This window comes from Gallinula chloropus (assembly GCF_964237585.1).
Source record: "Gallinula chloropus genome assembly, chromosome: Z".
Lineage (NCBI taxonomy): Eukaryota > Metazoa > Chordata > Aves > Gruiformes > Rallidae > Gallinula > Gallinula chloropus.
Window position 1 is genome coordinate 4,882,651 of NC_140089.1, and position 72,089 is coordinate 4,954,739.

The 72,089-nt window shown below is 42.0% G+C and overlaps 1 protein-coding gene across 1 annotated transcript; it reads left to right on the forward strand.

Moving 5' to 3' along the window:
- Nucleotides 1-7,297: 7,297 nt before the first annotated feature.
- Nucleotides 7,298-34,053, forward strand: TMEM161B (transmembrane protein 161B; the record flags this gene model as incomplete). The annotated part of the gene is made up of 11 exons (XM_084277941.1): nt 7,298-7,395; nt 12,924-13,004; nt 15,609-15,706; nt 17,248-17,404; nt 22,909-23,060; nt 23,601-23,661; nt 25,218-25,358; nt 28,692-28,805; nt 29,916-30,090; nt 32,310-32,406; nt 33,776-34,053. Exons 1-11 carry the CDS (start codon nt 7,322-7,324, stop codon nt 34,051-34,053), a joined length of 1,428 nt encoding a protein of 475 aa, XP_084134067.1. The 5' UTR covers nt 7,298-7,321.
- Between the last annotated feature and the right edge of the window lie 38,036 nt (nt 34,054-72,089).

Below are 72,089 nucleotides of genomic sequence, written 5' to 3' on the forward strand. Positions count from 1 at the left end.
CTCTGCTGTGTTGTGAACAGTGGCAGGTGCAGGAAATTACAAATTCAGGGAAATCCTGGCCATGAAAAAAAAGGAAAAGAAAGAAAAACCTACATTTTGACAGTGTCCCTTGGCATAGTTTTCTCTCCCCAAACTAGCTTTACGAATGTTAATTGTTACAAGTCATAAGATTTGAACTGCCTCAGATTGCAGACTACAGAAGGTATCCCCCTGAGGGTGGATGTTTTGTAAGAGTAGTGTTTTTCACAGGAAGTGCTCATTTTCAGACTGTAGAGTGAGCTCACTTGTCCCTGGCTGTCCCATACAGTGTTTCCTCCTGTTGAGCAAACCATTTTGAATTCCATCTGTATTTCAGGATAGTCTTGCTTCTGCAAGATGCAGCTTGAGCACGGGAGGGGATTGTCCCTCTCTACTCTGCCCTCCTGAGGCCCCATCTGGAGTCCCATGTCCAGATCTGTGGCCCCCAATACAAGAAAGATGTGGAACTGTTGGAGAGGGTTCAGAGGAGCCATGAAGATGATCAGAGGGCTGGAGCAGCTCCCCTATGGAGAGAGGCTGAGGGAGTTGGGCTTGTTCGGCCTGGAGAAGAGAAGGCTGCGGGGGGACCTCATTGCAGCCTTCCAGTACCTGAAGGGAGCAGAGGAACAGGAGGGGAATCAACTTTTTAGAAGGGTAGATAATGGCAGGACAAGGGGGAATGGATTAAAGCTAAAGGTAGGAAGGTTTAGATTAGATATTAGGGGGAAGTTTTTTACAGAGAGAGTGGTGAGATGCTGGAGCAGGCTGCCCAGAGAGGTGGTGGATTCCCCGTCCCTGGGGGTGTTCAAGTCCAGGCTGGATGGGGCCCTGGGCAGCCTTGTGTAGCTCCAGGCCTGGAGGTTGGTGTCCCTGCCTGTGGCAGAGGGGGTTGGAACTCTGTGATCCTTGGGGTCCCTTCCAACCCAGACCAGTCTGTGATTCTGTGGACTTAAAACTTTTTTCCCATATGTCTGCAAGGAAAAGCCCACCTAGTAGCAAGAGGTGTCATTGATTAAATGGCATTTCCAGTAGGTTGCATCGATTTAGCTTCTAGGCTTCACGAATACCATTGCACTTACGGAATTGGAGAAGATAGGAGTACTAATTATGTTCTAGAGATGTTGCTGGTTGCTACTAATACAAAAATCTTTCAGTTTCTTACTTGGTAATTTGCAGCCTTGCTGGTCTGTTCATGTGCTGCCATGGAAAGAGGCTGATGTACACCCTGAATTAACACCTGAAGAGACACACCCTGAATTAAACCCTGCTGCACCTGTGTAAAAATCTTGGTTTTTGCCAGACTTGCCACTTCTGAGTGTAACTCTCTGGCATTCCCTTTCTGGAGGTGAAGCTGTAAGTTGGATTCTTCTAGCTGCTTTTTCAGGCGTGCAGTTGTGTTGCTGCTGCAGTCCTGGTGCGCAAGCAGCTGGCTTCAGCTCAAAGCCCTTGCTTCCTCCACCTCAAGAAGGTGGTTGTTAGAGAACAAGTAGTTTCCAAGTCCTCTGTAAAGCTAGGTGTGAATTAATTGTAATATTGTGGTATGTGGTGAGGGGGGGGAAAAAAAGAAGGGGAAAAAACCCGACCTGTTAGTGTGGGTGTGAGAGAATAACCTTGGGCAAGGTCAAAATGTGGAGATGGGAGTGGTGTCTTGGCTTAAAAGTATTAACCTTGGATATCTTTCCTCTGTGTGGTTGGTAAAATCATGATGGAAAGAAAAACGTCCTTTAGGCAGAAATACTTTTAAAAATTCATTTGGGTAGGGTTTTTTTTTGTTTTTGTTATGTTCTGACATAGCTCTCGGTGCATTGTAAGAATGTTTAAGTTGTAGATAAGAGCATTGTAACTTTATCTTAATTACTTGTTCTTTGTGTTCTCTCAATTATCAGCAGCAGTGTGTCCCAGTGTTTAGTATGAAAGTTACAGGCTGTGAAAACCAAAGTCTAGGTTATACTTTATTTAACCTTGCACTGTTGCCTTTGGACCTGTCTCCATTTTTTTTTGTTTATTTTTTTTCTCTTTTTCACAAATTTGAGACACCTGGCAATCCTTTTTTTTTCCCCTCATGTGTCTGGTAGCACTTCTCCTGTAGACCCCTTACGTGTTCTCTGCTGTGTTGTATTAAAAGCTCTCCTGTAAAACATGTGCTGTGCTGCAGAAGCAACAGTGAGAATACCATACCTGCTGGAGGTCCTGGAACTGAGCACAGTGCTCCAGACTTTGAAGACACCTCCAGCCAAAGACCTTCCTCAGAAGCACAGCCAGGCTGCAGTTTATTCAGCAGTGTAGTCGCTACACGACTGTGCTATTTCCAGCTCCTCTCTGACCGTGGGGTGGGTTGCCAACCTCCGTCTTGCAGAGAAGCTGGCTCAACTGCCTCACATAGCTGCCTTTGGCTGAGTGCTGCTCAGCCTTACACAGCTTGACAGACACGTCTCTGACCAGGGAGGTAGATTTTTTCTCTCCCATGTCTTGGGTTTGGATTTCCAGTTCCAGGCTGTGATGCAGAAGCACGGTACGGACGCGGATGTGTGTGAAATCAGAGGGCGACACAGGTCTTATGAGACAGGTTCAGGTAAATTCATTTTCCACGAGGTGTTCTGGAACTCCACTCATTTTACTTAGTTTCTGCTGCAGTTCTTTGTCTCTAAAAGGTATAAATAATGCTTCTGTTACTTTTGGGTCAGGCCTGTTAATGGTTGTGTGCTCAATTAACTTTATCGCGGATCACGTGAGTTGATGGGTTCCAGGTTTTGTTCACCTCAGACCTTAAAAACCCCCATGTGATTGTGGACTTTGCTTTTCACATCTTCTTCCTCAAACACCTATTGTACTCTGGGTAGCAGGGCTAGATTTGTTTTAAGATGTGGATTTCTGGCTAAATTCTAAACTCCACGTCCTCTAATTCAGAGTACAGCAAGTAGGGGGTGCAAGGTACTGGTGGCAACCAACACCAAATCATCATACATGTTCCTGAAATGAATGGTTTTGAATTTAAACTGATACCAGCAGTAATGGGAAGATTTAAAAGTATGTGAGAGGTACCTGAAAGGATTGATGTCACTAATATAAAGCACCAGCAAAAATTTCAGGGAGGGAGGAGGGGTTAGCAGAGAGAGGCTTGAGTACTCATGAAAGCTAATGGCATTTGGAAAGAAAACCCAGGGGTGTTATTTAAAGTTATAAAATGTAACAGGTAGTTCTAAATGATAATAGACACTGTTATGAGATGGGTGATAAGATGCTGAAAGTCTTTACCAATGTTGCAAGGTAATTTATGCTCTTTAAGTTAAACGTGATTGAGGGAGATTGAAGATGATGCAGGACATCACCTGTAACATATTGTTGGCAGTACTGACACAATTTCTGATTTATTTAAAAAAAATAATTGACAGGAGAAGAGCTTTCCTTAGCACAGTATTTAAGACCAAAGGGGATATTGCTGATGGGGAGGGGGAAGGTTGGTGAAGAGTGGTGGAATGCTGTTGGCTGACAGCTGGTTGCACAGCAAGTTTTGACAGCAGGGATTTGAGTTGTATGACCATCGGACCTTCTGTGAGGTTCAAGGACTGCTAGGAAGGGACAGCATCCACTTGACCAGGAGGGACAAGAGCATCTGTGTCAGCAGGCTGGCCAAACTGGTATGGAGAACTTGAGAGAAGGACATGATGACTCATAAACCAAGAGGAAAAGGCGGTGGGCTGGGTTGTTAAGCAAAGGGTACAGGGTGATGAGGAGTCCCTGGAAACAGCAACACAGGGCAGGAGGGAGCCTGCACAAGTATCTAAACACAAACAAGGAAATGCTGTAGACAGGTAATGAGGCCAGCATTATGGGGCAGGATTGCTACACCTCCTCCAGGAAACTGGCACACTTGGGTGCATCTCTGGCCTGCCTGCACAGTGATGCATGCAGCGTGGGGAGAAAATGGGAAGGGAGGTGTCTGTAGGAAGTTGCAGAGCTACAGTTTCATTGGGGTAACAAAGGTGTGATGGGATAGCTCATACTGTTGGAGTGCTGGCGTAGATGGATGGATGCAGGCCCTTTAGAAGGACTGGGTGGCATGGTGAGCAGGGGGAGAGCAGTGGGGATGCATGGAGGTCTGCTGTGGGATGGATCACAAAGTGTCTGAGTGCTTATGAGTGAGGACTGTAGGGCAGAGGAACATGGGTAATGTTGCAGGTGTCTGTTTTAGCCTTAATCATGAGGAGGTAGAACATAAGGCCTTCTTCAGATAATGGGAAGAATCCTCATGTTTCCAGGTGCTGGTCCTATAGGGACTTCAGTTACCTCGTTGTCATCTGAGGGACACACAGTAGGGTGTAAGCCATCCAGGAGATCTTCTGTGTACTTAGAAGGTGTTTTGGGTTTGCATGGCAAAGTTTTGGTAGTGGTGGGGGCTGCATCCCAACCCCTATGCCCCTGTGCTGCTGGGGGGAGAGGGAGAGAAATGGGGAGTGGAGTTGAGCTTGGGGAAAAAAAGAGGGGTGTGGGAGGGGTTTAAGGTTTGGGTTTATTTCTCATTTCTTGGTTTTGATTAGTAATAGATGGGATTTTTTTTTTCCTAAGGGAGGTCTGTTTTGCCTGTGAGTGATCTCTCCCTGTCCTTATCTCAACCCACAAGCATTTCATTATCTCTTCTCTCCCTGCCCAACTGAGAAGGGCAGAGATAGAGCAGCTTTGGTGACCACATTGACCATCAGAGGGTGACAAAGTGGTGTCAGTGGCACAAAGTGCTGGTGCCCCAGGAGTTGATGCTGGTGCCAGTGTTGGTTTAGTGTATGTAGTCATCAGTGACCTGGAAGGTGGAAGAAGATGCACCCTCAGCAAGCTTGAGAGTGATACAAAATTTGGGAGTGGCTGCTGTGTCAGGTAGTTGTGTTGCCATTCAGAGGGACCTCCACAGGCTGGAGAAACTGGTCATCAGGAACCTCATGTGGATCAGCAAAGGGACACGTCAATATTTCTGAACAGGAATGAGCCCAGGCATGTGCTGGGTGCTGGCCAGCTGGGAAACAGTTTGGCAGAAGAGGACCTGGGGTTCCTGAAGGTCCTTAAGTTGACCATAAGCCAGCAGAGAGCCTGAGTGGCAAGGATGTCCAACAGCAGTCTGGACTGAATTATGCTGAGAATCATCAGTACGTTGACATGGGTGGTTGCTTCTGCTCAGCACTGGTGAGACACTGGGGTGCTGCATCTGGTTTTGAGTTCCCCAGTACAAAAGAAACATGTGTTTACTGGGGAGAGTCCAAAGATGGTGAAGAGACTGGACCATCTGTCATAAAAGGGGAGGTTGAGAAATTTGGGACTGTTGAGCTTGAGAAGGTTTCATCTGTTAATGTGGTAAGTGTTGTCAGAGCCAAGGGGAGCTGCCCATCCTCTGAATATTGCTAATTGGATGGATCTCCAGTTCACTTCTAATAAACTTTGAGTACTTGATGGGACTTTGTTTCTTATCCTTATGCATAAATATCTGATGGGGAGGAATAAAGAAGGTGGAGCAAGCCCCTCCCAGTGGTGCCCAGTAAAAGGACAAGAGGCAGTGGGCACAATATTCCATTTAAACATAGGGAAGAAAGAAATACTGAAGGTGAGGACGGTCAAACACAGTTTGCCCCAAGAGACTGTGGAGTCTGTGTCCGTGGAGGTATTCAGAACCTGACTGACCATATGGCTTGGAGTAACCTACTGCAGAGTTGACTCTTCTTAGCTGGGGAAGGGTGGACTTGCTGAGCTCCAGGGGTCCCTCCCAACCTCTGCTGTTTCACCATCCTGTAAGAATTGCTCTTTCCCAGAGTATCTTGAGAGAAACTTAATTAGATAACATTGAGGGAAACTTCTGGCGTAAATAACGTGTGGTTAGATTTCCTCCAGGAGAAGAGGGATGCTAGGGGGAGAGGATGTGTTTGAGCAGTGGCTGTGCTGCCTGCTGTGCTGCTGGTGAGGTGTTCTTGTGGGACAAATCTTACTTCTTCAATTGGAGAGAATGTTGTTAACAGTGTGTGAGCTGATCTGTGCTTTATTTGTCAGTGATTAACTGCGTTCAGCTTCCACATGTAGAAATACTTCTGCCTCCCGACCTTCTGTAGCACGTGGCATTAGTAGAAAGCTTGTGAAGTGTAATTCCCAACTTCTACAGCTACAGATGGAAATATTTTATCTTCCAAATATCATTAGTAACTAGCAGTAACCAAAAGTTCCTATATGAGAGTGAAAGTGAATATGGAGTTTTATATAAAACTCCTGAAAACTGAAATGTGGCATTTTCTGTGCTGAATGTGTGGAAGAATGCCTATACTCCTTTCCATGAGAAAGTATTCTAAAAAAATAGTTTAAAATAGTGGAAATAACTTATTTGGTTGATTGTGATAGCCTTTTCACCTGCGTGTTGTGGTAAATTTCCCTGGCATCTCTGATACTTTTTCTTCTTACCATTCCCTGTGATGTTTTAAGCTTGAAAATCTTGCCTGTAAATAGAGGAAACACTTCATGCTGGTCTTTAACAGGATGTTGGTATTAGCTGGTAGAATTTCATGAGCAGGATAGAAGTGAGTGATAAAATGCACCGTTTCATTCATTGTTGTTTAGCTTCAGACATTTAAAGTTGCTTTATGTAAAAAAAAAAAAAAACAAAAAAAAAACCAACCAAAAAGCCCAGCAAAAAAACCCACAACCACCACCACTCAATAGTTGTAATTAAAGCTTGATGAGTGACTGGGAGTGAGGTTTCTCCTGGCTCTGCTGAAGTGCCAAATCCTGACCAAGGGTGCTACGTTGAAGTGAAGCTGTTGTGATGCCCCCGTGTCCTCCTTCCTCTTCAGAGCTCCCCACCTGTGCCTGCAGCTCAGCAAGGAGCAAACTAATCAAAGGCTGAAATTTCACCACCCTGATGTTGTCAGTGACTTAATTCCAGGGAGGTTGTGTGGTTAAATCATGTCAGAACTGAGGAGGCACAAAACCCAGTGTTGTAATCGGTGGTGTAATTTTAAGGCATAAAGTCTTGTGAAATGCCATATCTGCATGTGGTTTTATGGTCTGGAGATGGGACATGTGCTACCAACCTCATGACCTGGCAACGCCTTTCCCCTTTGATGAAGTATGTAACAGATTAAAGGAAGTTCCATGGGATTTACTGAAAACTGATACAGTATTTTTCACCCCCTTCCAGTTTAAAAAGAACCAAAAAAGTTTTATCCCGACCATAATGGATTTTAAAATTACTTTTAAGGGTACTTCAACACACATGCTAACTTGTTATTAACTTCTTCCTCTACAGGGTGTGATAGGCGTACAGTTGGTGGTTACCATGGTAATGGCTAGTGTCATACAGAAGATCATACCTCACTATTCTCTTGCTCGTTGGCTTCTCTGTAGTGGCAGGTAAGATAAGAAGCAGTTGCTGCATGTCGTGTGAATATGGTAATGCAATTATGCATCAGAGCAAACATACTCATTTAGTCTGTTTTATTGAAAAATTAATCTGTTCTTAAACTTGTTACTGTAGCATTGTGACACCTGACTTACAGGCTGAAGATGTGAAGACAACGTTGCTGTAAAATAACAGACTCTTTTTGTTGCTGTCAATTTTATTTGTCATACAGTTAGTCATTGTTCAGTCATAGAATCATAGAATGGCATGGGTTAGGAATGGACCCCAAGGATCACAGAGCTCCACCCCCCTACTACAGGCAGGGCCACCAAACTCCAGGCCTGGATCTACACAAGGTTGCCCAGGGCCCCATCCAACCTGGCCGTGAACATCCCCAGGGACGGGGAATCCACTACCTCTCTGGGCAGCCTGTTCCAGCACCTCAGCACGCTCTCTGTGAAGAGCTTCCCCCTAATATCTAATTTAAACCTTCCTTCCTTTAGTTTTAATCCATTCCCCCTTGTCCTGCCATTTTCTACGCTTTTAAAAAGTTGATTCCCCTCCTGTTTCTCTGCTCCCTTCAGGTACTGGAAGGCTGCAGTGAGGTCCCCCCGCAGCCTTCTCTTCTCCAGGCTGAACCAGCCCAGCTCCCCCAGCCTGTCTTCATAGGGGAGGTGTTCCAAGCCTCTAATCATCTTTGTGGCTCCTCTGAACCCTCTCCCACAGCCCCACATCTTTCTTGTACTGGGGGCCCCAGCTCTGGACACAGGAGTCCAGATGGGACCTCATGAGGGCAGAGTAGAGAGGGACAATCCCCTCCCTGTCTCTGCTGGCCACCCCTCTTCTGATGGAGCCCAGGATACCCTTGGCCTTGGGAGCTGTCCTTACATTATTAAAGGCACAGGCTGCATACTTTATATTAAAAAGCTAAACTGGATACACAACACTGAAGAATGGAAGGATTTATCCTTTTTTCTCTGCACTGCCTCTCTGTTCTTAACAATCCACCTGCTGATTAGCCTTGCATATAAAGAATGCTTAGGTGTTTATTAAAAATTCTGGGTTTTTTTTTTTTAATACTTCATAGGACAGGATTAGTATAAATTTCAATACTCTACTTCCTTGTAACAACAGATCAAGCAGAAGTAATGAGTTGCAAGGGGAGCATTCCCTGTGTGGCTGTATCCATAATAACAACGAAAATGAGTGGTTGTTTTGAATATAAATCACTGTCTTAAATATTGAAGGAATCACAGACACCATGTTTTACCTTTTGGGAAGAAAAACACTTTGTATGATTAGAAGGCAGTGTGCTGTCTTTTGAAATCGTTAAAATTTTGAGACTGGAGAATCTGCTCCCTGATTCCTGAAGGAGTATCCTGGAATAATGATGTGCTGCTCAGGAGTCTTAACTAGTCTCATATAATTTTCTATTGCCTTTTTCCCTTTTCATCTTGAAATTAACAACGTTTTTCTTTTTAAATTTCCCCATTTCATCACCTAAAGAGTTGCTAATGGACAATGACTGTAAATATTATGTATAGGTGTCCCTGGTTAGGTATACTGGAAAGCAGTAATTGTCAGGCAAATAACACAAACAGAAATTGTAGTCTGAATTGTTGAGTGAAGTTTCATTATTGACCGTGTTTGCAGGGTATTGATCAGCTTTTTTTTTTATGCTTTAAAAAGAAAACTGTGTTAATGAACATGAAACTGCATACCATTTGTTTTTTAAGGTGTGTTGCTACCATAGTGGGGTTTTTTTTTTTTCAGCGAGTCTTCAAATTACATTTTCTGCTTTTTATGTCCTGTTCAAAAGGTTTACTTAACATCTTCTTTCAAAATGTATTTAATTGCTCTTTCTGAAGAACTGCTCAGCATTTTGCCTGTGCTCTTCACTCTTCTGAGGGTTTCACTTTCTGTACCCCTGTCCTAAGGCATGCCTTGTGCCGGTGATAGGGAGAGGTTTGCTCTTCACATATTTCTGTATTGTCCTTTTGCCTCTGCAGACCTGCAGGTTGATAAATACATAAAGCAGGATTTCTGCATTTGTAATTATGGAATTCTGCTTGCACTGAAGTCAGTAGGAGTCATATTAATTGCCTTTTTGTGCTTGCAGCCTTTCCAAATCTCATTGTAGCTTTTCAGTGTTCTTCTGTTTGTCTGGTAACTATTTTAGTGCCTTGTAATTTCAGTTGTGAACAACCTCCTGGGTGCAAGAATTGTGTAAAGAGCCCCAAATAATCCTATGTTCCAGAAATAAAAGCAAGTTAGAAGCATTACTGGAACAGGAATCAGAATTTTAGTGGCAGAAAGAGAAGCTGTTCTTCTTAGTTTCACTGGAAAACTCTTACATTTAACCTGTTTTCCTTAGTGCTGTCTCTTTGCCAACAATATTTCCTTGAGAGACCTGTGTGGGCAGGATGGTTTTGTGCACATGGTACAGGTACAAGCAGCCCAGCTTTCCTAGAAGTTACCACCTGTTTCTCCTTTTCCTTTGTCAACGTACTTCATCCAGTCTTTGGTTCCCAAAACTGTTCCTTAGGTTACTTGGCTAAAGTGTGTTTCTTCTAAAGGGCTGGAAGGCTTTCTAGGCAAGATGGCATGAAGTGTTTGTAAGAAAACCCCTTGCCAAATGGGAGGGAGGATAAAAATATCACTGGGCAAGCCAGAAACTCTTAAGTGACCGGTTGGTTTCCTGATGCTTGCATGTGTACCTTCAAAGTCCACTAAAAAGAAACATTGACAATTTCAAGTTTTGAAATAATTGTTAGAATAGATAGACATAAAATTGTTTGTTTACAGAATAGACAGCTGTCATTGACTGCTGGAAAATTAAGTTTGTGAAGGGATAATTTTTTCAGTCAGTGCTATTTTCAGAACTTGGGGAGGAATTTGAATATTCATATTTACTCAGGTTAGGTAATTTGCAGCCTAAATATCTGCATAGGCCTCTGCATTTTTAACTCATGAGACATCCTCTACCCCAGTGCTGCTTTTAGGTTACTCAGCTGCTTTGGTTGTTCAGTTTTCAGGACACTTCAGGAAGACAGGAGAAAACGGATGTTGTTTTGTGCATTTGTTAATGACTTTCATTCAGATTAACTGGGGCATATCTGTGCTGCTATTCCTATTCAGGCTAACTTGGGTATGTCAAAGCCACAGAGTTGTGGGATCTTGGTTTTTAACATATATATTATATTTTATCATATATCTGCCAAAGCAGATACTACTTTTTTTTCTCTTTGATCTCTGCCTTTATAAAGCAATGTTCTGATCTCCTGATTTTGGTATTTAAATACAAGGTATGTAGGGTATATTAACTAACCCCTCCCCCCTGAACTCAGGTATCCTATGACTTTTAATAAGAAATCACTTGCAGCATAATTCTGTAGTGTGATTAAGATCAAATTGTGGTTTAAGTGTTTTGATTTCTGTTCCTATGTGACACAGAACAAGATTTTTGTCTGTTCTGCTGTATTCTCTATCTGTTTCTCTATCTGCACAGGAAAGATGCCCAAAAGGTGTATTTCTACCACCAAAGATTCCAAAAAGATAGATTTCCAACACCATTGACTCTCATCGCTACAGGACTACCCTGTGGTACCCTCAGAATGCCAAATGCAGATCTGGGAGATGGTGAATGACAAAGCAGAAGACTATTTTTCTGTTTTTCCCCAATTTTACCAGGTTGTGTGGAAGATAGGAAGAAGTTAGTATTGCCAGTGTAGTTTGTCTTCTCGGACAAAAGGGAACTACTCTAGTTTCTGGGTGAAATTCAATCTTAAAGTCTCTTTTGCATTGAAGTTTACAAACTTTTTTTTTTACTCTGCTGTGACTGCACACAATAAAAACAAATGAATGAAATAACTTTAATTCCTACTCAAAACCCCCCATCCCAACAACCCAGGAAAAAAAAGACAAAAATAAGCCATTCTTCTCCCCCTCAAAACTCCTTGCTCATGCAAAGAGCATGTAGAATTTGCCACTTTCATTTTTTGAACCATCAGTGAATTTCTTCAAGAGAAGAAAGTCCTGGATCTCTGTGGTGTGTGACTGGCTGGTAATGAAGTTCTTTTCTCTTGAATAAATCCCAGCATTGGCTGATTCTTTAGTGTAGCAGTACCTACTGACACAGGCTTGTGGAAAACTCTATGAGCCAGACTGTAATTGTTGTAATACTGCTGGTGTGATCTCTTACTACCCCATTAGGCCAGTGTTTAAGTTCAGATGATGCCCATGAGCTCTGTGCAACTGCCTGCTTAATGCTTCATTATGCCAGTGATATATAATTACCTTCTGCAAGTATAAAGATGGATGTACCAGGCTTCAGCTCTGGACAGGAAGCCTTTCCAGAGCAGAGACATGAATCGATTGTGTTCAAGTGGCTTGAGGTTGTTTGGGTTTAATGTTTATTTTCCAAATTTCCCTTAGTGTCTTTCTGAAATTGGATGTAACATCATCTCTAATTGGCTGATGTGGATTTGAGTGGTCCTACTTGGTGAGGTTTTCTTAATGTGAGAAGAACTGGTGGTTGTGGATTCCATTATCATCTCTATTACCCAGTGTTAACCCATGTCACCAATTACTGGCCTCCTATTCCAGAAAAGTACTTCCACATGAATTTCCCAAGCCTGTTCAAGTTAACACTTGGGCTCATTTGCCTCAGCATTTCAGAACGGATATTAGAGTGATGTAATTTCTGCATTTGGACAGCAACCTTCCCTAGATCAGTGTGGTAAAGCCCTTGTTTCAGCTACTGAGGTTCTTGACATGCTCAGAGGTTGAGGTAAAATGCATCATCATAGAGACTTAACCACCCCTGGTTTTCCTCTTCAGGATTCCCTTGTCACTACTTGCCTTTTAAATAGATGAACAATGGATACTGCACTGACTTGTGGAAGTGGAAAAACTTTGCAGTTCATCTGTATGTAAATTAGGGATTTTTTTTTTTTAAATAGCATTTTTTCTAGTAGCAGTTGAAGAGAGGACTGAGGAGATGTTTAGGAAAGGGATGTCAATGTTATGGTCTCTGCCTAAGAAAAAAAGTCTGGTAATGGTTACTTGTTAATAGCTGTTCCAGATTCTGGAAAATTACAGTGTTTTGAGAGGCATAATTATACTTTATAAAGTAATTTAGCATATGGTTCTGATTGGTAATTGCAATAGCATAATTATTCCAGTGAACTTTTTCCAATATGAGTTCAATCTTGTTTGCTGTATGTGATGACTTGAAAATTTGTTGTTTTGAAAAATGAAGGGTTTTTGCTTGAATGACAAAGTGGCAAAGCTTTCTAGGTGTGAGTCTGAAGCACCTGATGTGCTGAAGAGAACTGAAGTTCAGCTGTGATTTGTTCAGTGCAGGTAGGGCTGCTACTTAGAAGGGTATTTTGCTTAGGTCTTGCAAATGACTAGTGTCTTAATATTAATATAGATCTGTATCGATGTGCAGATTATTTTTTTGTTGTTTTGTTTAAAAAAAAGCACTCTATATTGCCAATAAGGATACTGTTTTATTTGAGATTTTCTTTTTCTTTAGTTTAAGGTGGTATCAGCATCCTACTGAAGAACAACTACGGATTCTTGCAGGGAAACAAAGAGGAAAGAGCAAAAAAGATAGGTAATTACTTGTTTTATGCTTTTTTTTTCTTCCCCCCACCCCCTTTTTGTTTTTGCAGAATGAGTAACACACATTTTATTGAAGAAATACACCTGTGTCCCCTAAAGAAGCGGTAGTTGCTGGAGGAGAACTGTGGTTTGAAGTATGAATTGTTCCTGTTGGGTTGGTGTGGATGTACTGGTTTTGGTTGTACAAAACAGAATGCAGTGCTCCTCTGAGCCAAGGAGATGTGAAACATGGTGTAGGAGAAATAACAATTCATCAATTTGCTTTTCTTCAGAATTTACTGTGTCAAGCCTGTAGTCTTGCACAGTGCAGTACCTGCTCCTTACTTAAATGCTTTTCCAGTTTGAACTGATTAAAAGAGAAATGATGAAAGGAGATCCAAGGAGCTTGAAAATTAGCTTTAGCAACAGCTGTACTGTGAACTTTTATTCACTGTACTTTATTCACTGTATTATGCCATAGGTTTTTGTAACACATGAATATTAGCTAGATACTCTATTTCAGAGTCTTTTATGGTATAATAAATTGTTAGGCTAATGTAAAGGTACCTAGCTACTGTGAATTACTTTGAACTAAAGCTGTCAGTGATCTGGGTATGTTGTGACTGCATCTTTTGGATTGTGGGTCCCCTGGGGTAGTTAAATTGTATCATAGACTCCTAGAGTCTCCTGAGTTGGAAGGGACCCATAACAATCAAGTGCAACTCCTGGCTCCCCACAGGCACAGCTGAGTCAGAGCATGGGACTGAGATCACTGTCCAGGTGCTTCTTGACCTCAGTCAAGCTCGGGGCTGTGACCATGTCCCTGGGGAGCCTGTGCCAGTGCCTGACCACCTTCTCAGTACCGAATCTCTTCCTGACACCCAGCCTAAACCTCCCCTGTCACAGCTTCAGGCTGTTCCCTTGGGTTCTGTCACTGGTCCCCAAAGAGAGGAGATTAGTGCCTGCCCCTTTTTTTCCCCCTCCTCAGGAAGCCACAGGCTGTGGTCTCCCCTCAGCCTCCTCTTCTTCAGGCTGAACTCAGGGCCTTTAGCCTCTCCTCATAAGCCTTCCTCTCCAGACCCTTCCCCATCCTCATTGCCCTCCTCTGGACACTCTCCAATATTCTCATGTCCGTCTTGTCTTGTGGTACCCAAAACTGCACCCAGGACTTGAGGTGAGGCCACCCCAGCACAGTGCAGAGTTATCAAAATGCTCATCTCTCTCAAGTTGATGGTATTCCTGGTTACAGTCAGTAGGAAGACATCAGAGTACAGCTGGGGTACAGAAACTCCAGGAAGCTTGCACGTGCCCAAGTGTCTGGGCAGTGCTTGGAGCTTTTTGTTAGACTTCAGCACTTGAATAAATATCACCCCCCAAAAAAAAAATTAATGCTTTCTCCTTGTATTTGCATACCACATATGAGCTAGGAGGACATCATTCCTTAAAAATAACTTCATGACCAACTGATTGAATTTCTTTTCAATGCTTTTGTCCCAATAACTCATCCTTCTATGAAGAATCTACCTCTCCTTTCCTAATTTCAGAGCTTCTGTTCTAAAATATGGCAGTATTTGGCCAGCAGGTCGAAGGATGTGGTCCTCCCCCTCAACTCAGGCCCCACCTGGAGTATTGTGTCCAGTTCTGGGCTCCCTGGTATAAAACAGACAGGGATCTCCTGGAGAGAGTCCAGAGAAGGGCCACGAAGATGATTAAAGGACCGGAGCTTCTCCCCTATGAGGAAAGGCTGAGTGAGCTGGGACTGTTCAGCCTGGAGAAAAGAAGACTAAGGGGGGACCTTATTCATGTTTATAAATATCTTAAGCAGGGGATGCAGGGGGAATTGGCCAGCCCCTTTTCAGTGGTCTGTGGAGACAGGACAAGGGGCAATGGCTGCAAGTTGGAGCATAGGAAGTTCCGCACCAACATGCGGAAGAACTTTTTCCCAGTGAGGGTGACAGAGCCCTGGGACAGGCTGCCCAGGGAGGTGGTGGAGTCTCCTTCTCTGGAGATATTCAAGACCCATCTGGACGCCTATCTGAGTGATATGTCCTAGGGAGCTGCTTTGGCAGAGGGGTTGGGCAGGGAAAACTTCACCCCACTGTCAGGACTTCTCAAATATGATGGAAAGTGGCTGAGCCACTTCCTCTGCTAGTTCCCTTGGGACCCATGGATGCATCTTGTGAGATCCCATGGACTTGTGCAGCTTCAGATCCCTTAGACAGTCTCTTCCCTTTGATGTATCACCAGCCTTTTGATAGTGTGAGAACACAGTAGAGTGTCCAGATGCTCCCTGAACTGAGATATTCAATGGTCTGAACTAAATATTGGCCACCAGATCTTGCCCTAACAGTGCTGAGGATACAGCATGGAGAAGGCATTTAAACCCATAACACAGTAAGTCTGTCAGAGCCTTGCCAGGTAAAGTAAGAAAGCACTGGCATAGCTGGTTGTTCTTCAAGATTTGTTCTTGAATTAATGCTTCTGCCTAGCTAGGTAAGAAATACTAGCATTTGTTAAAGTAGTGGTCTGTACTCAAATTTGAAATTCTATTATATATTTAAAAATATATATATTACTTTGTTGTATTCATGTATGCATTGTATATTTATTTTTGCAGAAAATATAATGGGCATATTGAGAACAAACCCTTAACCATTCCAAAAGACATTGATCTTCATCTGGAAACAAAATCTGTCACTGAAAGGGACACTATTGGTAAGAATAAATGTCTGCAGTCAATGATTACTTTAAATATATTGCGATTCTTTCTATCAAGTGATTGTTTACAATGAATGATGGAGTTATTTTTTTTAGAGACAATGAATGAGTAGAACAACAACTGATAATAAAGCTAAGTGGGAAGGGAAGAATTAGTGATAAGTCTCCTTTGTGTTCCATGGGTGACATCTTAATAGCAGTGTTATGGAAAAGGAAATCCAGCATAAAGCACATCTATTGTTGCATTAGGCATCCATAGCAGTATGAGACAACACCAAAAAGATCACATCACAGTCATTTGAAGGAGAGATCATAGCTTTCTACAAGAAAATGAGTACTGGCAGGTGTTGGAATGTACACTTTCTGCTATCAGAAATAGGAAGTGTGCTATTGCATTGAAACCTGGACCTTTCAACCATGTACCTGAGGTAAAACGCTTAGAACCTGAAAGTGACAATACAGAAATAAGCAGCATTAAGTGTTTTGGAAGTTGATGGGTTTTTTCAATGGTAATTTTCGATTCTGTAACTGTAACCAGTCATTCTGTTACAGAAAACTCACATATGGATATGCATAATATGTATTTTCTTCCTGTCTGCATTCTTTTATACGTGTGCTCTGTGCATAAATGCAGGAGGAAAAAAAGAAAGCAGAGTCCCATGTAGGATTTTTCTCAGCTTGGGTTACCAGAAACAATATAGAAAATATCTATTCAAAAGAGTCTTTTGAAGTGGACAAGTAAATAAAGCATTCACAAGTTTCAATTAATGCTATTTCCTTGAAATTACAGAATTTCAATGTCTCCCCAAGTGTTTATGAAACCCATACAGTGTAAGGTTTACCTGTCTTAAAAAAGTTATGCATACCCACTTTCATTAAATCTAACCAGATGGTTATTTTAGGAAAAGTATAGAACTTGGAAATTGACTGAATTTGACCAATTTTATGTGTTTTACATCAGGTAGCTTTTTATGGTAGAATTTACACAACATTTAATTGCTGTACCAGATATATTTTAACAAAATCTTGAGGAACAAATGATCATTATCTTAGATTTTAAAATAATGTCTTGCTTTTTTTTTTTTTTAAAGATAAAGGGGAAGCAATGGGTGTAGTATTTCTAAATAGTCGTCAGTCATCTTTTAATCTTCACCAGAGAGTAGAAACTCATACCTGGAAGTGTAGCTAGTTTCAACTGGAGAATCACTTTCTATTGTGATGCTGAGAGCTAAATTAAGTGTGCTTTTTGAATTTAGGATGCTAATATGTAACAGCTGAGATAAAAGACTAGTATCTTCTAGCCTTCTAAATTTGAGTGGTAATCAAGTGTGGAATAACAGAAGTGAAGAGTGAAGTGTGAGTTGTTGAGTGGGAAACAAACGTGGCTTTTCTGCTGTTGTTGCTCTTTACCGGGATGACGTGGGTCTATCTAGACCTTCATTACTGAAAACTGTTTTTAATTGTCACCCCATTCTGTATATGCCAGTAACTGCTTTAAAATCTCTTACCTTTAACTTGTGAAAACCTGTGTTTTTCAGCGTTGCATTATTTTCCGGAGTACCAGTGGCTGGTGGATTTCACGGTTGCAGCTACAGTTGTGTATGTGGTGACAGAGGCCTATTACAGTATTGTGAAGCCCTCACAAGAAATGAATATCAGCGTGGTGTGGTGTCTGCTGGTCTTGGCTTTTGCAGTGTATCTTTTGCTGTTCTCGGAAATCGGTTCCAGATAGTTTGCGTCATGGGAGTCCTGTGTCCAGATCTGGGGCCCCCAGCACAAGAAAGATGTGGAACTGTTGGAGCGAGTCCAGAGGAGGCCACAAAGATGATGAGAGGGCTGGAGCAGCTCGCCTATGAAGAGAGGCTGAGGGAGCTGGGCTTGTTCGGCCTGGAGAAGAGAAGGCTGCGGGGGGACCTCATTGCAGCCTTCCAGTACCTGAAGGGAGTAGAGAAACAGGAGAGGAATGGTAGACACTGGCAGGACAAGGGGGAATGGATTAAAACTAAAGGAAGGAAGGTTTAAATTAGATATTAGGGGGAAGTTTTTTACAGAGAGAGTGGTGAGGTGCTGGAACAGGCTGCCCAGAGAGGTGGTGGGTGTCCCATCCCTGGGGGTGTTCAAGGCCAGGTTGGATGGGGCCCTGGGCAGCCTTGTGTAGCTCCAGGCCTGGAGGTTGGTGTCCCTGCCTGTGGCAGGGGGGTTAGAACTCTGTGATCCTTGGGGTCCCTTCCAACCCAGACCATTCTATGATTCTGTGATTCTTGTAAAGCCCTGCATTGTTGATTGACAGGACACAGAGATATTTAGCATTTGGGAAGCGGATCGTGTAAGCTAGTGCCATTTTTGGCTACTCTTATGTGCTGTACATGCTCTTTGTATATGCTGGTATCAATAGCTTGTTCACATTAGTACCAAAGCATTTATGGAAAAAATACATGAATGTGAATATATACGTAGTGATTGATTATCTGTAGTATGTAGTGGCTCTAAACTGATTTGTTTTTGCCCTGTTTGGCAATCAGATTTCTGTACAGAAAATATTTACAACTTCTGGAGAAACATGCCATCTACAGCACACATTTTGTTTTCAGCAAATGTAACCTGATACGTCCTGAGCAGAATAGTACAAGTAATATATATACTAATTTACTGCAAACACTCTGTAATTCATAACCTTAAAATACCCTCATGATACTCTTGAAATTTACAGAAAATGAACATGCAGGCAGCTGTAGGAGCTGAAGTGGTGTGTTTTCAGAGCTCTGTGAGAAGCTGAACTCTCCTCTGAAACCAAGGGAGGCAAAAGCAGAGTGTTTAGGCAACAGGCAATGTCCAACCATAAAAAGAAGCAGCTGTTGTATATGTATTTTTTACTGGAGAAGGCAGTATAAAACGTGGATGCTTGCATGGTAATTAACTGCTTCCCACATACCAATGCAGACATACACGTTAGGGAGGGAAGTCGCCTTTTAAAGACATGTGAGGTGATAAAGCAGTGGAATTGAATAAGGGCCTGGAAGAGTGCAGGTTGTGGAAAGGTGAGTTAGAAAATGGATTTCTGCTCCCTCAACAGCTGACAGCCAGAGAAAATGCTCAGTTAAAGTCGATACAGCACTTGAATATTCAAAATTGATTTGCCTGTATAAATGCCTGATCTTCCATAGAGATTCCTGCTGTGGTGTGGGGTTTTTTTGCTTGGGATTTTTTTTTTTTGTTGTGTTAGGGAGAGAGTGTTGTGTAAAACCCTTAACCTCTAGTGTTTGGTTATATTTGGCTAACAGTTCTGTATAAGCTTAATGCTTGTCTGTAGCTGATAGTTATTAAAACGTGCTGCCTTTACGAAGAGGATGGGAATTCTTTGACTGGGTGGCCTGACATAAAAATGATACCTGTAATTTTACTTACAATGAGTCTGAACTTGCTACAAGAGGGAGTCAACTTGTATTATGAAAAGTAGAGTCCTTAGCTTGCTTCTAGGCCACGGGCTCCTACAGATCCACAGTCCAAAAGGTGTTCTTTCGAGTTGGTGAGGTGGTGACGGGAGAGTTGGTGCCTGGCTCTTGGGCACCTTATATTGATATTGATAGCTGTGTCATTGCACAGCCTTCATTTCTTTGGTTGAAGTCAGGACTTCTGTTTAATCTTGGCAGGGGGAAGGAGAGGCAGCCAGCTACTGCTTAAGAAATCAGAACGCCGATGTCTTTGACCCCCTCACCCCTCCCATGGAGGGAAGGTAACAAGAACTAAAGGAAGAACAAGCTTCAGGTGTCAAAGCCACAGTGGGCTCTTAAATTTATCGATGGCAATGCTCCATTTGCCTCACCTTTCAAATCTCAGATGCAGCCAACTTAAATAATACCACAGCAATTGCAACTTCTGGGTGAGACAGTTGTGAATTACCTGTTGGAGGAAAATCCTCTGCAGTAATTCTCTCTTACAGTGGTATTTAAATACAGTTCTAACCACTGCTTTCATTTGGTCATCAGTTCAGGGCAAAACTAAATGCAGAAATCAACATTAAAAAAAAGACTTCAGCTGCCTGGCTGTGTAACCTTTCAGTCTCACTAGTGTGAAGAGGCAAGTAGCTATAAGGGGCTTTTTTTGATGGTTTCTTTCTCACCTGCCATCTTTATATGAATGGAGCCCAAAGCAATGTTTCCAGTTTTACCCTAATCTGGCTGAAGCACATAAGATCTAATTGCACATTTGGACCCAAAGGACACTGAAACAGCTCTAGTATTCCCTGCATGTTAGAAGCACATTAGCTGTCGTTTTCTCACTAGCCTACCTGAGTGAAAGGGAAGTGAAATCGGGTAGAACAGTGTTAAAAGCATTGAGAACATGTGCCAATAGCTGAACTTTATTTAGCAAGCAGTCAACAGGTAATTGGAAGCTTTGGCATTTTTGTACCTAGGCATGCATTGGCTAAGGGACTAACACTGTTTTGAGGTTTGGGTAATAATATACTTTAGAGAGAAAACTATATTTTTATCAGTTAGTTGGGCTGAGAGAAGGAGAAGCTGAAGAGTATAAAATGCATGTGGTGCTTTTAATAACATGCAACTTTGGGAAAGCCTGGACAAGACTGGCCTGATATGTAGGACAAAATCTTCATAAATAAATTCTGGGAAGCAAGAAGTCTGTATACAAGTGTAACTCCTTTTCCTTTTTCTTCCCCCCCTTCCCCCCCTTCCCCCCCTTCCCCCCCTTCCCCCCCTTCCCCCCCTTCCCCCCCTTCCCCCCCTTCCCCCCCTTCCCCCCCTTCCCCCCCTTCCCCCCCTTCCCCCCCTTCCCCCCCTTCCCCCCCTTCCCCCCCTTCCCCCCCTTCCCGTTTCTTTTCCTCCTTCTTTTTTCTTTTGTTAATATGTGGTCAAAACAGTGACGCATAAATTTTAGATTTTTAACTTAGTCACTTCAAAAGAATTACATATTTTTGGATAGTTTGAAAGAGATACTACTATGGTAAGTACATTTCCTTACCCAGTATTAGGTAGGTGAACAGTCATTTATTAAATATACAGAGGAAAGAAGGTCAGAACTAGTTTTCTGTCACTGTGTACAACTTTTATTAACTTTTTTTTTCCTCTCCTGTGGCATTGAATAGACCTTTTTTTTGTTGGAGGCTTCTCCACAGAGTAGTTGATTTTGTGCACTCACTGCTTCCTAATATCAGTAAGTGATTTGTTAATGATCTGCGTGGTTCCTGGACTGATGGGGATGGAGTAGAGTGATCCTGTGCAGTCGTAGGGGCTAGAGGCAATGCAGAAGGCTGCAGTCCCAGGAAGCACAGTCTAAGTTTTATATTAGAGTTAACATCACCATAAACAGGTTAACTTAATCTGGGCATTACAGCTTTTTGGTGAAGGAGGGTTTGTGCAGAGAGTTATTATTAACAGAGGTATTAATAATGTGATCATTGTGATCTCTGGAGCCCAGGCAGGTGAAAAGAGTTTTCAGAAGAAAACAGCTTCATTCATGTGTTACGACATCAGACTTCTGGGGTGCTGAGAATAGTTTAAAACTTGTATGACTGTTTACTAATTCAGTATGTCAAAATTTGTCATTGATGTCACTAGCTGTAAGAAAAGACTTGCTTTAAGAATGTGCAGTTAGAGAAACAACACTTCCCAGAATGCAGTCTGTAGAACCCATTGTGTATCTTTTTTTTTTAGGCTAATTTAAGTGGGATAAACCAGTTCTTCTTGTAAAGTATGAAGGGAACTTAACTTGATTACTGTGAACTTAAGAGCCATTAGGTGCTGTGTTTAGGCCACATGATTGTGTGCATGCAGTGTCATCCTGCATATACATGAAATACAATGAGGTTGTTAAATGTATGGTGCTTAATGAAGTGAGATATTGCTTAATCATATGGTTTCTTGTGAGATTAACTGGTGACTGTTCAAGTCTCTTATTGAACAGATACTCTAAAATATGTTTTCATGCAATCTACATCTAAAAAATATTTCCAATATTAAAAAATGTGCAAATATGAATGTGTTCTTGCATAGTGAGGAGAAAAAAAAGGGTAGTTCACACTAAAAATTTTCTTTTTTCCTTTTTGTTGTTTCAGAGCAGGTAATGTCTGAAGTGATCTCTATTTTATTCAAGTAGGGGCTGGATATTGTGTGTCACTTGGAAAAAAAAATCAGTTATAATGTTCATAGTAATAAGAGTTGACAGCATATCATGAGAAATTTGTCTTAATCTAGTGTTTAACTTTGGAGGTGATTATGTTTAGAAACGTGTTAAAAAGGAGAGTACTCAGTAAACATCTAAAAAGCAGCTTGGTGTCAGAGCAGGTGATGCCTTAGACGTTTGTGTCTGTGGTACTGGTGTTATGTGAAAGGACTTAATGTATTGTAGCAGACTGGGTAGGTGCTTTTAAGTTACTTTTTTTCCAAGATGAGCATGGGATATATTTTTCTTTTGTAGAGAGTACTAAACGTGCTGTTGTTTCACAGTGTTTTGATAGCTGAGAAACACAGAGATGTGAGAGTGGAGTTTAATCTTTTCATGTGTTTCTGGTTTAGTAGGCAGTGATGTAATTAGTCAGTCCCTGCCAGCAGAAAGTCCCATAGCTGAGAAATGTTGTCCCATGGTTGATAGTGCTGCCTGCTGGAGCATCCCCTTCTTGCTCTCTGTATGTTTACCTTGGGGTTGTGCATCCCAGAGGAACGCCTGTAGCTGCTCTGTGGTTAAAAATGTGTTTATTGACTTCCCTGCCATCACACCTGCTGCAGCAAAAAGTCCTATTTTGGATTCTGAAATCGTAGGCATATTAAATAATGAGTTATGGAGTTTGATGGAATATTTTTCTTCTAGCTCAAGCATTTTACATTCAAGGTACAATTCTTGGGTTTTTCATTTGACATCACTTATGATTATGTAATCATTTACATTTAAACTTTGGTTAAATTCTCCTAGGTCGATAGTATTGCTGCAATTAACTATATAAGTAAGCCTAAATCAGAATTACACTCCAGAGTAGTGTGTTCCTGGCTACTGATTTTGCAATTGAAATTCTTTACTGTATTCTGTAACCTGAAATTGGCTGAACACATACAAGTTCTTTTTTTTAAAAAAAATATTTGTGTGTTGTGTAACAGCCCTAGTGCAGGTGGCCAAAATACAGCCTTGTGGTTCTTAAATATAGTTATTCCACAAACTTAATTTTCCTTGACCTTTTTCTTGTGTAGTAAGGTATTGTTTTCATTGACTACCCATTATTTCAAAGTAGAGGATGGGGGTGAAAGATCAGTCTGTGTCACCTTCGGATTCTTCTTCTTTGTGAAAGCGATGGCGATTCTCATTGTGACAGAAAACTACCTGGAGTTTGGACTGGAATCAGGTAACTCCTTTCTTAGTGTTTGCAGCAGCTTTGGTGATTGCATGACCTGAGACATTTGTCAGTTTTGTTGGTGTTTATAAGAATGTCATGTGTTAAAATGTGAAGTCATAAGCTTCTAAGAATTTTTACCTTTGAATGCAGATTCTGAAGGATATCCTGTATATTTTCTCTGCTCTTTTTTAAAAAAGTGTAGTCTTTGCCTAGGTTGGTTGTTTTCTTAGTTGTATTTGCCTGACAGTTTTGGATTTAACCCACTTTGCCTTTTATAATAAGGTGAAGATCCTTTACTGGGGGATTGGGGTTGAGGGGGGAGTAGTTATGTGTGTAAAAGATAATGTTAATTTTATTACTGTTCATAAAGTGTACAGATATCAGAGTTTGTAATCATCAAGTTTAATTCCATACTAATCAGCACATGAAAGAGACATGCTAGACACGAAATTTTGTTTAAAAGATGACCTCTTACCTAGTGTTTTATTGCAAAGACAGGATTCTGCATTCCTATGGTATTAAAATACATGTTATATTTGTCTCTTGCAGGCTTCTCTAATTTCTCAGAAAGTGCTATGCAGTTTCTTGAAAAGCAAGGTTTGGAATCCCAGTAAGTTTCTGGAAATAACAGTTGTCTGCTTTACGTGTACATTTAAAACTGAACCACTTGGATTTTCTTAGCAAGTGTTTGTCTTGCATGTTTTGCTCTTGTATATGCTCTCTAATCTCTCTAATACTGTGAAGAGAAAGGCTAATGAAAATAATTTATCAGTGCTCACAAGTAGCTTAAGTTGCAATTGGATTTTTTTTAACTTGGACTTATTTTCTACCCTGACTTTTTGTTTGTAATTCATAAAAAGCAGATCAAAGCTATAAACATTTTCTTGATGGTAATCCCCCTTCAGCTCTGCAAGGATTGCTTAAAAACAGGTGATTAACTATTTTTTGCCATTCCACTGGTATGCAAGAGTGTGCAAAAGCACAGGTATTAGGAGTAGATTTTAGCTTTCAGTTCCATTTCCAGGTTGTACTAGTGCTTTCCTGTTATGCACAAACATCTGCTTGCTACAGGACATTCATGTTTTGTGTAGGTTGTCAAAGGAACCTGCCATAGCTTGTGATGTAAATGTACAATTGCTGTCATAGACAGCCTCTGCATACTGCAAAATGGATTTTGGTTACAATTCCTTCCTTATGCTCATGCTCTAAAATGCATTTATAGGGTATTACAGGGTATGTCATCCCTCTGGGAGCTTGCTTGGAAGTTCTTGGGTGTCATGGAAAAGCTGTGGAGTCTGTTTTTGAGGAACAGAAGTTTTGTCAACAGAGATTAGTGTGTCATTTATGAATAAACTCATGGGAACCCTTTAACTGAATCCCATGTGTTTCTTAGCCTTTCTTCACTCTGCTGTTCCTAAAGTTGTTACTAACTACTGTATTAATTTTTTTTTTGGTGTTAAATGTTCTTTTATTTTTCAACTTGTGCAGTTTTGGTTGTTTACAGCTGCAGTTGAGTCGATGGCAGATCACTGTAATTGCTTTCATTCCTCTTTAATCTATGTTAAGTTATTTCACTTTTTCTTTAGTACAATTCAGTTGATCCTGGGTAATTTTCCCAGTAATTTAAAATATTCTTCATAGTTCATTAGAACAAATTGTATGACTTGCAAGAAACATGTTAGCTGGCCACGTGTCTGTTTCAGATAAATCTGAAAAGAAAAAAAAAGAAAGCAGTAATAGCTTTTTAATGGATAAAGGTAGAATGTAATTAATATAATGTAAATATCTGTTTTGTCTTTGACCAGGTAAACTTATGATGCATCTGTTCCTCTTCTAAAGACATTTATAAATTCTGTTAGCTATTATTATAATTATATTATTATAATATTTTTGGTTGTTCCTTTCTACTAATAACATCTTAAAAGCAGTAGCTTAGGTTTTTCTGTTCTTTCTAGGAAAAAAAAAAGAAAGTTGTTTTATTTTACTGTAACTCCTGGTTGGTTTGTAATAATGCTGGTATTCCAGACTAAAACTATAGAATACTGTTTGCTTTTTTTTTTAATTAAATGTTAGATAATGTTGAGTTGAAAGTAGTCTCTGATACCCCAACCCTCCCCCCCCAACTTCCTCCCCAAGAAAATGCTTATTTCCTTTCTTTTCTTTTAGGGGTCCTGTGTCTAAACTAACCTTCAAATTGTTCCTGGCTGTTCTGTGTTCACTTATTGGTGCTTTTTTGACATTCCCTGGCTTGCGACTGGCTCAAATGCATCTGGATGCTCTGAATTTAGCAACAGAAAAAATAACACAGTAAGAGAAAATATGTGCACATAGGTATATGCTACTCAGTCCTAAATCTTTCATGTCTGAAAATAAATAAAGCAAACTATTCCAACAAGGAGGTAGTGACTAAGACTTCTGTTGCTGCCTGCTTTTCATATCCTGAGCAGACTTGCCACCTGCCTCTTTCTGCTCAACCTGTGCTCTGCCCGTCTGTTACATTCTTTGCCTTGTAATTAGAGTCCCAGTTAAAGGAGCTTTCCTTTCCTCCTGCAAGAGCTCCACCATGAATGTTTCTGCTTACTGCTTCCTTTCCCCCATCATATATTTTTGGAATTTAAGATTACTGTCAGGAAGTAGAGGTCCAACCATAGGCATTTTTGGCTTCCAGCCCCTGCTCCAGGTCATGCCTTCAGTAAATTTAGGGCAAGATAGAAAGACAAGATGACCCAGAATATTTAATAGGGGTCAGGTCCTAATACCAGTTCACAGGGATACTTTCATTTTCAGCTGTCCTTGGTTTTGTTAGTGAAATGTTTTGTCCAATTTATATCTTCAGCATCCTCTGGTTGAGGGAGAAACTCCAAATCTCTTTCATAGATCTTGACCTTTGATGTTTAATGTATGTTAGTGACAGATTCTGCAGCACAGGCCTTTTTGACCATTCAGTCTGGTCACTTTCCTAAGAGAACCATTGCATTTTCTCATACAAAATCTTATCAATATGCCCAGATTTTTTAAAAACGTAATCTGCTTTTAAAGTGGGTCTTCTACTCTTGGTGAATTTGTAAGCCAGTACTCTGTGTTGTGTTCACTCACTGTAGTTGAATGCATCCTGGTACAGCTGCAAGCTGTTGGCTTATATCTGCTGTGAAGTTCCTGTACGTAGAGTGTGACTGAGTCACGTTGTAATCTGTCTTTTCAGCTAAATAAACCACATAGTTTCCCATTTTCATGGTTCTCAATATTTTAAAATTTCTCATGCCTTTCCTGTAAGTAGTTTGATTTTCCCATGTTCTCCTTGACCTGTGGACATGAGGTCCTAGACAGAGGTATAGAATCTCTGAAACAGAATTTTATTAATCAAGAACTAAAAGGGTAGTACCCATTAGAATGGCATTGTGAAAAATGTCTCCTATAACTTAATGTTTAGAGGTTATCAGAACTGGTTGTTGAAGATAACTTTGTGCAATGCTGAGCAAATAATTTTCAGAAGTCTATCAATACCTGACTGTTCGACTGGAACAATAAAAAAACCCCCCACTAAATAATTTAAAACTTGGTCATATCTCAATGTAAATAGGTAATGCAATGTAAATATAGGTAATGTTACTGTAAACAAAGAATAATTACCAAGTGACAGGTTCTAATTGGCCTGAAAAGACCTGTATTTGACCTTCGTGATAGGGTTTTTTTCCAATGAGTAGATCATTATTGACTGTCTCCACAGGTTTGACAGTGACTAGAGCAGAGTAGTAAATGAGGATGCCACTCATACAAAGCTCTCTAATTTGTGTGTAGGGAAGCAATGCCTTGCTCTTTAGTCAAATACACGGTCCACTTCTAGGGAAAAATCCCAAGAAACAAACAACTAAAACCCCAAAGCAAACCCAAACCAACGTCCCAGAGCCACCCCAAAACCACCACCTCCCCAAGCTCCTGTAAAAGCCAACACCCCATTCCCTCACCCCTCCCATAAAAACCCCAACCTAAAACTAGAAAGGAAAAAAACCCCAAACAAACCAGAATTAAAAAAAAAAAAAGGAAGGAAAGGACAAGCTCCTTTTCTCCTTCTGTTAGTGAATGGGACACTTAACTTAGAGGGAACAGGAAAAACAAGAGAGAATTGTTCACTGGTGTATACAAAATGAACAATATGAATCCTCCATGTATGTTTTGGGTTTTTATTTACTTGGCTTATATTGTTTGTTTTGGGTTTTTTGGGGAGGGCTGCTGGGTTTTTTGTTTGCTTTGTAAACAGAATAATAATAATCTGATGTCCCTTTTAGTTTTGACAACTGCATCATGTTATTTTTCCTTTCCTGAGGGAAGGATAGCGCTGCTGTATTCTGAAGTCAGTTCAATTTGGAGTCAAATTGGAGTCAAATCAATTTGTACCCTTTTCAGTACGTGTTCCCTCATTCTCCAGAGCCTTCTTCAAGAGTCTTTCAGCCTTTCTCCCTACAATCAGATAAACAGAAAGGGATTCTTGCCACCCTTGGGCACAGTCCAGTCTGTTAACTCATTAGGATGCTCAGGTGAAACGCTTTCAGAAGTGACAGAAATGCTTTGAACTGCTCTTTTGAGGCTGTGGTGTTCCTGAGCAGCACTGAGTAACTTGCTTATTTCTGCATTGGAAACCAGTGATTTAAATGTTTGCCTGATGACATCTTCTGAAACATACAAACATTCTAATGGTTTTGGGAAGCTTAGTAGTGTGAAATCAGCGAGGTCTTGTGCTCTTTAGAATAACTTTTGATTACATCAGTTTTCTATAGTGTGGAAAGTATAGACAGGCTGATTCTGTTAGTGAGGAAGTATTGTAGGAGCGAATGCACCACATCTGCAGCACTGAAGTCTTCAACTATTTCCGTTTCATTTCAGTGATGAAAAATGGTTTAGAATGAAGGACGTCAATTTTCAGGAGAAATCCATAAAACTGTCTCCTCTTTTTAAATTCTGTTGTCTGTTTTGTGTTCAAAGAAGAGTATTTCTAGAGTAACTGTGCAGTTTTGTACAGCAGCTTTTCAAATGGAATAGTTTTGCTTGCCTTTTTGTTTTTTTTTCCTGAATGTCTTTAATTAAGCATAAGTACCAAGTTTCATTTAGTCAGGGTTCCTTCGTTAAACTGGGAAATCTGACCTCTGAGATCTGTTTCCCCTAGTCTGTATAGTTAGTGGAATTTAATTTGAGTACATTTTTAATAAAGAAAAAATAAAGTTATATAGCAGCCTTTATCCCATAATCATCCATCTGAGATGCTGACTTTTTAGATTAAAGCTATATAATAGTGCAGTTTGTTATACTGTGATATGGAAATTTTCAACAACTGCCTTTTAGTGTGGCACAATGTAGGTAGCTCCTTTGGTTAGATTGCTACAATATCAAAAAACTCGATTTATTGAAAAGGGTGCTTTCTTTTAAAGCACCACCAGTATGATCTCACTGTTTGGTTGAAGTGTAAGTCATGCCCATAAAATAGGGAAGTAATTTTCTTATTTACCGTTCTCCCAATGATTGTAAAATTTGGGTTTCTCCTTTTGAATCTGTACCCACCAATTTCAGCAGTATGGTAATGGTTGGTATTTAATAACTCTCCCCCTCTCCCCTCCCCACCCCCTCTTTTTTATTTTCTTCTTTCAGAACACTGCTACATATAAACTTCCTGGCACCTTTATTTATGGTTCTTCTGTGGGTAAAACCAATCACTAAGGACTACATTATGAACCCACCTTTGGGCAAAGAGAGCGTCCCTTTGTAAGATTCCCTTTCAGAATTCTTTCTGGGGTATTGAGAACAAAACTGTAAGTCTGAGTAGTGCCCTGTGACGGTCACAGAAGTGTGAAGGGCTTAACATTCAGTGGTGTCTGCTGTCAAAGGTATTATGGAAGTCACAGTGAGCTTTAAAGGGTATCTGTTGTTTTGGGGGAATGAGAGTTAGTTCAGAGCATTGAATGGCAAACCGGTGGTTCCTGAAGAGCTGCTGTCTTCTGGCATCTCCTTCACAGTGATGGGTTGTCCTTCCTACGGGTGGAATACCACCTCATGGTCAGCTTCTGGAACCTTCTGTCTAATGTATTGGGGAACGAGACGAGCGGTGTCACCAAAGACACTTGAGATACGTTGGCATGAGAACTGGCCTGTGTGATTTGTCTCAAGATCTGTGTTAGATGAAGTGCATATGGAATTGAGAGCTAAGGAGTTTAAAACACAAAAGGAAAGATGAGGAAGTGTGGTGCCTGAAATCATAAGCAGCGTAGGCCGCTGCCATTGTCACTGTTAGTCTAGATAATACACAACAATATCCAAGCAGACCGCAAGCAGGTATTATTGGCTGGTACTTCTATTACTTCTCAGGTCTAAGATGTACTTCTAAAGTGATTCTGTGACCAGTAACCTAACACATAAAACATTGCAAACACACATCCTTTGGGCTTCCATTTTGTTCCTCAGCTTAACTTAAAATGAGGCCTGTGCTATAACAGGGTATCTAAGCAACTGATACACACATTTGCTGTCTGGAGCCGTGTGTCTCAAAACCTGTAATTATCTGAGCAGGCTTGCTTTTTTCTGTCCTCTCTTCATTGCTCAGAATTGAAGAGTTGTTCTTGTTCACAGACAAGTGGATATTAATTTGGATGTTGCGCTCTAATGAGGCTACTTAAGATGGGGCAGTAGAGAGAGACACAGAGGGCAAAAGTGACGATTACTTGCACATGAACTTCGTAACTGTAGGTTGTGCGTTAGGTATTTTTGACAACGTGCTTCAGGAGTCTTTGCAAGTGATGCATAGAAATAGCTCTGTAGCAGTAGGTGACCTTTGGAAAACAGCATTGCCATTTTATTTCGTTTTATTTTCATCCACAGAATGTCAGAAGAAACGTTTGACACCATGAGGTTGTGGATTATCATCCTGTTGTGTGCTTTACGGTTGGCTATGATGCGTCATCATTTACAGGCCTATCTGAATTTAGCCCAGAAGAGTGTGGATCAGATGAAAAAGGAAGCTGGCAGAATAAGTATGGTTGACTTGCAGAAAATGGTAAGTATGCTGGCACTGAGGTTACGTGTTTGGAGTGCTCTGTCTGTACAGGTGCTTTTTTTCCCCAGTTTCTTATGTCTTCTGTGGCACCAGATGTGAAATCTAGATGAAGCTTCCTAAACAGTATCTCCTATAAAAATAGCACCATTGCAGATAAATTCTGCAAACAAATTATGCAGAGGGGGTATCATCCATATTATGCAGATAGCTTGAGTTATCCAGATGTTGTTACAAAAGTTCCCTTCATTAATTGTTCTCTACAAACATGTGGGATCACAGTGTGTTTCTCTTCAGTATGAATAGATCTTGGGGAGTGCATGGGGTGCGTGGTGATCTGTAGCCACAACATAGGAAGAGAGAAAAGCTGAATTTAGGTAGAATGGTGAAATACTGTCACCCAGTCAGAACTATTGACTTTAAAATGGAAGTAAAATTTAAGATAAGTTATTTATATTTTGGGATAGAATGAAAGCTGGTTAATTCTGTCAGACCTCTCTCAAGTGCACCAGCCCAGTTACAAAGCTGTCTTACCCATCTTGTTACTAAGGGAAAATGTATTGAATGTTTTTTTTTTTCCTTTTTAAAAAAAAGTAATAAAGCATACCAACTGGGGAGGTAGATATTTTTAAGCTTGTTGTAGAATGGCATTGTGTGCTACCTGCAAAACAGTGTTGCATGCCAGTGCTGCCTGATGATCATGCTGAGTTGGGGTGCATTGAGGGAATACTGAGGTATATGCTGCAAGACAAAGATTCCTCTCTTAGGATTGTCACTGTTATCTGTAATCCTGTCCTTGGCTTCACCTCTGTACCTGAAGGCTGTCAGTGGACTGTGCAGTGTTTATTTACAAAGTGGCTAGAAATTTGCTTCAGAAAAAAATGTTGAGGAAGGACAGGTAGCAGCAACTGGTAGGGACAGAACTGTGCTGATGGCTGCGAGTGTGTGCTTCTAGTTTTGGGAGTTTTCATCCCACCTATAAAACAACAGTGTCTTCTCTGTGTGGTGTTTCCTAACTCCATTTATCCAGTATCGACTTATCTCCTCTTTAAGAAGGCTGTGGTCACTAAATCAGGTCTCTGATACTACCTCCTACAGCACACCTCCCTCACAGCTCACTCAGCCATGAAGACCTGTCTCTTTTTGCCAGCCATGTCTGCTTTACTGTCTTCTGGATTTTTAACCAGTAAAGTCTTTCCTACCCATCATCCTACAGTGCTTATTACTTTTTAATTTGTTATTTTTATCTCATTCCATCAGTTACCTTGAAATACTTTTGTCTCATGCTTTTCCTTCTGTCAGTCTCCTACTGCTTATTCTTCTCACGTTAGTTTTCTGATGCTTGCTTATCATGAAGCCCTTTGAGGTTATAGAGGTATTTCCAAAAATGTCATGTCTGTCTGCATCTTTTTTGCTACCCTGTATTTTATTCTTTTCTAAAGTCCAGTTAGCTTTATTTCCTTGCTTGCTTGCTGTTGATTTAATGACTTTTTTTCCTTCATTATTTGATCTAGTGGTTTTGGTCAATAGCTTATATAAAATATGTAATGTAGCAGTCTTGAGAAAGATGGAACAGATTGGGAACAAGGGGAGGGATAGATCTGAGTGAATTTCAGAGAAGCATAATGTGAACCTGAAATGAAGACCATTTAAATGCTGTTACTGATCAACTACTAATGAAAAAATCTTGAAAAAAAAAAAGCTTAAAATCTTAAAAATACTGTGCTTTTGGAAAGGGACTGCAGTATTAACTATGCTTTTGTTTATGTTTTAAGAGGCTTCGGACTATGGACCCCCACTTCATTTTTGAAAAGGGATTTTAGTTTGTAAATCACTGGGGGCTTGAAAAATTAAACATATATTTAGCTTAGAACCTGGTGAGTTGAAATAGAAATCTTTGAATAATGACATGCAGTTTGCAGAAGCAAAATTGATTCTGTTTGTTTTCACAGAGCTGATGCTTGTAATTATTTCCTTTCAAGCACTTCCTCTCAGGTTTGTAAACGTCCTGAAACTAGAGTTCATTGTAGGGAATTTTTTCCTTAGGTCTTTTGAAGACAATATGTCACATGTCAAGATGTGCTAGAAAACTTTTAAAACAGCTTTAATGCACAAATGGGGTTTGGTTTTATTTTTAATAAACGGCTTGTTTTTCCTAGACTTGTTCATAAAGGTTTGCTTTGATCAGCCAGAACTCATGAATTACTCTTCTGTTTTCCCAGGTGGCTCGAGTATTCTATTATCTCTGTGTAATTGCACTGCAGTATGTTGCACCATTGGTAATGCTCCTTCACACAACTCTGCTCTTGAAAACACTAGGTAGGCAAAATTGGATCAACAAAAATGTGTTCTGTTCAACATCAGGCTTTTATATTTTCAGCTTGCTAAAGATAATTGGGATGTACAGGTACTTGTAATACAGAAATACAGTGTAGATCCCTGTTATTTAAGTCTTGCTGATGTGTGGCTTTTAAGCTGCCCTCCTCTGTTGCTGCTTTTGACATCTTTCAATTATATGCTGATTGGTTTGACTTATTTCTGGGAAATTGTGTGATACACCAAATTAAGCTGATGACTTCTGTTGAAATATTTGTCATTTTAAAAGTGAGTTGTATAACAACACATTGTTGATTTAACCATCTGTTAAAGGAAATTTCAGCTTTTCAATCTTAAGTGGTCGTTTTAAACAGAAATTGTGAGTTATGGAGTTTGGTTGGGGTTTTTTTTATTCCTTTTCTTCATTGTAAGAGACGTCTTTCCCAGCCTGACGTGCAGTCGTGGCATTCTTTTTGCAAAATGTTAACAGAAGGAAATAGGCTTTACTGGGCTGTGATTCATCCCATTCTGCAGCAGACGTCTGTATCTGGTGAGATGAATCGTACCCAGCACTGACAGGGGCCCTAAGGCAACTGTGGCACATGTAGGCGTAAGGATGTCAGGAAGTAAGATGAATTCTGACATTGCTGATCTGTTCAGGAAGCAAGAGATTGTGCCCCTGTACTCAGCATTGGTGAGGCCACACTTCAAGTACAGTGTCCAGTTCTGGGCTCCTCACCATAAAAAGGACATTGAGGTCCTAGAGCAAGTGCAGAGAAGGGCAACCAAGCTGGGGAAGGGGCTGGAGGGCAAATCCTCTGAGGAGAGGCTGAGGGAGCTGGGGGTGTTCAGCCTGGAGAAGAGGAGGCTGAGGGGAGACCTTATCACCGCCTACAACTACCTGAAGGGAGGTTGTAGAGAGGTGGGCAATGGTCTCTTCAGCCAGGGGACAGGACATAGGACAAGGGGCAATGGCACAAAGCTGTGCCAGGGCAGGTTCAGATTGGATATTAGAAAAAAAATTTTTGCTGAAAGAGTTGTCAGGGCCTGGAACAGGCTGCCCAGGGAGGTGGTTGAGTCACCTTCCCTGGATGTGTTCAAAAAAAGGGTAGATGAGGTACTTAGGGATATGTTTTAGCTTAGGATGGGAATGGTTGGACTCGATGATCTTCAAAGGTCTTTTCCAACCATGTGATTCTGTTACTGATTCTGTGATTCAGTTCAAGTGAACACAATCAGTATTTACAGTCATGAAAACTTAATTTTTTTTTGGTGTGTCTATGGGTGTGAGCAATATGTCTAAGATAGATCGATAGAAATAGCAAAACTTTAACCTATTTCTACAACTCTATTACTCATCTCTTTTTAACAGGCAATTATTCTTGGGTCATCTACCCAGAACTGAATTCTGACACTCCAGTAGAAAACAGCCTGCTTCCCGGTTCAGTTAATTCCGAGTCTCCACCTGCTGATGGAAAGATGAAAGTAACTGTAGTACAAATAACAATGGCTTTGGGAAGCCTAAAGAATATTTTCACTCCTCTCCTGTTCCGAGGACTCCTGTCTTTCCTCACTTGGTGGATTGCTGCTTGCCTCTTTTCTACAAGCCTTTTTGGGCTTTTCTATCACCAGTACCTGACTGTGGCATGAACAGGTCAACTGACACAGCAAACGGGAGGTCAAATGCTAGTTACAAACCCAGGTACCCAGGAGGAGATGAAGAGAAAAGAAGAAAACCACGTGTGAAGAGAAAAACATATCAGAATTTTTTTTAAACACTTCCTCTGTGTTCTCAGGGTGAATATTCTTACAAATGTTTAAAATCTGCAACTGGGTTTGTTGTTTTTGTTACCCAAATGGTAGGTAACTAATTGGATTGTGGCATCGAGACTGACTGATGTTATCGTGTGATGTTGTTATGGTGAGCGTGCTGGAAAGATATGACCTCTGAGGATCTTGGTTTCCATAAACAGCAAGCCAACCTCAAAACTTTGTGTTTTAAGCATCAACAGTCAGTGACTGAACTGTGTTAGAAGGGTACTGGTTATAGTGATAGTGGCTGCCTATCGATTAAATCTTGAAACTGAGCCATACAATGGAAGGAGATAGGGGATTTAAAAAAAAAAAAAACATAAATTCTGTTGGATAGCTATCTATCACTTTTCTCCATGAAAAATGAAATCATCCAACAGGACAAAAAAACATAAAATACTGTATATTACAGTTAAGGAAAGTTGTATAAAATTTAACAGGAACAGATTTATGGACCTGACAGGTGTTGCTGCCTAAATATTTTGCAAGAATGCTTGTGCAGCAAGAGGAGAGTCATTAAAAAATATATTTCAGTCCCTGCAGTCATTTTGAATTAATGGCCATCTGTATTGGTGCTAATATCGATCCACAGATTCCATTTGGATCTTTTAAATTTCTTCTTTTCAGGTGATAGGTAAATTCCATTGAATTCACAAAATAATAGCAGATTAGTGACGCCAATCAAACATTTCAAAACAAAATGGTTTAATCCTGCTGACTGAGAGTGTATGTATCTGTGTGATGTACATATAAATATATATTATATATTAAATATATAATATATATGAAGTTATAAAATATGAAATCTTTATTTTAAATTACTGAATGTATCTCTTGCAGGGCCGTGGGAGACGGATGTGTGTGTATCTAGTAATCTCAAGATCCCTTTTGAAATGAAAATTAAATTTTTTTGAAAGTTCAGTTGAAAGGGCTATTTGTTTTTGGTGCCTCTTCAAAGGTACTTAGCTATACTAAAGAACCTAATGCTCTTTTTGGAAGAAACAATCTACTTAAAACTGTTAATCTTGAAATTTCTGCTCTGTCAGATCGTCACCTTTTGCCACTCTAATCTAATTAACGTGGCTGTATAGTAACAACTAATATGTTTTGGCTTCAGAAACAGATTTTTCTGTATAATAAAACAGCTAATAGTAAACAGAAGCAAAGCATTAATTTCACAAGTTTTGCTTAACTGAGGGGATAGATTCTAAGTATAAAAGCATTGCAAAACAAAGTAGAATGACAATTTTTCAGAAGTTTTGTGTAATTGCAAAACAGGAATGGGAATTTATATGCAGTAGCTTTTTAGAAGAGTTAATATTACACTTTGCAGAGGTCAGTGGTTTTTTTAACTAATACTAGCTGTTTTTATGTTACTTTTTTTTTTTTTTCTTTTGGAACTTGTGTACAGCTTTGGCATATAATAGGCAATTTATAAATGGAAAAGCTTAACTAAATATTTAATACGTAGCAGTCCTACCATATGGGGAAACGAGCTGTCAATGGATGCAGAAAAATCAAGAATTCCAGCTGGTGATAAAACTGTCTTACTGTGTTGAATGCCTTGTAAGTTATTTATTAGTTTGCATTCGCTGATACTAGGGAGAGATTTGTGTACACCAGCTAGTACCTGCTGCATGCGTTTGGGATGCCTGAGAACACCTTGCATGACTCTAGCAGTTTCATTGCAGTATATAGTATTTCAGTGCTACTGGTGCTGCAGGCTTCCTAATTTTTTTCACCCCAACCCTTACTAACCCATGGGGATGAAGGCTTAGCTCTGTGGATTGGCCTAAAGGAAAATATTTGGCTTCATAGTTTCAGATCTCACGACGTTCCTAGGGAATACCTTTCGTAGGAGTGAAATGACAAAGGTGTGACAGGCCCAGAAATACTGTACCCACTTTCTGTTAGTTCAAGATACATCATTACTAATAGAATTAACAAGGCCAGCTTTTAAATTATGGTTAGGTTTCCAATGTTCATGTTTTATTCAAGAAAATAAACCAGTACAGTGCAGTTTGATTCTGATAGTGAGCTGCTTCAACCAAGTTCACTATGTAGGAGATGTAACTTGGTGTTGCAATTTGATGGGTAGGAGTAAACTTTGGATACTGAAGAAGACCTCAGAGTAATGTTAAGGAACAGATCTTCTCTTGGCTGGGTATTTATTCTGAAAGCTCCAAAGTAAAAGTGAGCTGTAGTTATGTAACACTGCATTCAGCAAAGGTCATTGTGTGTGTGTAGCTGAGCTTTGCAGAGCCTTTGGTAAGAGCTCATGCTGTCTTACTCTTCAGATGTCACACTGATCACAGTGAAAAAAATGGGCACCTGTGTGTTGCTAATGTTAAGATCAGTGAAATCAAAGCTTCTGGGCATCGCTGTTTCATTGTTCCACAGAACTGGATGGCTGACCTTCTGGTCAGTGGTCTGATCTGAGTAGGAGATGGTCTTTCTTTGGATCCATTTAATCCTTATGTGAGCCTAGGGGGCAAATACACAGCAATAAACGTGAGGTGATACTGAAACTTGGGGGAGCCTATTGCTGTGATCGTGAGCAGCGTTTCCTAGAGCTGCCTGGAGACACTCAAAAGTGACTTTTAAAGTAAAGTAGCAGCCCTGCCTTAGGTCTATATTATGTAAACTTCAAAGGAGTATCTGCTCTCTCCTTCAGTAAGTTACTTTAAGACAGCAGCCTGCAAAGGCTTTCTTTTTTTTCTTTCTGTTGAGACCTTTATCAGCACCTGGGTGGAGGGGAAGCATCTTACACATGTGGCAAAGCAGGTAAAATGTGACTGAGAGAGTAATAGTTTTTAATCCAGGATTCTTAAACATTTTGTCTTGTTTTTTTGCCCACTATATGCTTAACTTCTGAAACACTTGAGAAGGAATGGTGCCTTTGACAGAGATTCAGTGTTTCTTGGTTGCTCCCTTCCTTCCTCCATTCATATCTCCCTTTCTTGCTCCAGTAATGTGGCTTGTTAGCTTGGTTCCTTTTTCCCATCCATAGCTTTTTGCCTAGAACAGAACTGTCTAATTTAGCTCAGGATTTTCTTTTTTATTTTTTGGGTTTTTTTTTTTTTTTGTTTTGGCTTAAATTAATCTTTTTTTTGAAGAATAGCTTCCTATAAATAGCTTGAATAACTTTTAATTCTAGCTGAAATATGAACAAACTCATTAATGATTGCCTAAACCCTGCACTTTTATTATGGAAGTCTCTTTAGACTGAGTATTAAGATAGTGATAAAACAAAGTCTTCCAGCAAGTTCAGGAAGGTGCAGACATAACATTTGGGCTATTTCTGAGCTTAGAGAAGGTGCCCCTGTGATTGAGTCACCTTCCCTGGATGTGTTAAAAAAAAAAAAAAGGTAGATGAAGTACTTGGGGATATGGTTTAGCTTAGGATGGGAATGGTTGGACTTGATGTTGTTCAAAGGTCTTTTCCAACCATGTGATTCTGTGATTGGGAAAAGGATAATGGATTATAACAAACCTAATCTTCTGCTTTGCAGGCAATGTTCTCAGGCAGCACTTGTCCTCTTTTAATACTCTCTGAAGCTGGAGGGCTCGTCAGGTTTTGAGGTATCTTTAGCTGCACAGTTTTCCCACTTCCAGACTTCTCTTGCGTATGAACCAATGGGAAAAGCAGGTAACTTCAGTGCAGGGAGTGTCTTCATACAGGAGGATATGCTTAAGAAAAATCACTTGTACAGTAGTTGTTCTTCCCCTTCTTTGAGTCACAGGGACTGGAAGATGCGTGAGTAGAGATGCATGCTCACCTGGGTTGTGAAGTCAGACTTAGCTACCAACAAAAACACCATCAAGGTACATGAACACAGCAGTTAGGAAACATATCCTCAGAGTATACAGTGGTTAGTGCATATGGGAACTTCTGGTAACCTCACAGGAACAATTAAAAGCTTTGCATTTTGTCACAGCAGCTACAGCTAAATCGTAACAGAGGTCTTGGATTTACCACATAGGAAGTTTAAAGTATCTAGTCCTTGAGCTGTTTCAGGTGTCTACAAGGCAAAAGGCTTTTTATGCCTCTTTAATCCCCAAAAACCTCTTGTTTTTCCTTTTGGACCTTGTTGCTCTAGAGAAGGTTTGGAACAGTTCTGATGTGCTGTGCTTCATGCTTTGCTGTGGGACATGATCTGTGCATTACTTGTTAGCAGAACCCGCTGTCTCCCGCCGAAGCGTAACCCCACTGTCTGGTTTGTCACGACAGAGTTACCAGGTTGTTTCAACTTAGAGATGGAAGAATCAAGTGGGTGGTGAAAGTGGAAACTCTGAATGAAAAGAGGCCAAGGAAAATTGTGTGTTCTCTTGGAGAAATCTTTCTATTACGGCTGAGCAAAAATCCTAATAGAGGAAGGCAACTGCAGGTCACTTGTATCCTAAATCAGACATTAAATGTGAATGTTTACCATTAAGAGTAAATAAGACTGTTATTTTCAGCATCTGCAGCCTAACTCCTAAATCCCAAATGTCAAATTAAGAGCAATATTTTTGACCTCACTGGTATTTAGCATCTAGGCATCAAAATATGGAAGCCAAGCAAGCTGATGCGGAGTAGTTGGTCTGATTTTTGTGCCACTACCTCTTCTGGGAAGGTCTGCCCTGCTGTGTGGCTTCGGCAGCACATGCGCTTGAGAGGGAAGGTGTGCCTGGTCTCCACTCCTAACTCTAGATGGAAAGGCTTTCCTCCTCTGTGGGAGAGATCACGAAGCCACGTTGTTACTTCAAGGCTGCTTTTACTGACATCTGTATATGCTGCACTTAACTTTCCCCGGTGTCTCTCACTGTGGGCTGCCAGGAGAGTAACGCTGCACTGGGCATTGCTTTGCATGCCAGTGTGTATGTGTTTTTTGTAGCTTTGATTTTAAATGGAGGTTATTTTCAGTCCCAATACCATGGATCACATTTTAATTTTTTGTTAATCAATATCAGTGCCTGCAACTAGAAGTCAAATACTTCTACACTATATTTATTTTCCTTTTTTTTTAAAAAAAAAAAAAAAAGAAACGCTTGATGACCACACCAGAGTATTAATGAGTATGCAGTTTTATATCCAAGTGTGAAATCCACCTGTAAATAGCAAACTTCTTCGATGTGCGATCACACCATCAGCCAGGGATCCCTGTTTGGATTTGCAGCAGTAACGTGCTATCCGTGTGTATCCTATTTACAGAGCAAACACATCAGTAGAGCTTTGATCCTAGTGCTTTACGGACTCCTTTGTAGTAGTCCCTCTCTATTTATTTTACAATGCCACTGCCAAGTATTTTTAAAACCTGGCTTAAAAACCTCTTGTGCTTAAAGTCACCCTCGTTCCCTTTCCTCCCCTGTTCACTGCTGCCCTGCTTCCTGTGTGTGTTCTAAGCTTCAGGAATGTGTATTTATAGTTCTATGAGAAATGCAGGACAAAGAAAAAATGCACCAAAACTTTTTCCTTTGCTTAGTACAGTTCACACCCATGTCACGACGTGCCAACAAGCAGTTTTCATTTGTCCTCTCTTCAGTCATTCCTTCATCCCACTGTTAACGAACTTGCACATTTTCTGTATGTAAGGTTTTGTTTTTTCCTAGGAGAAATGCATATGGGGAAACATTCTGTAATGGCAATTACAGGAAACTTTGTCTAATGTTTCAGTCTTTTCATTCGTGTGAGTAAATGTTAATGTAAAGATGCTATTAAATAATTTAAGCCTAAATTTTCTCATAAGGTAGACTCGTTACAAATTGCACAGGGAACATCCTCCAAGTTGTAAATATTTTACTTTAAATATGTCTCTTTGCTGGGAACACACAAATTCAGTGTTGTTGTTCTGTTAATAGTCTTTTTTTTTTTGTCTTTTTAGGTGAAAAGCACATAACATTTCCTACTCTAGAACAAACCTAAGAAAAAATAAGACTCCCCTCCCTTCATTTTCAGTATTTGCCAAATGGGAAAGACTCTTGTTATTTATGTAAATCCTAGCTTCCTCTTACTTGCTAAATCACTGTTAAAATACGATTTTTATAGCTACAGCTTTACGAGTGTTAAGACCGTTGTTGCTTCACAGTGAAGATGGTGTCCAATGGTTGTTGCATTATACTGACCTGTCCTGACCGGTGTGGCATTCGTTACCTGCTGTTTCAGAATCAAAAATTGTCTCGTTTGCTTTATGCTTTAGAGATTTATGGGGATCTGTGAACAGAAGAGCGCGTCGTGTTGGAGAAGCTGGGCAGTTGCTCTACTTTTGGGTTGGGGTTTTGTGGGTTTTTTCTTTCTTCTTCTTCTTTTCTTTTTTTTTTGTTTTTTTTTTTTTTTGTTTGTTTCTTTTACCTTGGTGTGGATACTACTTAGGTACAATTACTAAAAATAATAAACGATCTACAGTAATGTTGCATTCTTTTTCTACGCTGTAGACTGAAGTGCCTCAATGTGGGTGGTCTCTAGGGGACAGGCTTTAACTTTCTTGTGTGTACCCTTGTAGTTATTTTCCTACAGGGTGGGTTAGCTTCTGGAAACAAAACGCCAGGACTGCTAGTCCTTAAAATGGGGATTGCTATAAAATTATGGTTTCCTTCTGTCTTTGGGTTTTTTTTTTTTTTGACATATGGAGTGTCCACCTGTGTTTATGGGTTACTACACATTGGAGGCAAGTAAGATTTTTGAAGAAATCATTTCCATTCCTGTTCTCCTTGATGATAACGTAACAGCTTTGCCCACTCCCTGACCGGTAACACAACATCCCCACTACCCCTCTGCCACTGAGGCATTCAGTTTTCTGGTTTTGTAACGGTGTGGGGAGGGCTTGCACATGTCTGAAAGGGTTTGACAAAGTCGTGTCGTGGTGCCCTGGGTGTCACTCACTCCCCAGGCAGGGTGACTTCAGCCAGGTAAGTACCTCTGCTTGAGCTTGAGCCTGGGCTTGGGGGCACAACAGAAGAGCTGGGTTGTAACGTGGCTGGCTGTGACCGAGGGCACAAGTTACACACACCTTGCACAACGCTGTGAGGGTGTTGGAACAGTGAAGCTGCCTTTACCCTTCAGCTGCTTCCCCGCCTCCGAGAACGGCAAGAGCTGGAGGTGCATCTGAGTCTGGTTCAGCTGGGAAGTTAAAAGAGTGAGGAGACCTCAGGTGCCCGATTCCTGGGTTCCTTACGCATTGTCAGGGTAAAGCAGCTGTGGGCTGAGATGGTGTTGCTGATTCAAACCTACCAAAGGAAGCCTTCCTCAGAGGAAGGCTTATATAAAAGCATTTTGAGCTTTTAGCTCTAAAACGTGGCTGTAGTGATCTGTGCTGTACCTAGTACACTGCTGGGGGAAAAAAAAACCTGCCCCATAAACTTGCTGAACATTTCCTTACACTGTGTGTAAGAAATTGCATTGGTTGGGTTTGGGTTTTCCTTTGGGTTTTTTTTTTTGGGCGGGGGTTCTTTTTTACACTTCAAGCATTTAAAAAGCTGGTTTTGTCTTGCACAACGTTACCATGTACCAAGGCAGCGCTTTCCCAATGTGAAAATAAGAAGTGGTTTGTCGCCTAACACGCCTAAGTTCCTTTAACATCAGTACATTTTGCAAAGTGAAGCAAGATTATACTTTTTCTTACTCCCCATTCGCTCCTCCCACTGAAATCCTGCGGTTTAACTCCGTTTTTGTAGTGCACACACATTACAGAAACTAAAGTTTGCGCCTGGTAGTAGCTAACGGTGAAAAACCACAGCGAACCTGAGAGAAACTGTGATACCTGCTGTATATCAACTGCCCCATCGACTTGCTTGCCTCTGTAAAGCACTGATCCAGATGTTGGGACATCCAGTGTCTGCTGCCGCGATGCTCGTACGGTGTTGCAGTACCCCTTACCTGTACTTTGCATGCTTCGCATCTGTGCACTGTAAAAGGATAGACTGTTTTACAGTACTTTTTGGTTTAAAAGAAAAAAAAACAAACCCACCTTCCATTATTTTATATAGTCTCTCCCATATCTGAAAAATAGGACAGTTTCTAAAGCCAAAGATCAATAAATGTTTATTGTCTACCGGTGTGGCTTTTCTTGGTTTTTTCTTCCTGTTTTGTGTGGTACTTCCCACTTGTGCAGAATCTCCAGAGATTTTGCCAAAGAACAGGTGGTAAATGGGTTTTTCTCAGGGTCTGTGCTAGCCTGAATGGTTTATCCCTTCTAGAAATAACCCAGCAGGCCCTTTATCCCCGGGTATCCCCACTCTGTTTGGGGTGCAGCGGAGTAAACAGTTTTCTAGTATAAATGCAGCTAATGCCTTGCACAAAGAGTAGTTTACCCATGAAGAGCTGCCTGCAGACTTCAGATGAGTGTTTCCACTTCTCAGTGTTCCAGCATTAAAATTTGGGAACAGTTTTAGCTCCCTGGGGAAAAAATAACTGCCTGTCAACCTTGGCACATGGAGGGACTTGTGAGTTTTCCTCGGGAAAAGGTAGGGAGCTATGGTGGGAGGTAGGTTGTCCTCTCCGACTGCCCCCTTTTCTTATGGACTATCACCTTTCCTGGTAGGAAACCACATGTGGAGGGGTTATACTGGCTGTCTTAAAACAAAAGAGGCACGTGATGTGTTCAAAAGCACTTTACATGGTCTCTTCCGTGCATTTCATCGTGGCAGCACTAAGAAGGAATATACTTGAAGCAGTAACATCTTGTAATGTTTGGGTTTGGTTTTTTAAGTTTCTTTTTGGACTATCAGGTGCAATTATGTGTGGATTTCTTTCCCTTGTGTGTGATGGGTACAGATGAACGATGCCAAAACCATGCAGATAGTAAAAAAAGACCCCCACCCTTGAGGAAACAGCCTCCTTTAACCTACAACCAAAGCAGTATCACAGAATCACAAGGTACCAGAGACCCATTTGATTACGAAGGCAGACCTGTGGCAGAGAGGGAGGGTGCCCCACAGCCCCTAGGGTGAGCCAGCCTTAAATTTTGGGATGAGGATTTAAAGCATACAAGGCATTTGAGCTGTAGGACCCTCTCCTGAAAGTGATGGACCCATTTCAGCTATTAGGGTAAGCTTAAAGTCGTGGCTAGTAGGAAGGTAGGGAGCTATGGTGGGAAGTAGGTTGGCATCTCAGAAGCCATCTCAGCCTCCTGCTGTCCCCAAGCCTTTGCAGCAGAATGGGTGTGTAGCCCAGCATGTTCTGCCCAACAGTTTTTATTGTCTCTGCTTCTACTTTGGGTAATGGGTTGATGCTCATTTCCTACTTCAAAGTTGGAGTAAGTCAGTGGGTGTCAACACACTGGTCATCTGCAAAAGGGATGCAGCAGAGATAGGGAGGTGACTTTTGGAGGGGTATTCAGTTTCTCTCCAAAGTCTACATTAAAAAACAGTGAGTAATTTGTTATACTAGTTCTGGAGTCCATCCTGAAATGCCCTCTGCTTCTCCCACTGAGTGCATAGAGGCCTTTCTGGAGTGCTGTTACTTGAGGGTTAGCATTTTGCTTTACCAGGGTTTGCTTTCCCTGATGTGTCTGGGGGGAAAGGTGGCTTCACTCATGAAGACAAACTTCCCAATCCAGTCTCACTTGAAAGCTGAAAGGAGAACAAAGCATCCCTTTTCTTGGAGTCAGGAGACTTGGAAGCTACTTCCAGTGGTTCAAGATAACCAACCCATGCCTGTGTCCTTCCCACCTGTCAGATTAGAGAAGAGTTTTTTTGGTGAATGTGGAATTTATGGGACTCCCCAAAATGCTTGGGGTTTTTTATGGGTGTACAGGGCACAGTGTCAGAAAGTAAAAGAACACGTCCTCTTGGCTGGAGCTGGATGCTGCCGATCTTTTAGGATCCAGCTGCTTCCCATTCAGTTGGGTTATATTGGGAGCAGGATGTGCCTGCAAGTTTTGGTTCTGAAATCCAGTTTTCTGCCTCATGTGAGCACTTGCTGTTCTGCTCCTACCCCACTTTTGGGATCAGCCTGATGAGGAGAGGAAAACAACACAACAAAACATAAAGCTCTGCAGGCTCCTAGGAGACTGGCTGGAGAGCTGTCAGGCAGAGAAGGACCTGGGGGTGTTGAATGACTGCCAACTGCCAAGAGGAGGCTGAGGGGGGAGACCTGAAAGGAGGTTGTAGAGCGATGACTGATAATTCCACAGCTTTGCCTTTCCACCCATGTCCTCCATGAAGCTGTTCGTAGACCTTCTCCCCAAAAGTTCCCCCTGCTTTTCCATGGCAGTTTTGAGGATCTTATGTGATTTCATGGAGTGAAGGCAAGAAATACTGTGGAATTATCTAGTATTAACTTTTAAATTCTGCTTTAATCTTGAGTTTAGAATTACCTGACTAGATTTTCTGGCTTCACAGGATCACAAGGTTGGAAAAGAACTTTAAGATCATCAACTCCAACCGTTCCTGTCCTGTGCTGAACCATATTCCTAAGTAACTCATCTACCCGTCTTTTAAACACACCCAGGGATGATGAGTCAACCCCTTCTCTTTGGGCAGCCTGTTTCACATCCCAAAAACTCTTTCAGTGAAAAAGTTTTCCCTCCCATCTGCACTGATCCTGCCCTGGGGCAGCTTGAGGCCATTTCCCCTTGTCCCATCTCCTGTCCCCTGGCTGAAGAGACCATCACCCACCTCTCTGCAACCTCCTGTCAGGTCAGTGTAGGTGGTGATAAGGTCTCCCCTCAGCCTCCTCTTCTCCAGGCTAAAATTTCTCTTTAGCCTGCCTGCTACCTGGTGTAAAATTAAACACAAGGGAGGGAGGGAGGGGAGAAGCTGAATGCTGAAAAATGGCTGCTGCTGGCGCATGTGAAAGATGATCACTATGAAAATGACCTTTCCTTTAGGAAATTTTAAAATAATGAAATCACTTTAATATACTTCTAGCAGGTCATTCAATTAAAAGGGTTTTAAAATTAAGTTTCCGCTGCTGAACAAAGAAGATGGCAATGAATCTGAGTTAGCAATGTAAATAGTTTGTTTAGTGGATAAATATTAGAGCTCTGGAAGTGTGGAGAGGGAGTTTTTACAGGGCAAGGCGTTCGAGGCTGCCTGCCTCAAGGTGAGCTCTTCAGTCCATACAGGGGTCCTGCCCTTGTTTTGCTTTTAAACTTGCCCATATACCTACTGGTGGAGCAGAAGCTAATCGATGCTGGATTTAGCCGTAGCAGCAACAGGCTCAGTGCAACTTAAAATTGAATTCTTCATTTTTCCCCATGATGAGTCACCTCTTAGGTGAGGGCTGGGCCCTGAGGATGGGGAGCAGAGGAGGTTCCTCTCTCCTGCCTTGGGCAGGGATGGGACTGTGGTGCAACATCGCCCACACTCGTGGGAGTTTTTTCTGTTCTCCTTTTCACAGGGCTGTTTTTAAACTCTTGAGATTCCTGAGGAATGTGATTTCCTTACTTTTGCCTGTATTTTTTTTTCCTTTTATGCTGTTTTCTGCAGGATTCCTGTTCCAGTCCTGCTTCATCCCATCCTTTTTTATTGTTGTGACGGTATGTTTCCCCCGTTGCCCCCAGGTTTTCCTGTTTATCCTGTTTACGTGGATTGATTGATAACCATTGGTGCTGATTGTGATTTCTGCATCAGTCTCACAGTTCAGGAAGACAGATAACAACACAAGAGCCAAGGGTTATCTATGCTAATGTGCCCACCCGGACACTGGTCAGTGTCCACTGGCATATACAGGGGGTACATAGATATGACTATGAGCCAATCATCTTACTCCATAAATAGTTAGCAGTCCAAGAGCCCCTTGAGCTCTCCTGAGACGACAGCGGGCTGCACATCAGGGTCTCCCCTTGAAAGGGACACCTCTCAAGGTTACTCCTCGAGGTTGAGAGAATCCTGGTCACAACAGATCTGCAACAGCTCCTCGGTAAGTGAGTTGAGAATAAGTGCACTAACATTTGTGATCTCAGCTAAGAAATAGAAAGGATTGATTGCATATATAATCCTTTAGACATAAACCGCTGACCAAGTCTGGGACTAAGACTGAATCCAGCCGCACCTGGGCTCCTCTCTGAGCAGGAGTTTAAAGCAAGGGGATTCTTTCTGAACCTCGTGACTCAACGGGAGGGTCTCCCTGATAGATTCATCTGACCCTGTTCTCTATGCACTGACTAATCAAGAGTACCTTGCCATCGAATCTTAATTATTGTCGCGTTTATTACCAAACACCGTTACAGCCTTTTGTTTATATCAATAAACATATTATTGCCTCTCTCTTAAGAGTGAAGTGCATCCCTCTGATCTATCCTGTCTACGACACTTGTACTTCCGAGTGAATTAGCATGTTCTGCCATCAGGTTCCCTTTAACCCCTGTTCCACTGATAAATGTGTGTGTATCTTTTACAGGGAAGATTTGTGAGGGAATCTGGGCACTGGTGCTTGCTTAGTCACTGCTCAATCAAAAGGGGTGTGCTTTGGTTAACTTGAAACAGGGAAGAAATGTTAAGGTTTTGACAATTTGGTGACTAGAATATTGTGTGATTTGATGCAAGATGCAGTTCTAAAATTAGCGTGAAGTACTACTTGTAAAAAACAAGACTAAGCACGTTTAAAAACTGATTAGAGCTGTAGGAGGCAGTTCCCCAGAGATTTGAACTCTGGTGTTTATGCCCTCCCAAGCTCTCTCAGTCGCTGTTGTTTTGCCCATTTGGTTTGCAGCCAGCTCACCTTGTTCATTTGTGCCGACCCAGTTTATCTGATTACTTTGGCTGGAAATGGCAGAGACTGAGAGAGGAAGGGAAAAAAAGGAAAATAATAATAATAATGGCAATGAATCTGAGTTAGCAATGTAAATAGTTTGTTTAGTGGATAAATATTAGAGATCTGGAAGCTCTAATAATAATATAATATTGTATTACATTAATAATATATAATATAAATTTTACAAAATATAGCATAGATAACATCACATATAATACCACATTATTATATAATATTAATAATTATTAATTAATATTAATATTAATTACTACTATTACTAGTAATTAAAATCTGTTACCTAATGCAACATTGACTAACCTATCACAACACAATAACTAATAATTAATAATAGTAATTATTAATATTAATATTTAAATTTGTGACTTCCAGGCACTCATTTTTCTCCCTTTCAGCCGATTTCTGTTAATTTTTTCCCCCACATCTTTTAAGTGTGAGACTGCTTACACACTGCACTGCACTGCTGCTGCATTACAGTAAGCTTCAACATGACATCCCTCTTCCTCCAGGAGAGGCAGGAGGAGCTTGGCTGTAGCGGTGTGCACAGGAACACATACACTCAGCAAGGTATGTTTAGCCTTCAGCACCGAGCAGCACAGTAGGAAGTGGTGTTTTAATTAAAAAACAAAAGCCACCAGGCTAAGGGACTGTTGAAGGAACTAAAATATCTGCCATTAAATCGATAACTGTGGCAAGGCACGTGTTTTCTTATTGCTTTGATTTTTCTCCTTTCAGAGCAGAAATCGAACTATCTTGTTCCCATCCTTCTTTCAGTAAGAGTTTGGGATTGTTTTTTAAATGATTGTTTTTTTTTAATTGATATTTTTGATTGAGGTTGAATATATTTTCATGTTCCCCTGGGTTATTCTGATATTTCCCCTCCCACCCACCACTATTCTTCTGTTTTCGTAGTTAAACCCAGATTTCCATCATTAACACAACTTCCCAGCTACGAATGTTTGACCTAGACAATTCAGTGCTGCTCTCTGCTGTGTGGTGCAAGTGATGGGAAAAGAAAAGAAAGGAAAGAAAAAAGTTAAGTTTAACATACCTGTCAATGTGTTTTCAGCAGCCACTGCACCCTGCTTCACGTGTGCTTCTGACTGTAAAACACTTTTGCTACTAAAGGAAAAATCTCTGGAGCTTGTTCAGCCCCCTCCATTGTTTGTTTATCTTTGTTCACTGGTGGAGATTTAAAAAAGCAAAAAAGTTTGTGGTAGGTTAGTCAATGTTGCATAAGGCAGCTGTGGGTTATTTTAAATCCACAAAGTTGTTTTTTTTTTTTTAGTTTGATCACATAGGAATAAAAAAAAAGGAGGTTTGTTTTTTCATGCATCCTTATGACCACTTCCCCCCACCCACTCCCAGCCCCCATTTGGTGAATAACAAAAGTGGCAAGGGAAAAAATACAGAGCACTTTTCACACCTGGGACTGGAGGGGAGTTGATTGCTGTCATTTCGATGAGGCGCCTGCTACATGTCTGAGGCGGCTGAGGCAGGCTCCGCGGTTTGGAGCGCGAGCGTTTCAGAGCTGTTCAAAGTTATTGAAGAGCTGCAGATTTTGTAAAGTGCTTCAATCTGTTAGTGACTCCAGCAGCGTTGTAGGGACTTCTGTAGGGCTTTTAGTACAGGTGTTCTGGTTATCTTCCCTAGCTATCTTCTGTCTTTTCCCCTCCTCCCTCACTGCGTGGTGGTGAGGGTGTGTGTAAGGCTCTCTACTAATATCAACACAGCCTAAGGATGTCCAGGGTGAAAGGGAAGGACCATTGATGTAGAACTGTTGGAGAGTGTTCAGAGGAGGACATGAAGATGACCAGAGGGCTGGAGCACCTACCATATGAAGAGAGGCTGGGGGAGCTGGGCTTGTTCAGCCTGGAGAAGAGAAGGCTGCAGGGGGACCTCATTGCAGCTTTCCAGTACCTGAAGGGAGCAGAGGAACAGGAGGGGAATCAGCTTGTTAAAGGGTAGATAATGGCAGGACAAGGGGGAATGGACTAAAGCTAGGGAAGGGAAAGTTTAGATTCAATATTAGGGGGAGGTTTTTTCCAGAGAGAGTGGTGAGGTGCTGGAACAGGCTGCCCAGAGAGGTGGTGGATGCCCCGTCCCTGGAGGTGTTCAAGGCCAGGTTGGATGGGGCCCTGGGCAGCCTTGTGTAGCTCCAGGCCTGGAGGTTGGTGGCCCTGCCTGTGGCATGGGGATTGGAACTCTGTGATCCATGGGGTCCCTTCCAACCCAGACCATTCTATGATTCTATGATTCTGTGTTTGGGGATACACTGCCTTTGTCTCACATGGAAGTCGTTCTATGAATGAAATCACTTGCTTGGGTTGATGGGAATGTATTTTTTTTTTTTATCTATCTGCTCATCACAACCATCCGACTAATCCTGGCAGGTTTTTGACAGGGGTTCTGCAATATTTAACAGTAGCAATTGTATTTCCATGTTTTCAGCAGTGCATGTTTATCCACAGGGAAGTGTAAGCAGATAGGAGCAGACCCTTTTACGGGAAGGGAATTACTATCACTCTGATACTGAGCCACATTTAAGTTGATGTTGTACCATGAATACATCTATTAGGCCTTGGGTCAGTTGGGTTTTTGTTTGTTAGTTTTCCCCATGATTCCTTCAAGATCCAGAAAAAAAAGCATTTCTGTGATTATCTTCACAATTCTGGTCTAAGTTTGCCCATGCTTGGTTGGTATCCATTATCTTCCATGGAAAACACTTCCTTTTCCTCATGCAGCTTTCTTCAGTCTTTCTTCTCCCACGTATTTCCAGAAGATAATCATATTCTCATATGGTTTTGTTAGGCCAAAACTTCCCGTTGAAGATATTCCTTTGGGATCTTAATACACGTATCTGCCCTGGAAGCAGAATGCAAAGGTACATGAGAGAAATCAGCAGGAACAGTGAAGCACCCCAAGAGTGTAGCAGATCTTCTGGAAGTTGTGGTTCGGTGGTGGTGTAAACTCAGTATGATAGGCTTGTCACTCCTTGTTGGCTCTGCAGAAATTAGAATTAGATTTCAATCTTTTATGGAATTCAGTGTCTTTGAGCCCTCAGGTAACTGTGAGGGTACCTGGACCAGAGAGAAATAGTATCACAGCACAAAAAAGAATCCACTTCTGCAAATGAGCTGACATTTCAGGTTTGGATTTAAACACAGTAAATATGATGCTAAGGAATTTTAAACCTTTACTTCTAAGCTGCAGCAAACCAGCAAGATAATTGGTTTTCTTTTTGCAATGCCCCAGCAGCGAAATGACATCTCAAGGTCTGGGCACAGCCTTAGTAAGCCCGGAAAGTCTCAGAGCTAGGTTGAGTCATCGGTACCTGGCCAGTCTGCAGGATGAGATGAGGAAATATCATTCCCTTCAGGAATTAAATGTGGAGGCTCCTTTATCTTGTGTAAAGTTCTCTGTGCCATTTGAAAAAGTATTTGGAGAAAAAGTAGGCTGTTTTTTAATTTTAATGTTTTACTCATCTGTTTAAGTACATCTATGGTTTGCTTTGCTAAATGTGAACAGACATCCTAAGGGAATAACATTTCAAAACAATCACATTCCTACATTTACTCTAATATCAGCTCAAGAATGTGGATATCTATGCCCATGGTTTCATCTTTCTAGCATTAAAACAGTATCAGCACTTATTAAAAACATGTCACTTTATGTTACCCTCTAAATGCACAACCTCTGCTGCATCCCGACCCAACAGACAAACGTGGAAGTGACATCCTGCTCTGAAGACGGTTCCAGTTCTGATGTCCAGTAAGGATATTTCTCCAAGCACAGAATGAAAAGCCTCAAGATTCTCAGAGGGCTTCTTGCACATCTGTGGCAGCCTTCTGCAGTCATCTTTGCTATAGTCAAAGTGAGTGTATGCTGGAAATAGCTGCAGTTGTCTCATCCCCACCTTTAGCAGCAGAACCTCATGCCTTGCTTCAATGGGAGTCTGAACCTCCCTTCTCCTGCAGCAGCACTGGCTCTGTGCCCGTTATTGCCCACTTGCTGCTTCTTTGTGTGCTCTCTCCCATGATGGATGCAGCCAAGATCTCTGCTCCTATACCATGGCTGGCTCCAGTTGCTTCAGAATAGTGGGTGGTGATATTTGCTGTCCCTGGGTGGCTCAGAAGAGGCAGAGATATATCCTGAGAATCAAAATCTTTTGTGCCCCCTCCCTCCTTCCCCATGTGAGCTCCACTGGCTCTTTCTCCTTTCCTGCCTGGCGGGGGACAATACTCACTATGCCTTTGTCACTGCTGCCACCACCAGACTGGGAGGAGAAGGGATTAGGGCTGGAAAATAAAACGAATTAAGACAAACCCTCATGAGGCCCCGAGGAGCATCCAAGTGGTGGGGGAGAAGAGCAGGGACTGGTGCTGCTGTGATTTTTTTACCAGCTTTGAGTATTCCTGGCCCTCGCCCTTGCTTTGTGGGGGACATCAGGGTGATGTCTTCCCTTCTGATGTTGCTCTCTCTCTCCTGTGAGGCTGACCTTTTCTCCTTCCAGCCCTATCTTCTCTCTAGGCAATCTCCTCTCTTATCTGCTCAGAGATTTCCAATCCATAAAAGCTCTTTGCCACCCCTGACTTACTGCTTAAAATCTCATCTCCACCCCTGTGTCTCCCTCCTGTTTTGCCTGGGGTTTTATTAACTCCCTGCAAGGAGGATCTGAAAGGCTCTCACTGCCTCTTGTCTTTGTTTTACTGCCCTTTCTCTTCCCAATTCCAGACCCTGCTGTACTTGATTTCCAAACTCCTCTCTGGTTCAGGTTCCTTTACCCACCCACTTGTCACACCCACACCAGTCGTGTTCTTTCCTCCCTTGTTTCCTCTTGAAATCTTCTCCCTCCCATATTGATTCTTCCATATCAGTTCCTCCAGATCTCTCTCTGCTTCTCTTGGCATTCAGGGTGGCCACTGTCCTATGTCTCCTAAATGCTGTTACCCTCAACTCTCTTGCTTCCAGCATCATTGATCCCATTATTTAATCTCAACATCCACAGTGCCTCCCCAACCACTTAAGTACCTTCTGGCCTGAAATTTAAGTCTCCTAGTAATTTTTTCCCCCTTTCTGTTATGAAGAATGGACTTAGTTTTGTTTAATTTTGATGGTTTGAAACAAAATGTGAAGTGTGGGAAGGTAGCACTGACTTACACTCTATATATAGATTTTCTTCCCATTATCTCTGTCTTTGCTAATGTAACTTTTCAGGAGATTTCCACCACTGTAATGTTTAATTTCTGTCATCATTTATCCCTTGAACCTGACTGCAGAACGTTGTGTAAGAACAGCTTATTCTGGGTTTTATTGTACCTAAGGAAAGGACTCTGCGCCAAATGCTGTCTTTTCCCACAGCATTTGTTTGATGAATAAGAGATTTTTTTTCCTTTTCTACATTTGAAAATGCTCTTCCAGTCGTGCTCATGAAGGTGTGGCACTTGGTTGAGTTTCCAACACAGTCTTTGTGGCTGGCACGTTTTCTGCTGATTTGAATGAAAATTTGTCCAAAGTACTTTTGAAAATCCAAATGCTGAGATTTTTCCACTGCAGATGCAGGGTTCAGAAGCCAAAGGGAAGCTCTGGTTTATAGTTCTGCTTTGGCCACTCTTGCATCTCAGATTAGGTTGCTAGCTTAGAGAAAAATGATACCTAAAGTTCAAAGCTCAAATATGACCAGCCTGTTACATGAAAATAATGGACTTTGGGGAAGTTGTTGGGTTTCAGTTTTCACATCCAATCTTTACAAAAACCAGGTGAGTACCTGAGGTGTGTGTTGTGTGAACCTTTCTAAAGGTTCACATACAAGTGATTGTATCCCTACCTGTGTGCATGAACCCTGGATTCAGTAAGATACATTCTTTTGGGAGCACAACCCATGCTTTATTTGTAAGAAAGTTGTGGCCATTCTTGTCCCCCAGAAATTCAGTTTGCCATGAATCCTGCCTGGGACGTAACACACCCCTGAAAGAGCTCTGGACTGCTCCTCCAACAAGTCCTTGGGCAGGATGAGGGTGTTATGCAGCAGCAAGTGATCACTGACCTCTCTCTGTTTTGTACAGCAGTTTCTTTTCCCACCCTATTTAAATACTTCGTTCACCTTCAATAAATCATGTTGCCCTGCAATGCCTAGCAGAAAAGAGAGTGCTTAGGCATGTGGAGGCTTAGGTTTTTACTGGTTGCTTTGGGTGCTGTTACCTCTTGAATTTCATCGCCACAAGCAGAGATCCACCAGAAGGTTTGGGTAGATGCCCATCTGGAACCCCTTCTGCCCACTACTGACTGCTACTGCACATTGAGAGCTTTACCTACTGCAGATCAAACCCTGAAGCTGAGGAGCACCATGAGGTCAGTCCAGTGACTCAGGTTTTCTGTCTTGTTCCAGAATGTCCTCAAGGTGTTTTCCTTCACCTACAGTAACTGAGAAAAGAAGGCTGTGGGGGGACCTCATTGCAGCCTTCCAGTCCCTGAAGGGAGCAGAGAAACAGGAGGGGAATCAGCTTTTTAAAAGGGTAGACACTGGCAGGACAAGGGGGGATGGATTAAAGCTAAAGGAAGGAAGGTTTAATTTAGATATTAGATTAGATATTAGATATTACAGAGAGAGTGGTGAGGGGCTGCCCAGAGAGGTGGTGGGTGCCCCATCCCTGAGAGTGTTCAAGACCAGGTTGGATGGGGCCCTGGGCAGCCTTGTGTAGATGGAGGTTGGTGTCCCTGCCTGTGGCAGGGGGGTTGGAGCTCTGTGATCCTTGGGGTCCCTTCCAACCCAGACCATTCTATGATTCTATGATTCTAAGAGGTCCAGAGCTAAGATTTGTGAATGATAAAACTAGAGAGGATGGCAGAACAAAACCTCTTTCCTGATTGTGTTTTTCTTTTAATGTTGTGATGTTGTGGTAAATTTGTTTCCATTTATTTTTTTCTGAGGTTGGATGGGAGGGCAAAACATCACTAGGTAAAACAAGAATGGGAGCCTAGCCCTTGGTTTTGATCCATGCAACTGCATTTATTCTGTTTAACCATCTGGAGTGGTACTTTCACTGCTTGTGACATGACAGAGCCCTTCACATAGATTGCTGCTTTGTAGTCTCTCTTTGGCTATCTATTATTCAGTATGCTCTGTTGCTTTTGAAAAACTTTATCAACTTATCACAAGAGACCTGCAATGTGGGTCTTTACTTATATTTTTTCCTTAAATTTTCTAGGTTGTTTTTTTTTTTTTTAAAGCCTGTTTCACAGGATCTGGCACTATTGCAGTGCTGGCACAGTTGCAATGGTAACACATGCCTCTTAAATGGAGGAACAACGTGTGCCATCCTGTCAGAAAAGGGATTGGAAACCTTCAGGAGCCGATGAATGGGAACCATCTTTCCAGCTGAAATGAAAGATCAAATTCTGCACGCACACCTTGTGCAGTCAGATGGATGAGGGCAAGTGTTCAGGAGCTTCTCTGCAGGGCACTTGCTCTGAGTGAGTTCTGGTAATTAGAAATGCTCTAATTGCTTGCTCTGGGAAGGCTGAATTTGAGTGGTTTCTGAGCAGGCAGGGCTTGTGTGCCATGGCTTGGTGAGATCATAGTTGACTGGAGAGAGGCCAGTGGAGGGCTACAAGATGATTAAGGGCCTGGAGCATCTCCTCTACAAGGAAAGGCTGAGTGAGCTGGGGCTGTTCAGCCTGGAGAGAAGAAGACTGAGGGGGGATCTGAACAATGTTTATAATTATCTCAAGTCTGGGACACAGGGGGAAACGGGCAGCCTCTTCTCAGTGTCTGTGGGGACAGGACAAGGGGAGATGGCCTCAAGTTGGAGCACAGGAAGTTCTGCACCAACATACAGAAGAACTTCTTCATGGTGAGGGTGAGGGAGCCCTGGGACAGGCTGCCCAGGGGTTGTGGAGTCTCCTTCTCTGGAGATATTCAAGACTCATCTGGATGCCTACATGAGCTAAGGAGCCTGCTCTGGCAGGGGGATTGGACCCAATGATATCTCAAGGACCCTTCAACCCCTATGATTCTGTGATTCTGTGATTCATGTGACTTTTGCAGGGGGAGGGCTGAGAGTTTAGAACTGCAAGGCCAACTCAGCCATGTTTCTAGACAATACATCTCCATTTTAAACCTGCTTCTGCTCTGCGTAAGGAGCTGTGTTTGTCCACTTCCCATGGGCCTATGGCCATATTGCTGATACTGTAGATTTCTGTGTTGGACAGACTTACCTGGCCACTGCTGTCACAGCTATCAATAGCTTCTGGCTGATGCCTCGAAAAGCCGGAATCCAAACTCACCAGCCTTGGTGACAATTAAGCAGATATTCTTTATTGCAGTGCTGGGCACACAGGGGATCTCTCTTCCTACAGTGTGTGCTGTTTAAAGTGAAATTTCTCATATTTATACAGATTATCTCTGCATATTCAGTATAATTTTAAAGAAAAGGCAGGGTTGGGCAAATTGTTTCCAGGAAGTCATTTCCATTAAGTCCTCCCAGACAGAGCATGCTCAGTGGCACTGAGGGGGTCTTCTGGTGGTCTTCAGGGATGAAGGCTGGACGTCTTCCTCTCTCTCAGCACATGCTCTTTACAATTTTCTCCATAGTCTCTGATACACACTCCTGCACAAACTAGTTAGGAACCCTTTTTAGCTGAAAGCAAGACACACTCCATCTCTTAATTGGTCATTGGTCTCATTATTTATGACTCCCCATCTTCACTTCTTTATCTTCAAGGCTGTTCCACTGTAAGAGTTAAATTTGGTAACTGCTCTCACAAAACAGCTCAAACAGCTACAGCAATATTCTACTAAAATCCAAAACATGCAGATACTGTCTATTCTCAAAACACACAAATTCTTATATTAAGCTATGTTAATTAGTTGTCACTTAAGCTACATCTGTATCCATCTACTCAGCATTAGTACATATCATTGAATCAGGCAGGAGGACAAATATGGCTCTGTGATGTCTGGAAGGGGACCTCTGCTGTCACAGACAGGTGGGGAGTGGGTGGCATGTGACTAGGAAAGGTAGGAGAAGAGGATGGAGCATCTCTCCATACACAAACCAGCCTGTTCTCTCTGGCATCTGCTCTCTGGTGGTGCTCAGAGGCTCCTTCAGCAGTGGTGATGCTGTACGTCGGTTTTGTCTGTCACACGTATGTTTGTGGAGCACACCAGGCAGAGAACAGGTCTTGTGCAGCTTCTCCCAAGAGTATGGTGGAGAGTTGTCTGGAAAGGAAAGCTTGCTTTGCTTAGCTTGGCATAATTGGCTTTGGGGCTAGCTGTGTTAATGTCATATTAACAATGATGTCAGGAACTCTTGCAGCTTAAGGCAGGAGAAGAAACTGTCCTCCTGTATCCATACTGTGACATGTCTTGATTTTAGCTGAGTGTTAATTTGCTTTGGAGGTGACTTAGTGAGTCATTCACAATTGTGGTGGCATAGCTGGAATTAATTTTGTACCCACCTCATTAAATACTGCATTCAGGTATGTCCTTGTTTGGGCTTTTCTATGAGGAGGATGAGTGCAGGTGATGGGTATGAGGAGGCATTGAGCTGGGCTGATGGTTCCATCTTGCATGTTCCCAATCCACAGAAAAAAATGCTCCTCCCCCATAAACTAACAGTGGTAAAATAGCACCAGCTTGTTCCATTGTTAAGGAAAGAAGGAAGAGAAGGAATGGTTTTTAGGGGTGTATCATGAAGGGGATGACTTCCTGGTGTAGCCTGTATAGGTGTTTTCTTATTTGTTATGATGGAAAAAAATCACGGAATGTGTTAGGCTGGAAGGGACCTTTAAAGGCCATCTACTCCTACCCCCTGCAGTGAGGAGGGACATCTTCACTAGATCAGGTCGCTCAGAGCTTCATCAAGCCTGACCTGGAATATCTCCAGGGATGGGGCCTCCACCACACTGGCAACTTGTGCCAGTGTCTCACCACCCTCACAGTGACAAATTTCTTCCTTATATCCAGTCTAAATCCACCCTCTTCCAGTTTGTAGCCATTACCCCTCATCTTATTGCTACATGCCCAGCTTTCTCATAGGCACCTTTCTGGTACTGGAAAGCTGCTATAGGGTGCCCCTGGAGCCTTCTTTTCTCCAGGCTGCACAACCCCAACTCTTCTCAGCCTGTCTTCACAGGAGAGGTGCTCCAGCCCTTGGGTCATTTTTGTGGCCTCCTCTGGACACATTCCAACAGCTCCATGTCCTTTTTGTACTGAGGGCTCCAAAGCTGGACACAGTACTCCAGGTGAGGTCTCACCAGAGCAGAGCAGAGGGGCAGAGTCACCTCTCTCTATCTGCTGGTTACACGACTTGTGATGCAGCCCAGGTGTGCTTGGCCTTCTGGGCTGCAGATGCACATTGGTGGCTCATGCCCAGCTTTTCATCCAAGAGTACTCCCAAGTCTTCTTCCTCAGTGCTGCTTTCTATCTCATCATCCCCCATCCTGTATTGGTAGCGAGGATTGTCCCAACCCATGTGAAGGACCTTGCCCTGTCCTTGTTGAACTTCATGAGGTTTGCATGGGCCCACCTCTCTATCTGGTCCAGGTCCCTCTGGATGACATCCCATCCCTCTGGCATGTTGACAACAAAAAAGGAAAAAAGATGATCCATTGTCCCTGACAACTGCAAAACAAACCAGTGAGGATCTGTCCTGTGGAATGTACCTCAGACACTTCTCCCCAAGCATCCCACAGGCTTTGTTTAATCTTAGTTGGTATAAGTCCTTCAGCTTACACCCAAGACATTTTTTGGAAGAGCATGAAGTAATGCAACTGGGCTACAAACAGTACACACTTTGTGGATGTCAAAGATTAAACTGACTCATCTGGTTGCTTCACAGACCATGGATATTTAGGAAATGAAAGACAGAAAAATGAGCAGTCAACACAATGCAATAAAATGAAATCCTTTTACTTCAGCTATCTTGAACAATATCTTTCTTGCAAAGAGCAAGTCATGCATTTTGCAGACAATGAACATATCAGATGAGTATAACAGGAGTTAGAAAGAAATCTTATGTTAAAAATTATCAGATTTGCATCTGGAAGTCAAAGGGAGCTGAAAAAAATGTGCATCCTGTGGAACGGTTCTTACAAATACTTTTCTCAGACTAGAAAGACTTTTAAACCATTATAAACCAAAAAAGTCCCAGAAACCGAGCAACACAGATCCCATTTTCTGTTAAAACCTGGGGTGGTAATTCTATTACCTCATTAAAAATTTTATTTTGCAAGGCAATTTGAGTTTAATAAAAGTATTTTAAAATTAAAAAAAAAAAAGAAATATGTACTCCAGGTTATAATTTGATGTTCAATATTCCAGAAAATGTTCTCAAATTATCTTTTGTATGATTTTCCTCATTTCACCTGAGATAGAGCTAATTTTCTTCATAGTAGCTTGAATGGGACTAGGGTTTGGGTTTGTGCTGGGAACAGTGCTGGTAGCACAGGGATGTTTCTGTTCCTGCTGAGCAGCACTCACACAGAGCCAAGGGCTTTGCTGCTCCTTGTCCCACCCCACCAGCAAGGGGCTGGGAGGGGACACAGCCAGGACAGCTTGAGCCCAGTAACCATAGTGACCAAAGGGTCATACAGCTCTACCCGTGCATCCTGCATCAATATCTCTGGCACTTCAAGGTCAGTTTTGGACCTGATTTGTGAAGTCTTGTTGGCCATTCTTAATTATCCAAGCAAGATTTTCTCCCTCAGTACTAGAGCTGATGGGCATCTGACATGCACAAGAGGGAAAAAAAAAGGCATTAAGGCATTGTTTAATGTGAATGGGTACAGCCAATATTGCAAAACACAGCTGCATGTGTGCCAAGAAATTGAATGCATAGTAATCTTAACCCAAATGAAGCCTGTGTATGAGGATTTACTTTTGGTTTATGATTTATGTTCATCTTTGGCTAATAATGCTTATTTGGGTTCAATCTTCTAGAGATTAAGTATGGTAGTGAAGATTAGCAACAGCAGAAGAAAAAAAGTAATGCCTACCTTTCATAGAATATTCTGAGTTGGAAGGGACCCATGAGGATCATAGAGTCCAACTCCTTTCTTAATTCAATTCTAATTCAAAAGTCTTTTCAAGTATATATATGTCTCTGCACCCACTTTATAAATGTTAACTGCTGTAACTGTTGGCTCAGGTCAGCTTGATTCCATTTATGTAGCAATACTGGAGGGCAAATCATATCAAGAGCAGCTGAGGGAGCTGAGGATGGTTGGCCTGGAGGATACTGAGGGGAGACCTTATCACTGCCTACAACCACCTGAAAGGAGGGTGTAGAGAGGTGGGTGATGGTCTCTTCAGCCAGGTAACAGGTGATAGGACAAGGGGGCATGGCCTGCAGCTGCCCCAGGGCAGGGTCAGATCAGACATGAAGAAAAAGTTCTTCCCTGGCAGAGTTGTCAGGGCCTGGAACAGGCTGCCCAGGGAGGGGGTTGAGTCACCATGCCTGGATGTGTTTAACAGAGGGGTAGATGAGGTGCTCAGGAATATGGTTTAGCATAGGACAGGAATGGTTGGACTTGATGATCTTAAAGGTCTTTTCCAACCTTGTGATTCTGTGATTGATTTTCTTCAGCTGAGGACCAGCCATTTAATATTTAAGGGTTGGCTGGAAACTGTAATTTGCGGAGTTGTGTGGGAGAAAGAGGCGTTGGGATGTAATTGGAGAGGATGGTAGTGAGTCTGATCTGCAGAACATGAGCTAGGAGGAAAGGCCTAAGGAAATGAGGATCAGCTTCATTTAATGAAGGGGTGACTAAGAGGAAGTTGATAATACTCTTCAAATGTACCAGAAAGCTTGGAAAAAAAGAGCAATAAACTCTTTTCTTTTTTTGTCTCCTGTAAATTAGAAGGCAATTATGCATTCACAGGACAAAAAACACTAGAAGGTTAAACATCAGGAAAACGTAATTGAGAGTAAAGGAGAGTTAAGATCAAGAATCTTGAGTTTTGTCTTGGGATATGCTGAAATACAAACCATGACTTGGTTTCAAGAGCAAGCTAGGAAATCTTGTCTCAGGAACGATACGGACCGTTCCTGTCCTATGCTAAACCATATCTCTGTGTACCTCATCTACCCATCTGTTAAACACATCCAGGGAAGGTGACTCAACCCCCTCCCTGGGCAGCCTGTTCCAGGCCCTGACAACTCTTTCAGTGAAAATTTTTTCCCTAACATCTAATCTGAAGCTGAATCAAACAAGTTTTTGACAACTTAGGCAATACAGATGTAGTTTTACAGAAACTGAAGATATACTGATTGGGTAAATGAATCCAAAGTCCTGATCACTCTGAAATTCACCCTCTACTAATTATAAAATAAAACTTTTGCCCTTGGATTGTGGAGGGATTTTGCAAACCTTTCAGGGCTTGCCCTTGCAATTCATGGTGTCATCAGAATCCATCAACAAAAATGCAACATTTAATCATGTTAATTTTACAGAAAGTCAAATCTGCTGACAATTTGAAAAGGTGGATGTGAAAGGCATCAACAATAAAATGAGCCCTCCCTGTAGTTCAGCCATCATGGGCTGAGGTGGCCCTCTAAATGGATGATGAGATGTCGGGGCTGTGGTGAGCTGCAGCATAGGGATGCTGCAAGTGACTGCTTTTTTGATCCATTAGTGCCCAACGCAAAAGTGCTGGTGGGGCTGCTGGAGGACACATACATAACTTTAGACAGGTGGATAGAAAATGTGCTCTACACAGGAGCCTGTTAGAAGACATTGTTTTTGACTGAAATTAAGGTCTTCCTAGAATGGGAACGTAGTTGTAGCTTTTTTTAAGTAGGACTGGGGGAGGAGGACATTGTGTCCTGTCTTTGAAAAATCATTACTGATTGAGTGTCCAGTGGCACTGTCCTTGTTTGCCTGAGAAGTGGTGTGTCTGTACCATCAATAGGGCAGCATTGGAGCCCATGTCACAACCTCTCCATTCGTGCAGGACAGCTGTCCTTCACCTGCTGAGCGCCCTTTCGCTGCCCACGTGGGCAGGTCCCTCTCCCTTCCCGCTGCCCAGACAGCATATTCCTTCCTCCTGCCATGAAGTGATTGTTCTGGGGCATCAGAAGCACAGTGCACAGGCTCAAGGAAGTTCATCATGGTGTCTGGAGCAAAGGCTCCCTTTATGAGGGAGTTCCCCCACTCTTCCCTCTCTCCACCCCCGTTTCTCACTGAAGATCTATTATGAACCCTATAGAAAGGGTTATTCATCCCCAACTGGCATCAATCATCCAGCATACACAGTGCCCAACTGTAAATTATGACATTATCTATGAGCAGAAGAACAATGATGGTAACAACAATGATAATAACGCTCAAGGCACATCAGCAAGCCGACAGCCGCCACTGGACCTGTCAGATTTGTTTCCATCCTGAAAGGCTGGCTTATTTCCTCCCCCCCAACCCGAGTTCCAGGCCCATACATCACTGGGGCTGTCAGGAGTTTCTGTAGGACCAGCTGATGCAGCTGAGAGCAGCAGCTGCCCGCTGGCTTTGGAATGTGGGGCTGGGCAGGAGTTGCTGGGGCGCGGGAGCTTCAAGCATCCTCCTGCAGATGGGTGCCCCAGGGAGCTGTCCCACCCCTGCCCTCTGTAAGTCACAACAAGAAGTAAAACGCTGTCACTGAGATGAAAGGCTCCGTTCCTCTGATCTCTCCACTCTGAAATTACTTCAGTGCCACACTGTATTTTGTGTCAATACCTATTTTATTTTTCAAAATTGAAAAAAAGAGATAAAGTGCATTGTCCCCTGAATTCCTGGTGCTGGGGGTCACCCAGCAACTCCTGATGCTGCACAGCACACAGAGGCATGCTCTCCTGCCTCATGCTTGTCCTATACAAGTGAGTGGTGCAGCCTTTTACTTGCAGATGGGTTAGTTAAACTCGTGGTTCTTGTCTCCCTTTCATTCCAGTGATAGTAAAGCTCCTCCCTTCCCCACACCCTCACCGTATGTGCATCCTCAATACATCCATGGGGGAAAAAATAAAAAAGAAGAAGAATTGTGATCTGTAATGTTTTTATTCCTTTTGGGCAGCCCTGATTGTCCAAGGTCTCTTGGTGTTCACAAGAGATGAGTAGTTGAAGCTGTTTACAGGGGATTTGAAGCCTACAGCACCCTGCAAACTGATAATCACTGGAAACATGAGACTATTTTCAGAAGCACATTTTCATGTTATGTAAAATTCATGAGTTCAAAATGGACCTGTGGGTATAGCCTTGCAGCAGAAACCTGGGATTCAATACAGGGATTGCTCTCAGGGGTTGAGTGGTGGAATCACGGTGGTGCGATGCCAGGTGTCTCCTCGCAGGCAAGGCAGCTTCTTCTTGGTGCTCCTGGAGAGCTTCAACCCTGATTTGGGTGTGCAGGGTAATGCCAGGGCAGGGGTGACCAGCAGCAGATTGGGAAGGGTAAGGAAAGTAACCCTGGCTGGGGAGGAAGGAGGCTGGAGATGAGATGTGAAACCTCACCAAGGATCAGTTTCTCATCACTCAGTATTAATTTTTTCTGGGGGTTGTTAGATGTCCCAGAGTCCCCTGATGTGTCTGATACTATAAAGGTGTCATTTTAGTGCCTCAAATACTGGGGAGGAGGGGAGGAAGGAAGGGACTCTGTGTCACCAGAGGACATGTGTGTGCAAAAATCTCTGGGAGGGGGGCAAGGAGCATTTTGTACGTGTACATCCCAGGGGTCTTCCAGTGGCATGAGATACTGTGTCACCTCTCTAACCCTATGGCTGCCCAAGCAGGGCTGAAAGAAGCCTCACAGAGGCTTTAAATGAAAACAGGTGATGAACGAGGGCATCGTGGTGCAGTGGCTGGAAACCAGAGTGCTGGGGAAGATCAGTAGCTCCATGTTATCTGAGGAGCTTTACATGGGGGTAGTGGCTAAGGTAAATTTTTGAAGCATGGTAAAGCAACCCTGTCAGAAGGGGTGGCTAAAATATTTAGTTCTATTTTTTTGTTTAACCAACTATACATATTGCTTGCTCTTACGTTTAAAAAAAAAAAACAAAACAGTAGCATCAAGTGTGGGGTTTTTTATTTTTAAAGAGTGTTTGGCCCCATTAATGTTAAAGTAAATGTAAACTGCTTTGCAGTTGGTGTGAGTATCCCCACCATGAAAAAGAGAAAAAACAAACTATAGGGAAATAAACTCCAAATATGAAGGCCTCTATTCTCAGGTCATTGATGAAACATCAGAAGTTTCAGTGTATTCCTCCAGACCTCTTGGAGCTTTCTCAGTTCTTTGAATACTTGTGCTGTGGTTATGTCTACTGAAAAAAGGAAATGGATATAGTTCAAGAAGATACATTGATATGACTTTGTAGGTCTTAATCTTCTACAAGATAAGAAAGATGTTTTTCTCTCTGGTGGCATTTGTTGCTGATGTCATGCCACAAGTCTCTCTTCTCAGGTTCAAAACAGTATTGCGATACTATAATCACTGTGTTAGCCATACAGAATTAATCTAAGTTTACTAATATAGAGGTAGAACATAGCTGACCCAGATTCCTTATTGCCTTTGTCTTGATAGCACAAAAAGGACCTTAAATTGTGAATAAGCAAATTACATTTGCTTCCTTTTTAAACAGACCAAATTGGGTGAGACTTCATTTGAAGGAGTCAATAAAAATAGCTCTTTCCCACCCCATCTCAGTCCCACTATTCAAATTTACAAGTTTTACACATTTCTTCCTAAAACCCTGTGCACATTTGGATAATAAAAGTTCAGTAAATAAGCATCTCCCAGCTTGATTTCCCAATGACTGTGATTTGTACTGAATAACAAACGACCCGCTTCACTACGCCTGTTGCCACTGACTGGCTGACAAGATGGTAAATATTATTGCTGGCACAGCATACCATGGTGGTACCAGGAGGGCAACAATGCTGCAAATCTTGAATACAATATACAGTCTGCCTGGTAAATGGCCAAAGGGTAATATTAGCCCTGAAATCAACTGCTTTTGAAAATGGAAGTGGAAAAAGAAAAAGAAAAGAGAAGAGCGTGTTTGGCTTTGCAAGACCCCAAATGTTTTAGGAGGTGGGGGTTCCTGTGCTGATCCTGTCAGGCAAGTTTGGAATCTAAAGTAACGCATGGTAAGAAAAGGAGCATTCGTGTTTCTGTATCAAAGTGCTACAAAGGTAGAAGTGGCAGTAGAGCTGAGACCACCCATGGGGAGAGGCTCCTTGTTAGAGCGGGTGCCAACTGACCTACATGGCAGAGTGTAGCTGCTGTTGAGGTGATGGGATGATGGCTGAGCTGGGCTACCACATTCCCCGCCTTCAAGAGCCTTCAGCAAGGGAATTCAGGGAACATGTAGTTCTTTTTCCTTTCCTTTTTCCTTTTCTTTCTCCCTTCATCTCCCCTCTCTTTTCCTCTCCTCTCTCTTTTCCCTTTCCCTTTCCCTTTCCCTTTCCCTTTCCCTTTCCCTTTCCCTTTCCCTTTCCCTTTCCCTTTCCCTTTCCCTTTCCCTTTCCCTTTCCCTTTCCCTTTCCCTTTCCCCTTCTCCTTTCCTTCCTCTTCCTCTTCCCCTTCCCTCCTTTCCTTGGTCTATCCCTCTTTTGCACTTTCTTTCTCTCTTTTTTATCTCTCGTTCTCTCTCTCTCTTTCTCCCTCTCTTTTATTTCCTCTGTGCCTTTTCTGAAAGAAAAAGCTTAATCAAATTCTTTTTATGATAATGTATTTGATCTGATAGTGACACAAGAAAAGCCATGGAGAGGGAATCAGCCTTGATGCAGAGTCTGACCACCATGGACCCACTTTATGATGTTATTCTAACTAACACTTACTATTTAAATTATTTTCTGACATTGAGAAAGTTTCTCAGGGAGGATGGTAATGGCAAAACCCAGCCAGAGCAACACGAAATCACAGGGGAAGTATGTCTACAACATAGGAGCTGACATTATCATCTGAGACACCAAACTGGGAGTCAGGCAAAAACCTCTGCAGTTTTGGTTGTAGTCACAAGTGTGTCCTAGGGAGCCTGCTTTGGCAGGGGGGTTGGACCTGATGATCTTTTGAGGTCCCTTCCAACCCCTACAATTCTATGATTCTATGATTCTATGATTCTATGAAATCAGACATCCTGCGGGTGACATGCTATTGGTGATGCTTTCAGAGCTGTCATCACTACCTAGTGAGGTCGTACACACCACCACCCCTGTAATTGCTGAGGCCTGTCTGGCCCTGGCTCAGCAGCTGTTCAGAAGGCTTTGTAGCAGCTAACAAACAGCCCAAGCTCAGACTTGCCTGATCCCTGTGTTCAAAAAAGGCCTTTCTACTGCTGCAGAAACATCCCAGGATGCCTCGGCTGCACCAGACCAAACAGTGCAGGGTACAAAGGTCTGGGTGGGAGGCACAATCTGTGCTCCCTCCCCAAGAACGGCTCCTGGAGTATGGATCTGCGCGATGCTTTGGTGAAAGCAAAAAAACCCACCTAAATGGAAAAAAAAAGAGCAAACAAAATAACACAACAACCACAAAAAATACTTTAGGCTCCATTTGATGAAAAAAGAGAGAATTTTTTTCCCATCTGAGCTTTTTTTAAAAAGAATTTCAACTCCAGACAAGTCAGGGAAGTCTGTAGAGAGAAACTCTCAGACAATCAATGCTTGCCAGCTCTGTGTTTCATGGAAAAAGATCTGCAAGTTCTTCAGACATGTTTGTAAAACTTTTGGTGCCAGCTTTGTTTCCTCTTTGTCCTTCACTCTTCAGAGTACATCCAGAGTACCCCTGATGGCCTAGGTCACAGTCACCCTGCAGTATAAGGGATGCTGGCTGAGGGACAGCTCGCAGGAAGAACCAGTGAAACCACGGATGTCATAATCAATTCTAGCTATGAAGGAACACGGTACAATTCAGGGCTGTTGGCTGAAACAGAATTAAACTTGCAGCTGGCTTCCAAGGGGGATGAAGTTGCCAGTACCTTGGCATCCATGGAGAGAAGCCTGCAGTAAAGTGGGGCAAAATGTGGTGGTTTTGGCTCACCGGTACACTGATATATGGCCAGGGGGGTAGAAAAATTGTGGAGCTGGAACAGAAGGGGCCTTTTCAGATAGTTGGTGACACAGAAAAGGCAGAAAAACCTCCTTTGGGCAGCCCCCTGTATGTAATTCAGTCTAAATACAAATTTTCTTTTTGTTGTGCTATGCTATTCATGTTAGCTCATTAATGAAAATACTAATTTCTAAGTGGAAGGCGAAAGGTTTCATTTCTGAATTATAGAAATAAAGCATTCTTATGGAATTGATGCATTCTTCCTTTTCCCATGTCTTGGCTGTAGTCCTTTCCAGTCTGCCACTCCTGTTACCAGTGAGTCACACCTAACCTGTACTTTTTTGCTGTAGGATTTTTTTTTTTTAAATACTTACTTTCTGTCTTACTCTACATCAGAAAATTATAGTAAGATCTTGGAGAGATGCCCAGAAGGGCTCTGCAGGTTATGGTGGAGGAAGAGCTGCATGCGGATTGAGCAGATCTACTGCAGTAAGTAGCAGTGTGGATTTCAAGGCAAGTAGATTCTGACAGCTATGAAAAACTCCTGTTTCTAAAGCAGGTGTTCAAGGAAGCCAGGTGAACGAGTTACAGCTCAAAGAAAGTTAGCTGCAGTGAGCAGGGATTGCACCTCGCCAGATGATAATGCCTCAGCATTGTTGTGTGATGCCCTGAGATGCAGGACTACTGCATTGGATGGGGTGGCGATGTCCCTACAAGCAGACCTGCAAACACCTTGGTGCACAGACCTCCTGCTCCTGAAGACCTCCTTGTCAGGGAGAGGATTTCCACATTATCACATCCAAAGCTTGCACAAAGCATTCAATTTCTTTCCTCTCGTTAACACTGAATAGCTATTTCCCTGTGGTTTGTAAAAGGCTTTGTAAGTAACTCTCTAGCATTTTATTCCTCATCAAACATTACTTTAGGAAGAGAGGAAATCATTCCTTGAAAAGGGATATTTCAAAGCAGGGCCTGATGTTTCTTTTAACTTTTCTTCTTTTTAATCACTCAGCAAAATACAATAAAAACAGTCTCAGGCAGAGAAGTGGTCAGGACCTGATTCCAAACCCCATGGTAGGAAAAGGCTGCTGAGTGCATGACAAGTAGTCATATCTTTTCTCAAACTATTAATGTGTTTGAGCTGAGTCTGACGACCTGCTCTGTCTTTCTGTCCCTCCAAATTTGAATCTCTTTCTGATGCTGGGTAATGAACCATTGCAGGGCTGACACGTTATGCTACACAGCATGACTCTGACACTAAAAACCAAGATCTGTAAGGACTTTCTTTTCCAAAATCAGTGCTTTTCCACCTGCTATATTCAGATACTAGTCATGGTGATCAACATATTCATAACCCCCAGCCTCAATTACAATTACAGTAGCTGTACACGAAACCTCTGCCCTTAAGCAAGCCATGGTCAACTCAGCAGAAGGTTACTGAGCTGCAGGAGTGGCAGTGATCCCATCACCCATTGTCACATTCTCATCCCCAGGTCAAAGCTGAGGTTTCCCCCTTGGTCCATGTAAGGAGGGCTGAAGCAGCACCCATCACCCTCCATCGCAGCTTTGCTCTGCCTGTGGCAGCTCAGGTACAACACCCATCCTCAAGAAAGGAGAGTTAAGTATCACCTCTGGACTCTGACAGCATAAAAATAATAATGGGAGATGGGAGACAGAGGCTCCTTTCAAGTGCCAAGAAAGAATGCATTTTGGTTTTTAACAAACCCAATACTTTTTGGCTACACAAGCACTAGGTGGTATGCTACATGGGAAATAGCATATGCAGTTCCCTTTGCAATTTGGCTGGTTTAAGCTGTTCACCAGAAAGAGATCTGGAAAAGCTCCCAAGCCATGCAGCACTCCTGCAAAACTGCCTGAAAATACATCCTCCACCTCTGAAACTAGAGCAAACTATAAAGACAAATGCCCATGTGTTTACTGAAAGGTTGACACCTAGGAAGTTTTGCAGGAGGATGTGCTAGGTTAGCTTCTTACACATGAAACACAGAATCACAGAATTGCAGGGGTTGGGATGGACCTCAAGAGATCATTGGGTCCAACCCCCTGCCAAAGCAGCTCCCCAGCTCACAGTGCACAGGTTGGCGTCCAGATGGGTCTTGAATATCTCCAGAGAAGGAGACTCCACACCCCCTGGGCAGCCTGTCCCAGGGCTCCTTCACTGGGGAAAAGTTCTTCTGCATATTGGTGTGGAACTTCCTGTGCTCCAACTTGAGCCCATCGCTCCTTTTCCTGTCCCCACAGACAATGAGAAGAGTCTGGCCATTTCCATCTGTGTCCCACACTTGAGGCATTTATAAACATTGTTCAGATCCCCTCTCAGTCTTCTTTTCTCCAGGCTGAACAGCCCCAGCTCACTCAGCCTTTCCTCATAGGGGAGATGCTCCAGGCCTTTAATCACCTTCGTAGCCTCCTCTGGACTCTCTCCAGGAGATCCCTGTCTTTTTTATAGCAGGGAGCCCAGAACTGGACACAATACTACAGGTGAAACTTGGGCATTAAATTAATGGGTCTGTAATTTGGCAGCTCACAGCTGCAGTTTTGCTTTTTTCCTGCCATTTTGCCATGGGAAACATGATTGACTGGGTGCCAGGCCTTGCAACAAGCTCACAGCAGGATATTGCTATTTCTTGTAGTTGGTGTTGGTGTACCAGTCTGAGAAAACACTCAGAAAGAGCATGATTTTTTTTTTTTTAAAATGTATCTTAACTGCAATGGAATAGCTCTTCTCCAAAAGGACAAACCATGGGCAAGAAAAAGAGTAGTGATCCATTTGTCTGTGTCAGTTCCAAAACAGACAATGCAGTCACTCTGAAACATGGCCAACCTTCTCAGACTTTCTCTGCATGTTTTAGAAGGACATTTAGTGGCAAATACTTGTGCAATGAAGATCTCAAAAGCTATAGAATCAGTAAAGGAATTACCCAGTAGCAGCTGCAACATAAATCCAGTTAATTATATTACAATATTACCATTGTAGAATTTGTGGCCCACAGTTACTCTGCACACATTACCCTCAGAAACACAAAGCATCTCTCTCCCTACCAGCACATATCTTCTGATTTGTTAGTCAAGAAAGATAAGTGTAAAGGTTTCTGGGTTATTTTATTAAAGTTTAAAAATTAATTCCCTTTGCTTTTCATTTTCTTGTGTAGATGTCTCTACTAACAGTGAGAGACTCCCTAAACTATGAGAGGAGCATGGTGACACATAAGGATAAGTTTATCACTAATAACACCCATAGAGCAGCATGGCATGTGTGCCTCCGTCCTGCTGCAGGCTCTGGGTGATGTCCGTTTCATAGGCAGTTGACATCTGTGCAATCCAAACAGTGCCATATGGGATTCCTGTGTGTTTCTTGGAAACACTTAAGACATGGGATGCACAGCAGTGCAGAGCAGCAGCCTCTCACAGTAATACGCTTAAGATTTTGCAAGTGAGGATGCAGGACTTGAGGCTGTAAAGGGCTGAGATGTGGCAGGTTCTGTTGGATGTTAGGAAGAGGTTCTATACTGAGAGGGTGGCACTGGCACAGGCTCCCAAAGGAAGCTGCAGCACCAAGATGGACTGACATCAAGAAGCGTCTGGATGATGCCCTCAGTGCCAGCTCTGACATGGCTGGCCCTGTGTGGAGCCAGGAGTTGGACTCAATGGTCCTTATGGGTCCCTTCCAACTCAGGAGATCCTGTGATTCTATGATTGTCTTCAAAAATTTACATATTTATGGGCTTTTTATGTCAAGTTTTAGCACCCACTTTTCTAGGAAGTTATCCCAAAATAACAATTCCTTTTCACGGGAATTGTTTCGTCAGTTCATAAAAATATGCTTAATTTTAATAATTTACTACAGCTTTCTGCTTTAAGTACACCCCTTCTGTTATTTCATGTTTTGTTTTTTTTTTTTTTTTTTTCTTTAGCTTTTTTTGGGTTTTTTGAATGCTCTTCTCTTTCCACTTTAATTTCTTTCAATGATTTCTCATGGTCTGGCATTTCCATATATGCACCTATATTTACTCCTATATCACTCGGTTCCTCTTTGGTTCTTTCCGAGTTTTTCATTCTCTGTGGTTTCCAATCTTTCTAAGAGACAGATGTGCTGCCTTCTCTTTTCTCCCCCCCTTTTTTGTTTTTTCTTTCTTGCCAAAGCATATGCTCTTTCTTCTCACCTACACCCAGTTTACGCTCCTCTCCTATACTTTTTGTGCCTTCCCAGATCCTTTTCTTTTTCTTCCTCACCTCTATGGCTTCCTGCTTGTTTTGAAGCTGTTCACATTCCTTTCATTCTTGTCACACATTCCCCACTTTGAGACAAAGCTGCAGCTGAGAAATGAAGGGACCTGAGAGCATCTGCTGAAAACATTTTATTCAACTTTCTGAAAGAGCCACTTTGTCAGGGAGATCAATATTTGTGGTGTAGTGCTCATACTGATACTACGACTAGCTGCAGGTGTTATTCACTCAATCTCCATTTTCACTGAACAAATGAAGCTCACTTCCTTGTAAAATTATGTATATATATATATGGGATTTTCCCTCCCTGTGGATTTCCTAAAGATTTTTGTTTTGTGAATAGCCATTGTCCAATTAAGTGGTAGTTGTTTGAATATCATCCTTCCTCTCTACCCACATTGCCTGATTAATTTTTGAGGACTTTTATGTACTGACAATCAAGTTTTCACATGGGTGTTTTACCCTGCAAAATAAGTCACCACAACAAGCTCAGCAGGACTGGGAGAATTAGTGTATTATCCTTTTTGGGGGGAGTGTTGTTCTTGTGGGGTTTTGTTTGCTTGTTTGTTTGTTTGTTTTCTAGCATAGAGATCAGACTTTTCTTACTTTACTTCCAACATATACAATAAATGCAGCTCTGGATTATCTCATCCAGAGTTACTCTCCTGATTCTGGCCGCCCTCTTTGCACTTGGTGAGAACAATTCTGCCCTGACTGCTGCCATGCTGGCCCATTGAATGCAGCGTTGTACTGCAGTACAACTGCTTAGCTGTAAGGGAGAACAGAACCCAGCTCAAGAGTCATTATTCCACACATTTTTTCTCCTCTCTTGTAATGCCTATTCCATTATTCCATTATTCTCCTGTCTTGAAATGTCTGTCCCTTCCTTAGCTCCTTTGCTCTCCTGCTTCGAGCCCTCCTGATCCTTCCCTAGCCATCCTGCACACCTGTTGCTCTTTGCCCCATCCCATGATGTTTCATCCAAAACACAGTCTGCCATCTCTGCTGCAATTCTGAATGAAGCAAAACAGACCCAAATAAAAGATATGTATCTTGTATCAACCTTACCTGTTTTCACAGCCTCCAAGGATACAGGATGGTATGTCAGTATCCACAGGAATACATCTGCAATGGTCCTGGATAGGTTGTTGATCACCTTAAATTAGGGTTTTTTTAAAAATACAATTTTACATCTGTCCAAGTCAAAGGAAATGGCTGGAATGCTCAATAAGTTGCAACCAGAGATATAACAGCCTCTGGAGAGCATATAGCTCATTTTCTACCTTTGCATTGTTGTCTTTAAATGTCACAAAGTTTTAAGGGGATTGCCTACCCTGCTATGGAGCTGGTGCTGGAAATAAGAAATTTCTGGGAATGGACCAGGATACCAGGTACTGGGCTGAGCCCAAATTCAGGATTGTCTGTGCCTGGTTGTCCTAATCAAACAAGTAGGTTTGCAGTTATAACATGAGAATACAGTGTCTATTCTCTCTATTTATACCATATACATGGTGACTTCTGTAGGAAGTCTTCAGTGTAGTTACCTGGTGAACATCAAATCTAGATATTGATTTTATTTGTCCCTCTACTCCTTCATAGCTGTGAAGATTATCTCTCCAAGACAAAATCAAGCAGATGATAGCAACTCTTGAAGGATAAAAGCTTCAGAAGCCTGAAAAAATGCCTGTTTGTGAACCAGTGTAATATTTTAATCTTTTTTTAAGTCATGTGACCCGTTACCTGGATGACCTTTCACTTAAATTGAGGGCATATCTACCCAACACACTGGAAGGATCTACCCCTTTTTATAGTTTAGACTTTTAGCATACATACCCTGTGTGTCTCCAGTCAAATGGGCAGACTGCAGAATTAGAGATGTGATACCACATGTACTTCCCTTCTCTTATTCACAAAAGC